The 72,089-nt window shown below is 45.1% G+C and overlaps 1 protein-coding gene and 1 non-coding gene across 2 annotated transcripts; one reads left to right on the forward strand and one right to left on the reverse strand.

Annotated features, from left to right (window-relative positions):
• Positions 1-5,907: 5,907 nt before the first annotated feature.
• LOC139227346 (U4 spliceosomal RNA) lies at positions 5,908-6,048 on the forward strand. Its single transcript, XR_011587429.1, has one exon. It is a non-coding gene; the product is annotated as a U4 spliceosomal RNA (small nuclear RNA).
• Positions 6,049-14,495: 8,447 nt separating this feature from the next.
• LOC139226226 (probable G-protein coupled receptor 142) lies at positions 14,496-42,291 on the reverse strand. The gene is made up of 5 exons (XM_070856849.1): positions 42,156-42,291; positions 22,840-23,597; positions 19,470-19,518; positions 17,765-17,854; positions 14,496-14,560 (listed from the first exon to the last, which is right to left on the reverse strand). The coding sequence occupies exons 1-5, from the start codon at positions 42,289-42,291 to the stop codon at positions 14,496-14,498; spliced, it is 1,098 nt and encodes a 365-aa protein (XP_070712950.1).
• Positions 42,292-72,089: the final 29,798 nt, after the last annotated feature.

The raw sequence follows: 72,089 nt of genomic DNA on the forward strand, positions 1-72,089 counted from the left end.
CGCTGTCCCCGGCAGGAAGATCTCGGATAGCCTGGCGCTACTCAGAGAGACGATCGCCTACGTGCGGGACAGGTGGGTGGACACCTGCTTAATCAGCTTGGACCAGGAGAAGGCCTTTGATAGGATATCGCACACGTACCTGATGGACGTGCTCTCCAAAATGGGGTTTGGGGAGGGTATCCGCAATTGGATCCAACTGCTCTACACAGACATCAGTAGCGCAGTTCTAATCAATGGGTGGGAAACTGAAAGCTTTCCGATCAGATCTGGAGTCAGGCAAGGCTGTCCTCTCTCCTCTGTCTTGTTTGTGTGTTGTATCGAGCCCTTTGCCGAGTCCATCAGAAAGGATGCGAGCATTAGAGGGATGACGATCCCAGACAGCAGGGGCGCTCAGGTCAAGACCTCCCTATACATGGACGGCGTCGCCACCTTTTGCTCGGATCCGCAGTTGGTCCGCACTGCGACCAGTTTGACCTGGCCTCGGGAGCGAAGGCCAATCGCAACAAAAGCGAGGCCATGTACTTTGGCAACTGGGCCGACCGATCCTTTATTCCTTTCACCGTTAAACCAGATTACCTGAAGGTGTTGGGAATATGGTTCGGAGCGGACGGGGCGTGCGCCAAAAACTGGGACGAGCGTATCGCCAAAGTGAAACAAAAACTGGGATGGTGGAAGCTGCGCTCCCACTCCATGGCAGGAAAGAACCTGGTCATCAGGAGTGAGGTGCTCTCGGGGTTGTTGTACGTGGCACAGGTCTGGCCCATCTCACGCTCCTGTGCTGAGGCAGTCACCTGGGCCGTCTTCCACTTTGTCTGGAGGTCCAAAATGGAACGTGTCCGCAGAGACACAATGTATAAATCTCTGGACAGTGGAGGAAAGGATGTTCCGAACGTGGCCCTCATGCCTGAGGGCCACCTTTGTGTGCGGCTGCATCAAGCTGTGCACAGACCCCCGGTACACAAATACCAAGTGTCACTACGTGCTGAGGTTCTACCTGTCCCCGGTGTTGCGAAGGATGGGTCTGGCCATGCTGCCGCGAAACGCCGCACCAGCTGGACCATGCCTGTCCACCTGTCCTTCGTGGGAAAGTTTTTCAGAAAAAACCCCTTTGACCACAAGGCCATAAAGCAGTGGTCGGCACGTAGGGTCCTGGATGCCCTACGAAAGAAGGAGAGGCTGGATCCTGTCGGGTGGTTCCCCGAGCAGACTGTCGAACACGTTTGGCAGAACGTCTCATCGCCAGAGCTTTCACACAAGCCGTAGCTTGTTTGGCGGTGAGAAGGGCCCTACCCGTCAGATCCTTCATGCACAGCCGGGGTTTCAGAGACACGGCAATCTGCCCCCGAGTTGGCTGTGGTGCGGACGAGACAGTCATCCATCTCCTTCGGAATTGCGCCTTCGCAAGGCAGGTCTGGAAGGAGATGCAGTGGTTGCGGTCGAGGTTCATCCCGAGCAGCTCCGTAACACAGGACTCTGTGCTGTACGGGCTGTTCCCAGGGACACACACCGAGACAGATATCACCTGCTGCTGGAGGACCATCAACTCGGTGAAAGACGCACTTTGGTCTTGCCGAAACTTGCTGGTCTTCCAGAGCAAGGAGATGTCCACGTCTGCGTGTTGCAGACTGGCGCAATCCAAGATCCAGGACTCCGTGCGGAGGGACGCACTAAAAATTGATGCAGTCGCCACAACGCCACGGTGGGGAAGAGCCACAGTTTAAAGTCCTTCCGCCACGGTAAACCCAGGGGCTGGAATCAGTACAAAACTCCCCTCGGGCTGTACTTGTAAACTTTCTGTATACATAGACCACCATGATCTGAATACACCTATGTAGTGCCATGTATAATGCAAGTTCTGTTTAGTAATGCATGTTGCAAAGAAATGTAACTGTATCCTCACCCATTCCGTGTACCGTATAGTGCCACATGTAACGTAATTTGATGACTGTATTACAATGTATCCTGGATTGTACTGAATTGTACCTCGAAATATAAAGCAAGCAAATGTATTGAACGGAACTGCTGACAGCACCCAAATGTATTGAACTGCTTTCCAATGTATTGTGCAAATTTTTATATGAATAAAGTATATTTTGAAATAAAAAAAATACAAGCAACAACGGCCTAGCATATACAGCACAAAAACAGGTAATTCAGTCAACAGGCCTATGCAGTGTTTATACTCCATAGGAGCCTCTTCCCACCTTACTTCATCCCACTCAACAACATTTCCTTCTATTCCTTTCTCCGCCATAACAACGTAAGAAGTAGGAGCAGAAGTAGTCCATATGGCCCTTCGAGTCTGCTCCGTCGTTCAATAAGATCATAAAAACATAAGAAAAAGGAGCAGGAGTAGGCCACTCAACCCCTCGAGCTTGCTCCATCATTTAATAAGATCATGGCTGATCTTCTTCTACCTTAACTCCACTTTCCTGCCCGATCCCCATATCCCTTGGTTCTCCCAGAGTTAAAAAATCTATCGATCTCAGCCTTGAATATACTCAAATACTCAGCATTCACAGCCCTCTGGGAGAGAATTCCAAAAGATTCACAACCTTCTGAGTGAAGAAATTCCTCCTCATCTCAGTCTTAAATGGCCGACTCCCTTATCCTGAGACTTTCCCCCCCTAGTTCTAGACACCCCAGGGGAAACAACCTTTCAGCATCTACCCTGTCAATCCCCTTCAGAATCTTGTCTGTTTCAATGAGATCACCTCTCACTCTTCTAATCTCCAGAGAGCATAGGCCCAATTTACTCAATCTCTCCTCATAGGACAACCCCCTAGTGAACCTTCATTGCACTGCCTGTAAGGCAAGTATATCCTTCCTCAGATAAGGAGAGCAAAACTGTGCACAATACTCCAGGTATGGTCTCACCAAAGACCTGTACAATTGTAGCAAGACTTCCTTACTCTTGTACCCCAACTCCCTTGCAATAAAGGCCAACATGCCATTTACCTTCCCAATTGCTTGCTGTATCTGCATATACTATCTAGCTTCCCCTTAACTACACCAATAATATTCGCCTGTTGGAAAGTTCCAAATTCTAACCATTTCCTGAATTCCTCATTGGATTTATTGGCTGCTGACTTGTGTTTATTGCTCCTAATTTTTTGACTCATCCACAAGTGCAAATATCTTCAATACATCTACCATTGTCAAATCCATTCAGAATTTTAAAGCATTCTATCAGGTCACCTTTCAGCCTTCACTTTTCTAGAGAATCATCATCATCATTGGCAGTCCCTTGGAATCGAGGAAAACTTGCTTCCACTCCTGAAGTGAGTCCTTAGGTGACTGAACAGTCCAATACGAGAACCACAGTCCCTGTCACAGGTGGGACAGATAGTCGTTGAGGGAAGGGGTGGGTGGGACTAGTTTGCCGCACGCTCCTTCCGCTGCCTGCGCTTGATTTCTGCATGCTCTTGGCGACGAGACTCGAGGTTCTCAGCGCCCTCCCGGATGCACTTCCTCCACTTAGGGCGGTCTTTAGCCAGGGACTCCCAGGTGTCAGTGGGGATGTTGCACTTTATCAGGGAGGCTTTGAGGGTGTCCTTGTAAAGTTTCTTCTGCTCACCTTTGGCTCGTTTGCCATGAAGGAGCTCCGAGTAGAGCACTTGCTTTGGGAGTCTTGTGTCTGGCATGCGGACTATGTAGCCTGCCCAGTGGAACTGATCGAGTGTGGTCAGTGCTTCAATACTGGGGATGTTAGCCTGGTCGAGGATGCTGATGTTGGTGCGCCTGTCCTCCCAGGGGATTTGTAGGATCTTGCAGAGACATTGTTGGTGATATTTCTCCAGCAATTTGAGATGTCTACTGTACATGGTCCATGTCTCTGAGCCATACAGGAGGGCGGGTATTACTACAGCCCTGTAGACCTGAATAGTTAAAACCTCAGTTCTCATGTCATCCTTTTTTCACCTTCTCCAGTGCTCTTATATTCTTTTTGTAATATGGCACCCAGAACTGTGCACAGTGGTCCAACCAAGTTTTTATATTAGATTAACATAACTTCTCAGCTTTTTAATTCTATTCCTCTAGAAATGATCCCCAGTGCATAGTTTTCACTTGTATGGCTTTGTTAACCTGTATTGCTACCTTTAGTGATCTGTGAATCTGTACCCCTCTAAACCACTTTGGGCCTCTACCTCATTTAAACTCTTATTTTCCAAGGAGTAGGTGGCCTTCTTATTCCTCCGACCAAACTACACCATTTCAAACATCTTCACAATGAAATTAATTTGGCATTTACAAGCCCATTCTGCAAGTTTGTTAACGTCTTGTATTTTGTCGCAGTCTTCCTCAGTATTAACGATACACACCCCAATTTGATATCATCCACAAATTTTTATATTGTATTTCCGAGTTCCAAGTTCAAACCATTTATGTAAGTGATGAACAACAGTGGTCACAGTTCTGATCCCTATGGAATGCCACTTCCCACCAATCTGAGTAACTACTTTTAACCAATGCTCCCTGTTGTTTTTGGGTGCACGGCCCTTTTAAGGGGCTGCATGGCCATTCCCATTTTTGTGCATGCGCGAACTTTAACATTGCAACCGCTAGTCCCGCGAGCTACATGGCCGCACAGCTTATAGGGAGCGTTGCCCTTAGCCTCTACTATCTGTTTTATAGCCAGGTTGTTTGTCTAGAAAAAGAACCAGTAGAGAGATGAGGACATTTTTGGAATGCACTGCCTGAAAGGGCGCTGGAAGCAGATTCAACAGAGGGTATTGGATAAATACGTGAAAAAGAAAAATTTGCAAGACTATAGAAACATAGACATAGAAACATAGAAAATAGGTGCAGGAGTAGGCCATTTGGCCCTTCGAGCCTGCACCACCATTCAATAAGATCATGGCTGATCATTCCCTCAGTACCCCTTTCCTGCTTTCTCTCCATACCCCTTGATTCCCTTAGCCGTAAGGGCCATATCTAACACCCTCTTGAATATATCCAATGAACTGGCATCAACAACTCTCTGCGGCAGGGAATTCCACAGGTTAACAACTCTCTGAGTGAAGAAGTTTCTCCTCATCTCAGTCCTAAATGGCCTACCCCTTATCCTAAGACTGTGTCCCCTGGTTCTGGACTTCCCCAACATCAGGAACATTCTTCCCGCATCTAACCTGTCCCGTCCCGTCAGAATCTTATATGTTTTTATGAGATCCCCTCTCATCCTTCTAAACTCAAATTGAATAAAGGCCCAATTGATCCAGTCTCTCCTCATATGTCAGTCCTGCCATCCCAGGAATCAGTCTGGTGAACCTTCGCTGCACTCCCTCAATAGCAAGAACGTCCTTCCTCAGATTAGGAAAGAGCAGGGCAGTGGGACAAATTGGATAGCTCTTTTAGCCACAGGAACAGGCACAATGTGTCGAATGGCCTCCTTCTGTGCTATATGATTCTACGATTTGCTATCCATTTTGCTACTGCTAAAATAGAATCAAATGTTGGCATTTTTATTAGCATACAAATAAAGGATAATAATACATTCGGCAGATATTCAGAGTGCCAAACAGCATTCTGTTCAAACAAAAGCAAAATACAGGAGATGCTGGAAATCTGAAAGTTCTAATGCAAGATCATCGACCTGAAACCTGATCTGTGTGTTTCCAGCATTCTGCCCAATACCAGTTACTTGCATCTCAGCAGTATAGCACTTTTACTTCAAAGTAGCTAGGACATCGTACACTGATTAACACATTAGATACCGTCCCATAATCCTTTATTTCCAACTCAATGATTTTCTGAAAAATATTTCTTTGTCTATTTGTGTTGAGAAAATAATGCGATCCAAAAGAAATCATAACTTTATCTGATGACAAAATTTGTTTTTAAGATAGGTCACCACAACTGTAAATAGTATCCGTCAGATAGACCTCCGGTCGTCAGGGTAATCTGGTTAGCTTTGCGCAGTGACAGTATTGTAGCTGATGAGGTTTAACTGAGGCGTGATTATTGTTTATTAAAAACTTTTCCCAATACCCCGCTATGACGACTTGAAATATAGTCGTCAATGGCAATTTTTGATAGTCTCTGTGGAGACTACATTTTTAAGCAAAATAGAAGCAAATACATTTCATGTGGAGTTATAACTTCCACAGCAATTTCACATGAAACTATCTGCAGCCAATCGTGTGCGATGTACCATTCTTGGATTGGACAGGTTGTGTTAACTCTGCTTTGACGTGTTCGTGAGCATTTCATCATTTAATATTTACTCATAGGACATTTATTCCGCTGATATTTTCCCCAATGCTTGCAAATTTTACTGCATTTACTTTATTTCTGTGTCTTAATATCGCTAAACCTCGAATAAAACATTTGACTTTTTCTTTTATGGTCAGGTGAATACCAGCATTCATAAATCAAAGAAAGAATACAAGCATTTAAGGATAAGTAATGTTTAAACAAAAGCAACTTCTGGGATGTTTCTACCATATCACCAAGTAAATACCACTCTCCCACTTTCTGTTTCTCTCCGTACCTCCCCCAGTTTCTGTTTTTTCTCTCCCTGTTTCTCCCCAATTGCTCTCTCAGGACTCACAGAGTTTCCAGATGATTTTCATTGGCCCTGATGCGACTATCCTCACACTGAAGCACTGACCACACTTGATCAGCTCCGCATGCCAGACACGAGACTCCCAAAGCAAGCGCTCTACTCGGAACTCGCCCACGGCAAACGAGCCAAAGGCGGGCAGAGTAAACGTTACAAGGACACCCTCAAAGCTTCCCTGATAAAGTGTGACATCCCCACTGACACCTGGGAGTCCCTGGCCATAGACCGCCCTAAGTGGAGGAAGTGCATCCGGGAGGGTGCTGAGCTCCTCGAGTATCGTCACCGAGAGCATGCAGAAATCAATCGCAGGCAGCGGAAGGAGCGTGCGGCAAACCAGGCTCCCCCACGGCAGAGGACGATGACCACGCCAGCCCAGGTGTAGTAGACTTTCATAGTAATAACCTACGCATGCTGGAACGGGCCATTGAGCGTTTCTCGGACTTAAAGGACAATTTATGTGAAGCGTAATGTTTGTAACGGTAAACAGTAACTTTAAAATGGATTTAAAAATTGCATCTATTAACGTGTGTAGTGTAAAATCCACTACGCGATGTGTTTCCACCTTGGGGTACCTCGCCAAGGTCAAAGCGGACCTGCTGTTCTTGCAGGAGTGTGGTCTGCCGCACTCCAGCAGTTACCGGCAGTGGTCACGATGGTGGGCCCATGGACCATCCATCTGGTCAAGAGGCAATGACTGCCGGTCCTCCGGCCTGGGCATTCTGCTGCGGGGAGGCCACTTCACCATCACCGAAGTTAAGGAGGTGGTGGGCGGCCGCCTCCTCGTAGCAGACGTAATGTACAAAAACTCCCCTCTAAGGCTAATTAACGTGTATGCCTCACCTCTCAGAAGCGAGCGGCTGGCCCTCTTCCAGCAGCTCCCACTGCAACGTCCAGGCCGGTCATTCTGGGCGGTGACTTCAACTGCATCATCGATGCGGCTGGACGATCCAGCAGAGCCGACAGCAAACTGGGCACCACGTCCAGACTCCTGATGGATGCGGTAAAAGACGGCAAGCTGTGCGACGTCTTCAGCAACCCTGCAAACGGAGCACCGCGCAGATACACCTGGTCAAGACCAGACAGGTCCGTCCGTTCCAGAATAGACTTCCTGTTTGTGTCCCACACGCTCAAGGTCAGATCCACCGACGTCACGCCGGTGTTCTTCTCTGACCACTGCCTCCTACTGGCCGACTGTCGCCCACAGGAAAACCAGAAAGTTGGCAGAGAGATATGGAAGCTGAACGTGAAACTGTTGACTCTGGAAAACGTGGAGGAACTCAAGAGGGATTACAAAGGTTGGAGAACCGTAAAACCCCTCTGCGATTCCCCGATGCACTGGTGGGAAACAATCAAGACAAACATCAAGAGGTTCTTCATCCTCAAAGGTGTTCAGGAGGCGAGAGGGAGACAGAGGGAATTGTCCCAACTCCAGAAGAGCATGCAAAACCTGCTCCTGCTGCAGTCGATGGGGGTCGATGTCGCGGAGGAACTCGAAGAGGTGAAGGGCCAGCAAGTATTTCATCAGCTGTTAAGCTCTTCGGAACGTCCTGAAGTCATGAAAACGCTATATAAATGAACATCTTTCTTTTATAATGTTCTCCGTGTTGTTAATATTTTGAGTATGTACTGCCCATGGGACAAACCTAAACCCAGTCCAGGAATAACAAGATGATTAATGAAGATAGAAACAAAACAAGATAGCTGAGGGAAAGGCCAGCAACACAAAATGATTAATAGAAACTGGAATTGTTCTTTAACAGAGACCTTTGCTTTTGTTTTTAGTGACTGTGAAAAGCGGTGTGTAATGTGTTCTAATAACAGGAATTATCATCATTGTGCTTTTAAGAAATCCGTGCACCTTAGAAAATTAAATTACAGCAAGTGGATAATACTACGTGAAACCAAGGATTTGTATGTAATGTTTTGGGATAAACAATGAGAAAATAAATTTACTGGAACAGTAATAAGGTATTTGTAGGAAATCATTTCTCTTTATTGTCCGGATATATTTCCCGTATTGTTGTTTAATCAGATATTGAAGGCAGCAATTTCTTTGTGTCGGAACTAATAATTATTTACTGCGACAGAGATGACAGGTGAACTATCAAAAAAACAATGTCAGATCCTGTTGGGAAAACAGAAAGCGAACCGGAATATACACATTTTCTTGTCTACTTGGAAATTTAGAATTTAAACATCAGTCCTGTTGGCATGGACACCAGACGTAGATGTAATTGTGATCCACATGAAGCTGTGCAATGTCCACTCTCATTATGTGGAATATAACTTGGTCTCACAAGGTTCTCCTTAAAGCAAAGAAGGCCAAGAGGACACTTGATAGAGGTGTTTGAAATCGTGAAGGGTTTAGATAGCAATACATAATAATAATATTAATAAAAGAATTTTGGGAGGGCGAAGAAACACCTGAAAATAAGTTGGAAAAAGCAAGCAAAAAAATTCACAAAACATTTACAAGACACTTAACTATCGAATCGCTGCAAAAGAATTAAAAAATAAAAACTTTAACCTACCTTTTTAGCAGGTCTTCATACCTACTGCGGGTCTTGCACGGCGCGCTCCTCTCTCCAGCGATATTTGAAAACCACCGCCGCAAAACGTCACCAAAATTCCCGCCGACTGGTTTTTCGCCAAATATGATGAAATAGCCCCAAAAAAACAGTCGCAAAGTCAGCAAATTTATTGTTTTTATTTTTGGATACTTTTTTTTAACCTTGAATAACCTGACTGATTTGATCTTACTCTATTTTTATTTCTAGTCTGTTAGTGGTGAGAACTTCCCGTTCCACATTTCCTAATTGGACAATTTGTTTGCTGGTTTCTGAATTTGAAAACCATAAAAAGGTTGGCACTTATAACGTCACTCTCTGTATCTTAGGCTGTCCCTCATATCGAGGATGACTTGCTTCCACAACAAATAGGGATGAGTTCACAGGTCTTTCAATGAATGACCCAATACTCCAGGTCCTGAACTACATCCTGAAGGGTGGAAGATGCCTGTGTGTGGATTTTTTTAACGTGTGGTGGCCGTTGCACACCAGCCACCACACGGGCTTGACAGAGCCAGGTCTTGGTCCAGTGGCCAGGATTAACCAAGACTAACTGGAGACCTGCTCTGCTGCACGGACCTAGTGAGCACACATATCGCAGTGTGGGCTAGGCCCGTGCTGCCCCTGGGCCCTCGCCTCTCCTGGGCCCCGATCACATCGCTCTACAATCGCTCACCACTCCTCTAGTGCTTGCCGCCTCTCCTGCAGTACCTGCCCACCCTCCAATCAGCGAGCTGGATTTTCGTGACATCCAATCCAGTCGCCCTCCTGCACCAGCTCGCGCTGCTCCGCGAAGTGACCTCCATGCCGCTCCCAGGCCGCCATTGCTCCGCTCCTTTTATGGCCCTGACCTGAGGCTGGTGGTTTCTCTCTGTATAGTGTGTGCCCATCAGCTCTGTATTAAGAATGATGGACCTGCCACCTGAAAGCTGACACCACTAGGATCAGGTCGGGTGGAGCGGCCGTAAGGTCTGACTGCATCGGGCAGTGGGAGTCCAGCATCAGCGATTTGCAAAATCTTCATGAACCATTGTTCGGAAGCTTTGTGTAAAGATATATTTGTCCCTTTTTTCTGGTTATGCATCAATTGGATGCTTAAGAAGTGTGAAAGCAGCATCATTCCAAGTGGGCACCAACTGGTTCATTCATATTCATTCATGCTACAAAATTTATATTCTAAAAAGCATTTGAGAAATCGATCACTCGCCATCTTGATTTTAATTTGTTAAATAAGGTTAATGAACTCTTTATTCATCAAAATGCAAAATGTGTCCCTTATTGAAATAAAGAAAAGATGGACTTGCATTTATTTAGTGATTTTCACAACCACCGGATGTCCCAAAGCACTTTACATCTACTGAAGTACTTTTTGAAGTGTAGTCACTGTTGTAATGTTGGAAACACAGCAGCCAATTTGCACACAGCAAGCTCTCACAAACAGCAATGTGACCAGATAATCTGTTTCTGTGATGTTGATTGAGGGATAAATATTGGCCAGGACACCAGGGATAACTCCCCTACTCTTCTTTGAAAGAGAGCCATGGGATCACTTATGTCCACCTGAGAGAGCAGACAGGGCCTCGGTTTAACATCTTATCAGAAAGACAGCACCTCCAACAGGGTAGTATTGCACTGGAGTGTCAGCCTAGTTTTTTGTGCTCAAGTGGAGTGGGACTTGAACCCACAACCTTCTGACTCAGAGTTGAGGGTGCTACCCACTGAGCCACAGCTGAACTGTGACAGCTAAGAGCAGATTTCCTTTGTGGATTGGCTAATGGCTCTGGGTCAGTCCCAAAAGTAGGATTTTCGATTCACTACCTAGGCCCCTGAGTAAGCTCGACTTGAGTGGTCTAAAATTGTTGAGTTTTACTGATTTAATTTATGAAATTGCTGAATGTCTTCCAAATGTGTGAATTTTGAAATAGCACAGATATGTGAAGAAGATGAAAGGATTATAATCAAATCATTTTTCATTGGACAATAACCTATTCACGTCCCTGTGAAGTTCAGAGGTTTGCAGGTGACAGCGACTGATAAATCTTGTACTGCATGGCTGCAGAATCATAGTTGAATATGAAGAATTAAGCAATCTTTTAATATAAACTAACTGTGATACAGTTGGAGGAATCTAAAAATGTTGACGTTTCAATGTAATCAATCAATGCAAGATAAGGCGTATGTGAAGGAGGTGCTATTAGTTATAAAGATGCTCACCATTAATACGAGTAAGTGAAAGACATTGCTGTGTTTGCAAGCACAGGGTGTATTATTGTATATCTCATAAAATTTTTTATTTGCTGCATATATTTAGAAGTTTAGAAGAATGAGAAGTGATCTCATTGAAACGTACAAAATTCTTACAGGACTTGACAGAGTAGGTGCAGGGAGGATGTTTCCCCTGGCTGGGGAGTCTAGACCCAGGGGTCACAGTCTCAGAATAAGGGATCGGCCATTTAGGACTGAGATGAGGAGAAACTTCTTCACTCAGCGGGTGGTGAATCTTTGGAATTCTCTACCCCAGAGGGCTGTGAAGGCTCAGTCTATGAGTATATTCAAGACAGAGATCGATAGGTTTTTGGATATTAAGGGAATCAAGAGATATGTGGATAGTGCAGGCCCGAAGGGCCTACTCCTGCACCTATTTTCTATGTTTCTAAGTGGAGTTGAGGGAGAGGACCAGCCATGATCCCATTGAATGGCAGAACAGGCTCGAGGGGCCGAATGGCCTAATCCCTTTCCTATTTCTTATGTACTTATATAACACTCTCTCTCTCTCTCTCTCTCTCTGGCAACAGCTGCTAGTGAGTGTTTTCACTTACAATGAAATTTAGAGCACTGTGCACTTTGATGAGCTGCATTCATTGGGATATTCAGGATCCATCTGTGCTTCTGTCAGCTGGTTAATGGTGACTTAGGTCAGAATTGTCGTAAAAATTCTTCTGCGGATTGTGAGGCATGTTGATTTTAAAATAAGCTTGCCATTTCCTGTGTTGTGTGTGCACATTAGGGAAATGATAGCAGTGAAATTTACTGTGAAAAAGACTGATGCAAATGCCAGACACATTTACATTGAAGTGGTTTAATTTGCCTGTGTGTTAGAACTAGCAACATGATGTGAATTGTGCTTTAAGTTGTAGTAATTTTGTGGGAATTGGTTAACCCTTTGGCCAATCACTTTCGCTCACACACTCCTAACGTTGTCCCTGGGAACAAACAACATTAACTCACGGGCCCAGTGTTTTTATTAACTTGTTTAGTATCAATTAATGGGAAACGTGCAAATTTACTCAGGATCTAATTTGTTTGTATAAAGTGTTAGTTTTCCCGCAATTAAAGCCACCATTAAAGCACCAAAGGTGCAAGTAAAGCAGGGAATGGGTAGGTCCTCATTACCCTTCCAGCTGTTCGTGCACATTTTGCCACTCTCTCACTGTTCACAGGACCGTATCAGTGAGCGAGCTCTTCCCAATCTCCTCACTCTCTCCACACACCCAAATCTCTGCACTACACACCTCGATTGAGCATTATTTATAGAGTTCGCATGCCCACTAGTATGATTCAGCAGTATTATTAGAAGCTCGTTCCGATTAGTTTTTGAATTGTGTGTTTGTCTCAACAAAATCAGCCACCATGACATTTGTCCTCATGAATATTGTCACTGGCTGTACCCATTGGTAGGGCTCACGTCTCTGAGTCAGAAGGTTGTGGGTTCAAGTCCCACTCCAGAGACTTGAGCACAAATAAATCTAGCACCTTTCACGACCAACGGACGTCCCAAAGTGCCTTACAATCAATGAAGTACTTTTTTTGAAGCATGGTCACTGTCTTAACGTGACAAGCGTGGGAGCCAATTTGTGCACAGCAAGCTCCCACAAACGACGATGACCGGATAATCTGTTTTAGTGATGTTGACTGAGGGATAAATATTGGCCAGGACACTGGGGATAACTCTCCTACTCTTCTTCAAAATAGTGCCATGGGATCGGTTACGCCCACCTGAGAAAGCAGGCGGGACCTCGATTTAACGTCTTATCCAAAAGACGGCACCTCTGACAGCGCAACGCTCCCTCAGTACCGCAGTGGAGTGTCAGCCAAGATTTATTTGTCTCTGGAGCGGGACTTGATCCCACAACCTTCTGACTCAGAGACGTGAGCGCGACCAATGGGTACAGCCAGTGACAATATTCATGAGGACAAATGTCATACAATATTCACTTCAGTGGTTAGTGGGAATACAGAATGACTTGCAGAAACCGGGGTAGGTAACATTGGAAGTTTTTCTGGAAGTTTCTTCATGACCTTATACCTCCAATCACCTCCCACCCACCACGCTACCATCATTGAAAAGATCCCAGGGCACTATTTCGAAGAAGAGCAGGGGAGTTATCCCCTGCGTCCTGGTCAATATTTATCCCTCAATCAACATAACAAAAACAGATTATCTGGTCATTATCGCATCGCTGTTTGTGGGAGCTTGCTGTGCGCAAATCGGCTGTCGTGTTTCCCACATTATAACAGTGACTACACCCCAAAAGTACTTAATTGGCTGTAAAGTGATTTGAGGTGGTCGTGAAAGGCGCTATATAAATCCAGTTCTTTCTTTTTTCTTTATTGGTCGGCCAGTACATCCATCTTTGTGGCTCACCTCTTCCCCAAACCAATTAGAAAGGAAATAGACTTTCTGTTACCCTATTGGATAATTCTTTACTATCAGTCAAATGGCCTTCCCCCCGCCCCATCTCCAATATTTTTTAAACAAAAACATTAAGAAAATGAGAAAAACATAACTTTTAAAATTCCTGCATTATTTTACTCCCAGGTTGTTCACAGCCGTGTCCACAAGGTTAATCTTTCATTCCTGGAGACGTCAGGACAATCCTCGTGATCGGGTAGCAATGGGCAAGTGGTACATTTCACAGGTCCTAATGTTCACTGCAACAACCCTCTTTCCGCGACAGATGGTTAACTCTGCATATAAGGGTCAAAGTTCCAGGTAGAAAAACTATCAGGGTAAGATTGGCAGGCCAGGGAAGCAGCCTTGCATTAGCAACTGCTAATCAGGAGCGACACTGCAATTTATAGTTTGTGTTAAGTTGAAATGGCCCCCATTTGGGAGCCCAATGGTGCAGTACTTACACTTACACCTCAGGAAGAAAGTGATTAAGACTCGGTTTTCAACTGAAGGAAAACTTGCGCTGATATTTTTGTTAATTGTAGTATTTCAGTTGAAGCACAACTCCCTTCATTTTCCAATATTCATGCACTCAATTGGTGGTTTAACATTATTTATTCAAGTAGATCTACCTCGATGGTGAAATGGGCAACTGTGTTATTTGCTGACTGGCTGTTTGATTTACTGATTTACATCATGTTGACTTGTGCACACGAGCATGCAAGGCTGTGAGCAGCTCACAGATGTACATTAAACATTCTGGAGAACATGAGGGGAACGAGACATTACAATCCATTTACAAAAATTATATAATTATTGCTCCTGGGCAAATCACTCTATCTCATTAAGGTCTATGTAGGTTGCGTCAAAGTTACTTAAAAATCAATCCATTCCATTTTTAACAAGTGGGAGAAAATGTTGCCCCAGTGTTGAGTAGATAATCGTAGTTTTGACTTTTCAGTTTTCACAATAAAACAAATCTTATTGTGGAGGACCCAGGGTATTATAATATTAATTTGTTGGTATCTCTATTCTGGTTTTGATGAGAGAACATTTGATTGATGTCTGATTTCTTCTCTATTAAAAAGGCCTTGTAAATAATAAATAAATAACTTCCATTTATATTCCTTGTCACATGTCCAGAACGTCTCGCTTCTCATTAAAATGAATTACTTTTGAAGTGCAATCGCTGATGTAGCACAAAAAAACGTATTCCCTAAATTTAAGGTGAAAATCGCACAACTGAGAGGCTAATAAGATCTCGCATTCAGTGATTAATGTCTTTTGAAGAAACCCAGCTGAGCACTGTGTTATAAAAACTCAACAATAATGTACAGTGCACAGAAGGATTCACGTCACGGTCATGTTGCACTCTGAAGAAAAACTTGCATTTATATAGCGCCTTTCACGACCACCGGACGTCTCAAAGTGCTTTACAGCCAATGAAGTACTTTTGAAGTGTAGTCACTGTTGTAATGTGGGAAACGCAGCAGCCAATTTGCGCACAGCAAGCTCCCACAAACAGCAATGTGATAATGACCAGATAATCTGTTTTTGTTATGTTGATTGAGGGATAAATATTGGCCAAGACACCGGGATAACTGAAACCAAAAACATTCACTCTGGTAAATCGATGTTAGAGACCAGACATTATCAGTTTTTAAAAATTCCTATTCTTAGTTTAATACAGGCAAACAATTTAATTTACTATTAAAAGAGGAAATGCTGGGAACACATAGAAACATAGAAACATAGAAAATAGGTGCAGGAGTAGGCCATTTGGCCCTTCAAGCCTGCACCACCATTCAATAAGATCATGGCTGACCACCTCAGTACCCCTTTCCTGCTTTCTCTCCATAACCTTTGATCCTTTTAGCCGTAAGGGCCATATCTAACTCCCTCTTGAATGTATCCAATGAACTGGCATCAACAACTCTCTGCGGTAGGGAATTTCACAGGTTAACAACTCTCTGAGTGAAGAAGTTCCTCCTCATCTCAGTCCTAAATGGCCTACCCCTTATCCTTAGACTATGTCCCCTGGTTCTGGACTTCCCCAACATCGGGAACATTCTTCCTGCATCTAACCTGTCCAGTCCCGTCAGAATTTTATATGTTTCTATGAGATCCCCTCTCATTCTTCTAAACTCCAGTGAATACAGGCCCAGTCGATCCAGTTTCTCCTCATATGTCAGTCCTGCCATCCCGGGAATCAGTCTGGTGAACCTTCGCTGCACTCCCTCAATAGTAAGAATGTCCTTCCTCAGATTAGGAGACCAAAACTGAACATAATATTCCAGGTGAGGCCTCACTAAGGCCCTGTATAACTGCAGTAAGACCTCCATGCTCCTATACTCAAATCCCCTAGCTATGAAGACCAACAAACTATTTGCCTTCTTCACCGCCTGCTGTACCTGCATGCCAACTTTCAATGACTGATGTACCATGACACCCAGGTCTCGTTGCACCTCCCCTTTTCCTAATCTGCCCCCCAGCTTAGTGTCATCTGTAAATTGGAGATATTACACTCAATTCCTTCATCTAAATCACTAATGTATATTGTAAATAGCTGGGGTCCCAGCACTGAGCCCTGCGGTACCCCACTAGTCACTGCCTGCCATTCTGAAAAGGGCCCGTTTATCCCGACTCTCTGCTTCCTGTCTGCCAACCAATTCTCTATCCACTTCAGTACATTACCCCCAATACCATGTGCTTTAATTTTGCACACCAATCTCTTGTGTGGGACCTTGTCAAAAGCATTTTGAAAGTCCAAATACACCACATCCACTGGTTCTCCCTTGTCCACTCTACTAGTTACATCCTCAAAAAATTCTAGAATATTTGTCAAGCAGGATTTCCCTTTCATAAATCCATGCTGACTTGGACCAATCCCGTCACTGCTTTCCAAATGCGTTGCTATTTCATCTTTAACAATTGATTCCAACAATTTCCCCACTACCGATGTCAGGCTAACTGGTCTATAATTACCCATTTTCTCTTTCCCTCCTTTTTTAATAAGTGGGGTTACATTAGCTACCCTCCAGTCCACAGGAGTTCACAGAGTGTTTCAATTTTAGATTTGCAGCAACTGCAGTATTTTGCTTTTTATTTTTTTCCAAAAGAAATGTCCTTGTTTTGAACTTGTCACTGGTGGCCCCTGATTGCCACAGCTCAGCAAAGATGAGTGTGAAACAAAACTTTTTTAAATATAGATGAACTGCCAGATGTCCTATTTGCCATTGATCCCGTTCTGTTCCCATAACACTTGGAGAATTGAAATGAAATAGAGGGGAACTATCTCCGCTGGTTGGTGATTTTAGGACGAGGGGCACAGACTAAAAATTAGAGTCAGACCTTTCAGGAGTGAAATTAGGAAAAACTTCTACACACAAAGTGTGGTGGAAGTTTGGAACTCTCTTCCGCAAACAGCAATTGATGCTAGATCAATTGTTAATTTTAAATCTGAGATTGATAGCTTTTTGTTAACCAAAGCTATTAAGGGATATGGGGCAGTGGCGGGTAAATGGAGTTAGATCGCAGATCAGCCATGATCGCATTGAATGGCTGAACAGGCTCGAGGGGCTGAATGGCCTCCTCCTCTTCCTATGTTCCTATGAAATAGCACCTGAAAAAGGTCTGATTAACTTTCCAAGGGGCCAGAATGCATCACTCACCGCCCGCTGCAGCCGACATTGCTTGTCTTGACCCGCCCAGTGCCACTTTCCATTTGGCCTGGAGCGGACGGGAGGGAAGAGCCACCGGGAACCGCCTGCTGACGTCAGCGGACGGCCAAGTGGCGCAACTGACCTCCCGCCCCCCGAGCTCCCAGATTCCCGCGGGCGGGAGTCGGCGGCAGAACGAGGTTGGACCGCTGGCTGGGGGCTGGTCTATCACCGACGGTGAGTAGGAAAAACCTGAAAAAAAGGTAAGTGAACATTTTTTTTTAAATTTTCAACAGCGACTTACCGGCATAGGGTCCCCTGGTGGGGTCCATCGGCAGTAATTTGGCAGCACTTGGGCAGGTGGAGGCCTTGATGAAAATCGGCCCCCTAATTTCTGAACAATCATAAAATCTTTAGAAGTTATTAAAGTACTGGGAGGTACAGAAAAGGTTTTAATAATTGAGGAGGAATATAAAACATTTAAAGACAGTTGGAGGAAGATGGCACACTCAAACATGTTAAGGATAATTGAACAGTTGAAAAGTTAGGACAGTTGTGCCGTTTTCTCTATCAATCCATTTTTATATGTGATTTGTTTCACTAAAGTGCCCTTCAGCCAATATAAGGTTATTCAGTGCAGATATCAGTTGAACAAACAATGAACAGAAACACAGAGGCTGGAGTGGAACTGAGAAGGCAGGATTGCATTTTCTGTTACAGCCCTGGAAGTATTTTATGTAGAAATTGTGTATACAAAGGAAAAACAATCTTATACTGTCATTTTCCACTTTGAGAGGAACACATGGTGTGAAGACATTTTCTGTGTGCTAGATGTAACGAAATGCATTTACAATTTCACAATATTTAGTTCACAGGGAAAATTTTTCTATCAATAAATTGCAATATTGGAAAAAAAAATGTTCTTTGTAATCAAATTTCAAACAACATAAATCCTTTTAGAGTTGGTGAAGAATATAATGCAGGAAGTAGGTAAAACTAAAGTTAGAAGTGAGAAAGTGTTCTCACCTGTTGCTGTTACCTAATTCGATGCATTAGGTGCACCGTCTTAATAAAAGGAAATACGTTTTCTGTCATCATATAATTAGTTGAGAAAATATTGAAAGCATTGCTTTTTTGGATTGAGCGTGGCGATCTGATAGATGGAAGCAACGCATCTACACCAGGTTGGAAAGAAAGTCTTTGAATTGGCATGGTTGTGCTGTTTTGTGTTAAGCTATCACAAATTGCTTCGATTTCCAACGAATCCAGAACAGTGTCTGCAGTCAGCTTTCGGAGAGTTAACTGTTCATGTACTTGCGTGCGTGTGTACTCTGTATGTGCCTAATGATGTCAAAATGTAAAAGCTAGCAAAGGTTCAGATTGAGTGCCTAATGATACAATGAAAATAGTGTGCAAACAGTGGAATGGAGGAGGGTCTGAACAGGAGGCAAACTAGGCAACCAAGCAGTCCCTCAGTGAGCAGGAGCTGTCCATGAACCCATGCAGGAGCTATCATTCTTTGTCCATTTAATTAATGGCTCCAGTAATTGACTGTTTAGTCAATGGAATGATAAAATAGGCAACTTCAATAAACTACTGTGATATTTGTGACAGCTGGATTTCATTGTACTAAAATATATGCCTTGTGTATGGTTCAGTGCTTAAGGCTGAGATGTGTTATACATTGAATCACTGATGATATAACTGAGTGTGCTGGTAAAAATCTTTGTGCAGGGCTAGAAATAAGCTTTTCATGACATTGATCAATGTAGAGTTGCATTTATGTTGCTGAGGCCTTTTTTTTAGGGTTTTTTCCCCCCATTATCTCCTCTGTCCTCCTCTCCTGAAAGTGCTGGATCATGGTGGAATGTGTGACAGCAGCCCTCCGATATCGCGTCCAAGTGAGCCCAGAGAGTGAGTGTTGGGGTGGGGTGGGGTTATGGCCACACCCTGCACCCACATGATTCATTGGCGAGCGATCGGGAGCAGGAGCAATGATTGGTTTTTACTCTCTCTGGCCTTGCACACGCAGGCCAAGTGTAGCTCTCCTACCTCTACCTCAGCTAAGTTCAGCCAGCTCCTTCCTCGCCTGTCTCCCTTCGTGCGAGGTGATGCATTTATCATCAGAGACTGAACCCTTATTTAATGGAAGCATTCACTCGAAGAAGCAAATCAATGATCAACACAGCACACTGGCAGCCACAGATCACTTATCAATCTGTTAGCAGCATTTGATGGTGTGGCAATGCCTTTCAGTCTTTAACACAATGTTGTTAATTAGCCAATTGATACATTGTCACCATCAATGTATTCACCTCTGGTTACCTGGGCTCATAGCTTCATAGAAATTTACGGCACAGAAGGAGGCCATTTGGCCCATCATGTCTATGCCGGCTATTATTAACCTCTCTGCTAAAGGAAATAGGTCTTTTCTATCTACTGTATCCAGGCCCCTCATAATTTTATACACCTGAATCAAGTCTCCCCTCGGCCACTTTTGTTCCAAAGAAAACAAACCCAGCCTATCCAATCCTATCTCTTATCTAAAATTCTCCAGTTCTGCCGCCATTCTCGTAAATCTCCTCTGAACCCTCTCTAGTGCAATCACATCTTTCCTGCAATATCCCTCATGTACCCATGGAGTTAGTGATGAGCACAACCCAATACTAGCAGTGGTTGACTGTCGCAAGTGAAGTGACCTATTCCATAGTGGATATACTTATTTATACAAGATTAGCTTTGGCATCATTTTGTATCCGATAGAATCTGTTGCGCTGCAGTTTGACAACATCGTGCATGACCAGAACGACTCCCTCCCTCACTGCCGCCATAAATCTATCATAATCTGATGCCTTACACTTACTGTCTGATGTATGGACCTGAAAACAGCAAGAACAGCTTTCTGTTCAGCAGCCAGCTTTGCATTTCTCAAGAATATTTTCTGTCTTCACTTCAAGTCACGGAACTAATTATTCCTACTACACCCATGACTCAATGATAAAAGAACTTGGTTACAAGATGACTCCATGAATTTTACTTTCAATTTTGAGGATTCCCATCTGTCAGCTGGTGGGCATTGGAGAGAAGCAATTCACACCGCATCATGAGAAGTATTCATTATGTATGTATGTGCTTCCCATTAAAAAGTACATTGAACTAAAAGAATTAATTAATTTTATTTCAATCAAAACCATCCTCATATCGGTTGAATAAATAGATTATACAATGGTAGCACCTGCTTTATCTTAGACATGTGGAAAATCTTCTTCACTGATCGAGACTTGATTGGTTGCGAATGCTCGGCTCTTGATGGAATATCATCAATATCTATTTATACTAATTTATACCCGAATTTATACTCATTCTTACAGCTGCTTTAATGGTAAATGCAGCATTAAAATTAAACTGTAAGCCTACCATCCAGCATTAGGCAAAGGTATTAAGGGTTACAGAACCAAGGTGGGTAGATGGAATTAAGATGCATATCAGCCATGATCTCATTGAATGGCGGAGCAGGCTCGGGGTGCTGAATGGCCTTCTCCTGTTCCTAATACAAAAGTGAAATACTGCTGGAAATCTGAAATAAAAACAGAAAATGCTGCAAACACCCAACAGGTCAGGCAGCATCCGTGGAGAGAGAAACAAAGCTAACGTTTCAGGTCGATAACCTTTCATCACAACCTTTCTGACAGATGCTGCCTGACCCGCTGAGTGTTTCCAGCATTTTCTGCTTTTGACTCCTGTTCTTCCGGCTCTGTTATCAGTGCAAGCACAAGCACAAGCTACCCAAGGCAGTACAGGTACAACATCGCAAATTCGGCAACCTCGGGGCTGAGACCGTGCCGGTTTTTGGATTTTTCTGGATTTCGGACAAGAAAATCAAGAGCGTACATACGCTACCGAGACAGTCAAAGTACGAATGGTGGCGTGGGTCGGGCCAGGTCGCGGGTCAATTGGCAAAGCTCGGACCGATCGCACGCCATTTAAAACATAGCGGTGAAGCCGAAAACTCTGCCGATTTTTGGACAATAATTCCCGATTTTATTTTACTGAATATCAAATGTTTTTTTTCTCAAAAATGTCTAGTTTATGGACATTTCTGAATTTCGGACAGCCGGCTTTGCGACATTGTAACTAGTCTTCCAACGGATTAGCATTACCTCACCTGCTCTGCAACACCTCGACCAGCCACCGTGGATCAATACAACACACGCTGCATGCGCGCAATACACCACGCAACATAACTCACCATGCTCGAGCACACGGACGCGCGAGTCACAGAGGCAACTGCTGCTCCAAGTGGAATAGCCAGCATAACCCAATGTTCAAACATGCATTGCCAATGTTAACCCCGGATGCTGAGCTGCCTTAAATAACTGACTGATCATATAAGTGCGTGGAACCATAAAGAGTTACACGACAAGGAAAAGGCACTCAATTAGTCTTTAGAATTTTTGACTTTTAATCGTCTTTGTTGGCCTGGAGAGAGGACCCTGGAAGAGATGTTACATAGAATTACATAGAACATTTACAGCACAGAAACAGGCCATTGGGCTCAACTGGTCCGTGCCAGTGTTTATGCTCCACACCAGCCTCCTCCCGTCCCTCATCATCTCACCCCATCAGCATAACCCTCTATTCCTTTCTCCCTCATGTGTTTGTCCAGCTTCCACTTAAATGTATCTATCAGCTTTGCCGCTAGTCTGCTTGCTGAAAGTAGGTCAGTCCAGCCTTCATTGTATTTTTCCAGGCAGCTATGAAACCACGAGCTGTGATTATTCTTAATTAAGTGCCTTGGGATGTTTTACTACATTAAAGTCACGATATCAATGGAAATTGTTGTTGTTGTATTTAAGAATCTGGATTTGTGAATGTTCAATATTTTTTTTACTGCAATTTTAATAAGTTGCATCCCATTAAAATTTTGATTGGAATTATTCAAATTATTTCATTATTTAAATCTATGCTGAAAAATATTGATTGCACGCAATCAGATTATCAGCTGTAAAAGGGATACAAATACATTCTTTCCGGCTTCCCCTCTTCCTTTGTTAAGGAAGGTGGCTAAAGGTCACAGTTCCAAATGCATCTTGTTCCAATCTCACCACCATCATCTTCTCCAAGGGGCATGGCGTTTGAACAATCTTAAAATATAACAATGGTTGTTGCTTTGATTAATACCCAACCTTCGCAATAAGGCATGCACTTGACATGTTACAACAGTGGGCATGTGTGTTATTCTAAAGCATCGTTTGTGTCTTTAAATATCGTTGTAAGTCTTAAACTTCAAGGCAGGTCACCTTCCTAAAAACGGCCATGGATTAGAGTCGTGACAGAGGAGTTGTCGGCCCCTCACTGTTTGCAGAATGACTGGATGACCTCCTTCACAGTGGTGCGAAACCGCTTGCTCACGAAGCAGTAGAGGAAAAAGTTGACTGCTGTGCTCATCAGGGCCAGCATGTTGGCCAAATCGAGCATCAGGTGGACCTTCCAGTTCTTGTTCACCGACGAGACGTACAGATGGTAAATAATGACCACGGTCCGTGGTGCCCAGAGGACGACAAAGACGGTGGTAACTGACAGTAGAATAGCGGTGGCTTTCCCCGAACGGCTTGTCAGTGCTTTCTTCTTCTTGAGTTTGTAGATGATCACTGAGTTGACAACCAAAAATATCGTGCACGGAATAAAGTATATGATGAAACAGTGCATCCATATCAGTACTTGATCCAAAATGGTGGGTGGGTTGTTGACCCGCCATAGGTCAGACCACCAGTAAAATGGGACGCCTGTGATTAAAGACATGACAAAGACTGTTGCTATTATTTTATGGGTACGTTCAGGGTATGACACCATGCGGTACTTCAGTGGGTGACAAAGGGCATAATAACGGTCGATTGTCATTGGAACGGTAATCCAGATGGAGGCGTGGTTGGCTGCAAACTCCAGGACGCTGACAGTGTGCACCATCGTAGCAGGGATCCTTCGGTGGAAAATGGCTGTCTCCAAAATGAAGCCGACAAATATGATGAAAAACTGAGTGAGGATGTCCGAAGCAGAGAGGGCTAGGAGGTAGCAGTAGGATGACTTCTGTGTCTTGATGGCCAGATGTGAGAGAACAAATACATTCAGGATATTTACTGAAAGAAAAAATAGCACGTTAGAAACTCTTTATTTTAACTCCGTTAAGCTCGGTATTATTTTGGAGACGCTAAAGGGGCATAGACAGCTACAAAATATTCTCCAGGAGCACTGCGGAGATGCAAAGGACAACAGTCTCCCTCTAAAAATGACACGCAATGAATTCCAAACTGAAATTCTCACCTACTCAATTCCATCCTCAGCTAATTGTACATTTAGCAACAGCAACCTCCTCTCAGAGCACAGCCAGTGCCACTCTGATTTAAAACTTACCTGCCGGCCCTTATGCTTTCTTGCTCCAAAACAGATATACCGTTTTGGATACTGTTGGGAGAGATGGCTCATCAGAGGAAGGCAGCAACAGCCAAGTTTATGGCACGATGGGTGGCTCTGCTGCACAGGAGGGCAGGAAAAAGAGTAGGAGAGCTATAGCGATAGGGGATTCTATTGTAAGGGGAATAGATAGGTGTTTCTGCTGCCGCAATTGAACTCCAGGATGGTATGCAGCCTCCCTGGTGCAAGGGTCAAAGATGTCTCGGAGCGGCTGCGGGGCATTCTGGAGGGGGAGGGTGAACAGCCAGCTGTTGTGGTGCATATAAGTACCAACGATATAGGTAAAAAAATGGGATGAGGTCCTACAAACTGAATTTAGGAAGCTAGAAGTTAAATTAAAAAGTAGGACCTCAAAGGTAGTAATCTCAGGATTGCTACCATTGCCACATGCTAGTCAGAGTAGAAATGGCAGGATAGTTAAGATGAATACGTGGCTTGAGGAATGATGCAAGAGGGAGGGATTCAAATTTCTGGGACTTTGGAACCGGTTCTGGGGGAGGTAGGACCAGTACAAACCGGACGGTCTGCACCGGGGCAGGACCGGAACTGATGTTTGCTAGTGCTGTTGGGGAAGGTTTAAACTAATATGGCAGGGGGATGGGAATCTATGCAGGGAGGCAGAGGGAAGTAAAATGGGGGCAGAAGCAAAAGGTGGAAAGGGTGACCAAGGCTGGGAACTCAACATCCAGGGGTATTCAATATTCAAGAAGAATAGACAGAAAGGAAAAGGAGGTGGGGTAGTATTGCTGCTTAAAGAAGAGATTAATGCAATAGTAAGGAAGGACATTAGCTTGGATGATATGGAATCTGTATGGGTCGAGATGCAGAACACCAAAGGGCAGAAAACGTTCGTGGGAGTTTTGTACAGACCACCAAACAGTAATAGTGAGTAATAGTAATGGCATCAAACAGGAGATTAGGGATGCGTGCAATAAGGGTACAGCAGTTATAATGGGTGACTTTAATCTACATATAGATTGGACTAACTAAACTGGTAGCAATACAGTGGAGGAGGATTTCCTGAGTATAAGGGATGGTTTTCTAGACCAATATGTCAAGGAACCAACTAGACAGCTGGCCACCCTAGACTGGGTGTTGTGTAATGAGAGAGGATTAATTAGCAATCTTGTTGTGCGAGGCCCCTTGGGGAAGAGTGACCATAATATGGTAGAATTCTTCATTAAGATGGAGAGTGACACAGTTAATTCAGAGACTAGGGTCCTGAACTTAAAGAAAGGTAATTTCGATGGTATGAGATGTAAATTGGCTAGGATAGACTGGCAAATGATACTTAAAGGGTTTATGATAGATAGGCATTGGCAGACATTTAAAGATCACATGGATGAACTTCAACAATTGTACATCCCTGTCTGGCGTAAAAATAAAACAGGGAAGGTGGCTCAACCGTGGCTAACAAGGGAAATTAGGGATAGTGTTAAATCCAAGGAAGAGGCATATAAATTGGCCAGAAAAAGCAGCAAATCTGAAGATTGGGAGAAATTTAGAATTTAGCAGAGGAGGACAAAGAGTTTAATTAGGAGGAGGAAAATAGAATATGAGAGTAAACTTGCAGGGAACATAAAACTGACTGCAAAAGCATCTATAGATATGTGAAGAGAAAAAGATTAGTGAAGACAAATGTAGGTCCTTTGCAGTCAGAATCAGGTGAATTTATAATGGGGAACAAAGAAATGACAGACCAATTGAACAAATACTTTGGTTCTGTCTTCACAAGGGAAGACACAAATTACTTTGCAGAAATACTAGGGGGGACCGAGGGTCTAGCGAAAAGGAGGAATTGAAGGAAATCCTTATTATTCAGGAAATTGTGTTAGGGAAATTGATGGGATTGAAGGCGGATAAATCCCCAGGGCCTGATAGTCTGCATCCCAGAGTACTTAAGGAAGTGGCCCTAGAAATAATGGATGCGTTGGTGATCATTTTCCAACATTCTATAGACTCTGGATCAATTCCTATGGATTAGAGGGTAGCTAATGTAACCCCACTTTTTAAAAAAGGATGGAGAGAGAAAACAGGGAATTATAGACTGCTTAGCCTGATATCGGTAGTGGGGAAAATGTTGGAATCAATTATTAAAGATGAAATAGCAGCGCATTTGGAAAGCAGTGACAGGATCGGTTCAAGTCAGCATGGATTTATGAAAGGGAAATCTTCTAGAATTTTTTGAGGATGTAACTAGTAGAGTGGACAAAGGAGAACCAATGGATGTGGTGTATTTGGACTTTCAAAAGGCTTTTGACAAGGTCCTACGCAAGAGATTAGTGTGCAAAATTAAAGCACACGGTATTGGGGGTAATGTATTGACATGGATAGAGAACTGGTTGGCAGACAGGAAGCAAAGAGTAGGAATAAACGGTTCCTTTTCAAAACGGCAGGCAGTGACTAGTGGGGTACCGCAAGGTTCAGTGCTGGGGTCCCAGCTATTTACAATATACATTAATGATTTAGACAAAGGAATTGAAAGTAATATCTCCAAATTTGCAGATGACACTAAGCTGCGTGGCAGTGTGAGCTGTGAGGAGGATGCTAAGAGGCTGCAGGGTGACTTGGACAGGTTAGGTGAGTGGGAAAATGCATGGCAGATGCAATATAATGTAGATAAATGTGAGGTTATCCACTTTGGTAGCAAAAACAGGAAGGCAGAATATTATCTGAATGGTGACAGATTAGGAAAAGGGGAGATGCAACGAGACCTGGGTGTCATGGTACATTAGTCATTGAAAGTTGGCATGCAGGTACAGCAGGTGGTGAAGGCGGCAAATGGCATGTTGGCCTTCATAGCTAGGTGATTTGAGTATAGGAGCAGGGAGGTCTTACTGCAGTTGTACAGGGCATTGGTGAGGCCACACCTTGAATATTGTGTACAATTTTGATCTCCTAATCTGAGGAAGGTCATTCTTGCTATTGAGGGAGTGCAGCGAATGTTCACCAGACTGGTTCCCGGGATGGCAGGACTGACATATGAAGAAAGACTGGATCGACTAGGCTTATATTCACTGGAGTTTAGAAGAATGAGAGGGGATCTCATAGAAACACATACAATTCTGACGGGATTGGACAGGTTAGATGCAGGAAGAATGTTCCCGATGTTGGGAAAGTCCAGAACCAGGGGTCACAGTCTAAGGATAAGGGGTAAGCCATTTAGGACCGAGATGAGGAGAAACTTCTTCACTCAGAGAATTGTGAACCTGTGGACTTCTCTACCACAGAAAGTTGTTGATGCCAGTTCGTTAGATATATTCAAACGGGAGTTGGATGTGACCCTTATGGTTAAAGGGATCAAGGGGCATGGAGAGAAAGCAGGAATGGGGTACTGAAGTTGCATGATCAGCCATGATCATATTGAATGGTGGTGCAGGCTCGAAGGGCCGAATGGCCTGCTCCTGTACCTATTTTCTATGTTTCTATGTTTGTTCAACTTGCTTTCCAACTTCACTGCTTCTAATGTACGTTTTTCTTCACTGGTGCTCATTTTCTGCCCTTTCTAGTGTTCATCCTGCATAATTTACAGCCTGTACCGATATCATTCAAGTCACCTCCTGCATCTGCTGTGCTGAGGTGTGCAATTATTTCAGTCAGTGACTGTCGCTCAGCATCTGATAAATGTCTCCCCGGGACAAATGTTTCGAGGTCCCATTATCAATGTCTGGCTGAAGATTAATTCTACTCCTCGAAGCACAGCTGCTTGAGTGGGTTACTGGCTTCGGAATAATTACCTTGTAGTTAATGTCTTGGTGTTACAGCTTTAAATACAAGAATTCTCATAATTGCAAAAACAAGTCCAAAGTATCTGTTGGAAGAAGGGAGATGACTTCGTCGTATTCAAAATGCGATATTTTTCTTGTTTCTTAAATAAATTACAATGCACATCTGAATCTCATTTGGCACAATAGTTTTTAATATTTACTGGAAATATACAGCAGTATGTATGACATACAGGCAGATCACAGAATAAGGAAACACTTTATCCCATTAATTCTGCCCCTTTCACAGTCCATGTGCAGTATACCCTATCACAGATTTTATTTCATCTCCTGAGGAAAAGTTCTTTATGAATGATAATTGATCCACAAAGTTTATTGAGCAGATTTCCAGAATATATATCCAACATCACTTCTCCAATATTAAAGCCTGCCCTGTTTCTCTCCACAGACAACATATTCTCCCTCCCTCCCCACCTTGGATGGTCCGAGTACAGGTTGAACCTCTCTGGTCCGGGACTCTCTGGTCCGGAAACATCCGTGGTTTGGCACTAGTTTGTGGAACTGCCACTTTGCGTGGACGGCGAAATACATGGGGCAAGCCAAGCTGCAAGATTGGTTCAAGAAGGTAGCCCAGGAGAGCGGTGAGCAGCACTCTTCAGGTACCGGGATGTAAGCCTAGGCTGGGCGTATGCTTATGTCGGGTGTATCCATACCGTCATATGCTGACCTCCCATGGTTTGAAAAATTCTCTGGTTCGGCAACGGTCTGGTCCCGAGAGTGCTGGACCACAGAGGTCCAACCTGTGGCATCATTCTAAAATGGTGCAAATGGGGTCTTTACGCTAAGAAATAATGGGAGTGAATATTCACGTGTGCAGCTTCGTGTCAATGCTTATGTAAATATATACTTGAAAAGGAAAAATGTGCAGATCTGTGGGGCAAGAGCAGGGGGGAGTGGGACTAATGGGATAGGTCTTTCAAAGAACCGGCACAGGCACGATGGGTCGAATGGCCTCCTTCTGTGCTGTATAGTTCTATGGATTTTAGGATTCTATAGTAAACCAGGATTTAATAGCTTATACCAATCATGTAGTCTGCTAGCGGCTTAAGAAATCTTAAAGTGTCATTCTGATTGTTGCATTGTGATTGGCTGATTTTCTCCATTCCTACTAACACTCTCACATTCAACAAATTGTAGCAGATTTCAATTTAAAAACAACCAATTCTCCCATTTTTTTCAAAGAGAACCTTGTAGATTAGTGAGAATGAGAGTGTTAAAGAGAAAACCTGGAAAAAAGTGACTTACATGCTTGGCAGATCTGCCCTCTAGTGGATTTAGGGAAATCAGTGTGGGCATGAAAAGAGGTCAACGCAGAGATAAAGGGCACTGTGCAGTAGCAATGGAGACTTCTGAAGCTGCTACTGGCACTATGCTTTGTCACAACTAGGATAACATATAACCTGTAGCAATGTGAATTGTTACAAAAATCGTCAAATCTGCGCTCCTCCAATTCTGGTCTCTTGAGCATTCCTGATTTCAATCGCTCCACCATTGGTGGCCATGCCTTCAGCTGCCTGGGCCCTAATCTCTGGAATTCCCTCCCTAAACCTCTCCGCCTCTCTCTCCTCCTTTAAGACGCTCCTTATAACCTACTTCTCTGAACAAGCTTTTGGCCATCTGCCCTAATATCTCTTTATGTGGTTCAGTGTGGTGTCAAGTTTTGTCCAATAGCACTCCTGTGAAGCACCTTGGGACATTTTTACTATGTTAAAGGTGCTATATAAATGCAAGTTTTTGTTGATAGTGACATTGGACAAGAATTTTGTTTGCAGTTGTGTCTATAGTGAGTTTGATTATAACTAGATTTTCCTCACACACGTGCATTTACATATGTATAAAAATCTAGTGTTCCCCTGTCACACCTCAAATTGACAAAAGTGGTAAAAACAGAAAAAGAAAGTCGGACATTTCCTGCAGTTTTTTCTGAACGTATTCACCTTGCATCTCTCTGAGAGTAGGAACCAGAGATTCACAAGCCTCTAATTAACCTCAGAAAGTACCAATGTGAAATGTCATGTAAGTAGACCATGTATACTAACTGTATAGTCACATAAGGTGTGCCACCAGAGGGCACTGCGGTGGGAGACCCGAGGGTCACCTGCATAGGTGTGCAGGGCCCAGTATAAAAGGCTGCCCACCATGCTTGTTCCTCACTCTGGAGTTACAATAAATGGGACTGAGGTCACAACAGCTCAAGTACAATACTAGACCTCGTGGAGTCATTCATAAGAGCATTAAAGACATAACAACTGGCGACGAGATTACGAACTTTCACGCAAAAATGACTAACCTTGGTGCATTAGAAAAGTTCTCAGAGGGTGAAGATTGGGAAGCCTTTACGGAGCGGCTCAACCAATATTTCGTAGCAAACGACCTGGTAGGCGATGATCCGGCCACGCTGGCAGATAAGCGCAGAGCTATCCTGTTGACCAGTTGTGGGCCCGTAGTCTACGGCCTCGTCAGGGACTTGCTTGCACCAGAGAAAACAACGACCAAGTCATACGAGGAGCTGAAAGTGCTCATTCGGGACCAACTCAAACCAAAGGAGAGCATCCTCATGGCCAGGCATCGATTTTATACACACCACCGCCCCGAGGACCAGGAAATCGCGAAGTACGCTGCCGACCTCAGGAGGCTGGCAGGACCGTGTGAATTCAGCGCATCCCTCACCGATGCGTTGCTGGACATCTTCGTAATTGGCATCGGTCATGAGGCCCTTCTTCACAGGCTACTGTCTGCTGAAACCACCGTCACTCTGCAGAAGGCCATCAGCATCAGCCAGGCATTCATGACCTCAAGCTACAGCTCCAAGCAGATGATGACTCACTCTTTGGACTCAAACCCGGCAAGTACTGTAAACAGAATGGTGCCTTTCACAGGCAGAACTGTTGAACGTGAATCTGCCCAGGGCAGAGCGTGCAGGCCCCCGAGTCCTTTAACTCAGAGTCCGCCGAGGGGTACAAACGTAAGTCGAGCAGCACCATGCTGGCGTTGCGGAGGTAATCACAGGGCTTATCAGTGTCGGTTCAGAGACTATGTGTGCAAAGGTTGCAGCACAAAGGGCCACCTCCAGCGAATGTGCAAAAGAGCTGTGACTCACCACATAGAAGAGGAGTCAGCAGATGGCTGTGAATCCAGCGCGGATTATGAGGAGATGGCTAGAGAGGCAGCTCAGTCCCAGGATGAGGTGTATGGAGTATATACCTGCACCACAGATTGTCCTCCAGTGATAATGGAAGTCGAGATAAATGGCGTTCCAGTCTTCATGGAAGTGGACACAGGGGCGAGTCAGTCAGGAAGCCTTTGAGAGGCTATGGAACGATCAAGCTGAACGACCCAAGCTGGTCCCAGTTCAGGCAAAGCTGCACACCTACACCAAAGAACTGATATCAGTTGTTGGTAGTGCGGATGTAAGTGTATCCCATGATGGCGCGGTACACAATTTGCCATGTTTCAGGTGATGGACCAATGCTACTTGGAAGAAGATGGATGGGGAAGATTCATTGGAACTGGGAAGACTTCATCCCTCCAGCGATCGATGTCCCCCGTGCTCAGAGGCAGAGCAAGCCCCCACCTTCGATTGGACCAGGCACCAGAGAGCAGATCTGCGCAGCCCCCGAGGCACAGACCGCTCATCACAACTGCGTGGCGATGATCCAGCCGAGATTTCCCGGTTTCAGTGGCAGGACTCCTGGGGAGGAAGATTGGATCGGAGGGCGCCTTCCCAGCTTCAGTGGCAGAATCCCTGGGAAAGAAGATCACGGTAGTCGACATCATGGACAGGGAAAAGATGCCGTCCAAACCATGAGGTGCAGCGCTAATGGAGCAACGGCACGTGGTTCCACGCAAGGAAGACAATTGGGATAAAAGTAGTAAGGCCATTTTAAAGGAGGCCAGCAACCTGCCATTTTTGAATGAACTGCTTGAAATTGGTAACCAATGTAAAAGTCCAGCTGTAACGAGCAAAATGTTGTTGAGCGATGTCGGGTGCAAATTACAATCAGCCAATGTAGCGGGCAAACACCTAACAGTCGTATACAGGTCCAGCAGGCTACCCAATGCTGTAGCCTGCGTCCCCAGGACCAGAATGATGTATCATAAAGTGTCCCCACAGCTGACAGAAGTAGACAAGCCGCAGAGTAAACGATCCCCGGAGAGCAGAGGCACCGGCAGCGATACCCTGCCTCAGATCGGTTTAACATTGCAGGCACCGGATGGCATGAACCGCCACGGGCCAGAAACAGTAAACTGCGCCTATGCTCGCAGTCGGCTACCGTCGCCCACCACCCATGTGGAAAAGGCGCAGCCCACAAACCCACTCGCCACCACGGCAATGCCCAAGAGCGAAGGGTCATCCACAACGGCTAACCTCCAACGGACCTGGACCAGTCAGGATCCCAAGCTAGAGAGTGCTCACAACGGTGCCCTCAAGGAAAACGAGTCAGCAGTCCCCTGCAAACTGCTAGACAAGACGAGGCAGCCCCACCGTCGCTTAGACGAAATGCTCACTCGCTCAGACCGCTTCCCAGGGAGCAGCAGCGCCACTGTGCAAACAAAAAGGACAGGGAGGTCACAGACACATCAGCTGTCTTTGGGCCTGCCCGACACGAGGAGTAACGGCAAGAGCCCTGAGCTCCGGCAACTTGAGCAAAATGAGCTCACCTCGCGCACAGACCCACTAGCATGGGGCGCTGTGCTGCCACCAGACAACCCAGATCTCATCCGGCCGTGCTGGAACTAGACTGCCCTTGTGTACCTGTACTGATATACCTGTACTGATCATGTAAATGTACCACACAAAAAGAAACGCAACTGTAATCCACCCAACAAATGTACCAAGATGTAAAACCCATGTGATGAACTTGAATGCAATTTGCATGTAACGGGCCATTGGCATGATCTCTGTGTGGGGGGGAGAATGGAATAGTCATAGACTCACAACCAGAAACCATGGGGACCTCCACTGGCAACAAATCTGACTATCAACCCACCCAAGCTAGAAATGACCCTCCAATGGTCAACCAGGAAGAGCAAAGCCCAGGTCACCATCAATGTACGAGTCAATTTGCATTAAAGACTTGGACGGAAGTGATGTCATATATGTAGACCATGTATACTAACTGTATAGTCACATAAGGTGTGCCACCAGAGGGCACTGCTGTGGGAGACCTGAGGGTCACCTGCATAGGTGTGCAGGGCCCAGTATAAAAGGCTTGTGCCTCACTCTGGAGTTACAATAAATGGGACTAAGGTCACAACAGCTCAAGTACAATACTAGACCTCGTGGAGTCATTCATAAGAGTATTAAAGACATAACATGGAGCACATCCCCCAGGGGCAGGTCAATCGAAACACCACTCCATCTTAATAGCTACAATCACAACCGTGCTCCGGACCCCAATACCACAGAAGATCGCCGAGTGTATAAATACACGCTCGTTTAATGAAAGGTAATCACTCTGAGCTGCAACAATTCAGCTTTCTCCTTCATTTTCTGGGTAGAGTTCTACGAGTGTTGATAGCACTCTAGCATCTCGCCAAAATGGCCATCCATCGTGTATCATAATCGCTCAACCATTGGTGGCCGGGCCTTCTGTTGCCAAGGCCCCAAGCTCTGGAACTCCCTGCCTAAACCTCTCCGCCTCTCTGCCTCTCTTTCCTCCTTCAAGACGCTCCTTAAAATATACCTCTTTGACCAAGCTTTTGATCACCTGCGCTAATTTCTACTTATGTGGCTTGGTGTCAAATGTTTTAATCTTATAATACTCCTGTGAAGCACCTTGGGATGTTTCACTATGTTAAAGGCGCTATATAAGCGTTGAAGCACTGACCACACGTGATCAGCTCCGCTGGGCAGGCCACATTGTTCACATGCCTGACACGAAACTCCCAAGCAAGCGCTCTACTCGGAACTCCTTCATGGCAAACGAGCCCAAGGTGAGCAGAGGAAATGTTACAAGGACACCCTCAAAGCCTCCTTAATAAAGTGCAACATCCCCACTGACAACTGGAAGTCCCTGGCCAAAGACCGCCCTAAGTGGAGGAAGTGCATCCGGGAGGGCGTTGAGCGCCTTGAGTCTCATCGCTGAAAGCATGCAGAAATCAAACGGAGACAGCGGAAGGAGCGTGCGGCAAACCAGACTCCCCACCCACCCTTGCCTTCAACGTCTGTCTGTCCGACCTGTGACAGGGACTGTGGTTCTCGTATTGGACTGTTCAGTCACCTAAGGACTCATTTTTAGAGTGGAAGCAAGTCTTCCTCGATTCCGAGGGACTGCCTATGATGATGATAAATACAAGTTGTTGTTTGAGCCTAAACAGTGAGCGTTTGCAAGCTCGGCAACTGTCGGGGCTTTTGCAGTCAAGCACAAGCCCGTTCTCGACAGATGTTCACGGGTATGTACTTTTCAAACCACCATCACGAGTGGAACCATTACCGGATTTCCCTTCCTAGGCCACGTGTACTGAGGTCAGCTGTACTGCCCCAGCCCCATCCGAGATCAGCTGACTGCGCGGACTGTGGGCTTAACCAGGTGCGGGGTGGGGGGGGGCAATTAAAATGGAGCGAGAGGCTTACCAACTGCCTTAATGTCCCAATTAAATTGCAGGCAGAAAGGACGCCTGCATAAACTGATGGGGTCCTTCTTTAAAGATTGGATAGGCTGGGGTTGTTTTCTTTGGAACCGAGGAGATGGAGGGGAGACCGAGTTGAGGTGTATAAAATTATTAGGAGCCTAGATAGAGTGGATAGACAGGACCTAGTTACCTTAACAGAGAGGTCAATAAGCAGGGGGCATAATTGGTAGGAGGTTAAGAGGAGGCGAGGGGAATTGTTTTCACCCAGAGGGTGGTGGGGGTATGGAACTCACGGCCTGAAAGGGTGGTAGAGGCACAAACCCTCATAGCATTTAAAAAGTACCTGGATATGCACCTGAGGTGCCGTAAAATACGAGGCTGTGGACCAAGAGCTGGAAAGTGGGATTAGGCTGGATGGCTCTTTGTCAGCCAGTATGGACATGATGAGCTGAATGGCCTCCTTCCGTGATGTAAATGTCTATGATTCTATGAGTCTATGCGGATGATGTAATCGGGCCGGTCTGCAATATTAAGCTGAGCCCTGAGTGGCGGAGCAGTGGTGGCATTTCCATTTCCTTGTGGGCCAGGAGGAGTCGGAGTGTTCTGCAGGCTCCACAATGATACTTTGGGCCTCCCTTACCCTCGGCTTCTCTCCCCCTCCCCCTGACCGTGACCATTGTTGGACCCTCCCGCCCCTGAAGACTTGCCTTAATATGGGGACCGTTCCCTCTGGCGCCCCCCCAGCAGTGGCTTCCTGCCGCCTGCTGTTTTGGCCGGGAAGTTGGCCATGGTAATGAAGCCCTGCGGTCAAAATGCCAGCTGGACCGGTCACTCGCTAGGCCCCATTCCCACCTGGGACTTAAAACCGACCTCTCCATCTTTGGAAACTGATCTTAACTCCAGCTCAGGATAATGGGATCAAAGTCACCTGTCTCTGTTACCTCCAAAGGTTTTGCATAAACTTTCTCAAACCAGCTTGTAGAATGCGCATTTTCACAGAAAGAAAATTGCCAACAATTTGCCACTTTAATGTGCACAAGGTTCTTCCTCACAAATTTTTTTTTCATGCAAAGAAAGAAAGACTTGGATTTATATAGCGCCTTTCACGACCACCGGATGTCTCAAAGCTCTTTACAACCAATGAAGTACTTTTGGAGTGTAGTCACTGTTGTAATGTGGGAAACGTGACAGCCAATTTGCGCACAGCAAGCTCCCACAAACAGCAATGTGATAATGGCCAGATAATCTGTTTTTTTGTTATGTTGATTGAAGGATAAATATTGGCCAGGACACCAGGGGAGAACTCCCCCTGCTCTTCTTCGAAATAGTGCCATGGGATCTTTTACATCCACCTGAGAGAGCAGGCGGGGCCTCGGTTTAACATCTCATCTGAAAGACGGCACCTCCAACAGTACAGTGCTCCCTCAGCACTGCACTGGGAGCGTCAGCCGAGATTTATGTGCTCAAGTCCCTGGAGTGGGACTTCAACCCACAACCTTCTGACTCAGAGGTGAGAGTGCTACCCACTGAGCCACAGCTGAATAAAAATAAATTAAAAGTACATAACCCAATTGGTTAAGTTCTGAACCAACCTCTTTCGTACAGCTAGTGGATATAAGTCCAGTTATAGAGTGAGAACACGAAGTACCAATGTATTCATGAGAACAGGGAAGATAATGTGACCTTTGGACCCATTATGTGTGTTCTGTGCCATGGGACACCCTCGCATTCATCGACTGTGTCACAGACTCCTCGCTCTCGGCTCAAATCTAATTTGATCAGCATGATTGTCCGCATTAGTTGTTTCAACAAAATGTTTATTGATAAGTAGCTCTCAACATCTATTGCTGTCTAAACCCTGAACAAAAACAACATTTTAACAATGAATGACTGTATTCATGATTGTATGCACCCGTCGCAGTGAAGAGATTTTCCTCTTAGTTTATTTATTACTTCATGACCTATTTCAAATAGCTGATATTCAGCAAGCTATCGATTTGGTTTTCACCACATGTGTTTCCACTGGCTCAGTGGAGCACTGGCAATAAATCGGATTTGATGTAATAATCCAGCACATGTGAGTGCTGGTACTTACGTGATGCATTAAGGTCTATCAGTTTAAAAAGTCATCAACAAACTAAAGACGAACCCAGAACAGTGCGGGACAACTTTGCCTGAGGTTTGACGTACTGATGCAATGCTTTGAACAAGCAGGCTGCAGGTCCCTCGGTAACGATGAGACACAGGGGCCGAAATTCAGCACCTCACCGCCCGCTGCCGCAGACTGCCGCCGGCATTCCTCCTGATGATCCGCCCAGTGCCACGTTGGAGGTGGCCTGGAGCGGGGGCGGGAGGGAAGAGCCGCCGGGAACCGCCCGCTGACGTCAGCGGACGGCCGAGTGGCGCGACTGAGCTCCCGCCCGCCGAGCTCCCAGATTCCTGCGGGCGGGAGTCAGCGGGACTCGGCGCCAGAACGGGGGTGGGCCGCTGGCTGGGGGCTGGTCTGTCCCCGACGGTGATTATGAAGAACCTGAAAAAAAAGGTAAGTGAACATTTTTTAAAAAACATTTCCACAGCGACTTACCCGGATGGGGTCCCCCGAAGGTCTTCAGATAGTTTTAAAAAATTTTTTTTACCGCTGCATTTATTCTCCAGCTCGTCGACCCTCCGTGGGCCCGACTCCATCCTCGGTGGCACTTGGGCGGCAAACACCTCTGCCGCCGAGAATGAGACCTCCCGCCCAGATTGACGGCGTACGTCGTCCATCTACCGCCCGCCGACCTTCGAGGGACCTTGGTGATGAATAACCCGCCCAAAATGCCGCCTGGTATCTCAACGGCCACCGGCGGCACCTTGGGCGGGCGGGGGCCTTGATGGAAATCGGCCCCAGAGACTCTATCAGTAGGAATCCCTCCACAGCTCGGGTGGTTTATGCAGCGAGGAGCTGGGTCACCCAGACCAGGAAGATCGCAGGCTTCGTTGAGTTGCCTTTGCTGAGTTAGCTGGTTTCACCCAGTGCTCCTGTTGGTCTCAGTGCCCCGGGTTAGGCTGAAAGTCAAACAGTGCTCTTGCTCTCCATCGCTATCCTGCCACCCTTGCTGAAATGTGCATGTATGACAGGATCAATATATGATGCTTCATATACATCTGTTATCCATTTGGTGTGAAATAATTCTGTCCTCATAGCACATTAAGTGAAATCAGATCATGTTATTCTAAAGAAAGACCAGGACTTCTGGACTCAGGAGCTGTCATTTACTCTTGTTTGGAAGAGAACTCTCACCCAGAGTTTGGCAAACGTACCCAGCCCTCAGATACTTGCCCACGTCTAGCTGTTCAAGCACTTTACCTGGTAATCAACATGTGGCTAATGGGTATCAGGATGTCAGCAATGACATGCTTTCTATTTAAGATATGTGCTTCAGAGACATGGACAATGTACAGCAGGCACTTCAAAGCACTGGAGAAGTACCACCGCAAAATCCTGCAAATCCATTCGCAGGATAGGCGCAACACCATCAGCGTTCTCCCTCAGGCCAACATCCCCAGCAGCGAGGCATTGACCACGCTCAATCAGCTCCAATGGACGGGCCACATTGTCCGCATGCCTGATACAAGCCTCCCGAAACAAGCACTGTACTCCGAGCTCTGTCACAGCAAGCGAGTCCCAGGAGGGCGGAGAAAATGCTTCAAGGACACCCTCAAAGCCTCCTTGAAAAAATGTAACATCCCCACCGACTCTTGGGGATCCCTGGCCCAAGACCGCTCAAAAGTGGTGGAGAAGCATCCGGGAAGGCACCGAACACTTCGAGTCTCTTCTTCGGGAGCAGGCGGAAGCCAAGTACAAACAGCGGAAGGAGCATACAACAACCCAAGCCCCCCACCTACCCATCCCTTCAATCACCGCCTGTCCCACCTGTGACAGAGGCTGTAGATCCCACATCGGTCTCATCAGTCACCTGAGAACTCATATCAGTGTGGTAGCAAGTCATCCTCGACTCTGGGGGACTGCCTAAGAAAGATTTAAGATACATCTGGGGTTTGACTGGGAACTTCTTTGCCCCCATTTAAGCATGGTTTTAACCACAAGGAGATGCATTCTAAGCCTTCAACAGAGATGCTAAAACTCAGAACTGACCCTGAATCACTGTAACCAGGGCCACAGCATGGACCCACTTCATACGAATCGTAAAGTGCAGAAACCCCCCATTTCACTCAACCCGCGTTCTGCTGGTGCTTTACTCCGCATGGACTACCTAGTCCTAATCTTTTGCTTGCTCCCCATATGCTTTAACAGTCCTCTTTCACAAACAGCTACGCAAATCCTTTCAGATGAATTTAGCACTCGATTTCCATAATAGTTTGTGGCAGAAAATTCCACATTCTCAGCACCGCCGTGTGAAGCAATTTGTTTCTAATCTCTCTTTTAATGCCTTTTGCGATTATCTTCAATTTGTGCCTTCAGCTTACCGATCAGTGGAGACAATCTTATTCGTAATGAAGCTGCTAATCTTTTTGAAGTATTTTTTTTTAATAGCTTGAAAGTATCCAACGTCACTGAATGCAACACGAAGAATATGGACGACTTCACACAGAGAGATCATTAGGTTACCCGGGGTGGCCATGAAATCAGAATCATTCATCACAGAGGAGGCCCTTCAGCCCATCGTGCCTGTGCTGGCTCTTTGAAAGAGCTACCCATTTAGTCCCACTTTCCTGCTTTTTTCCCATACCCCTGTAAATTGTTCCATTACAAGTATATCTCCAATTCCCCTCATAAAATATGATTGAAAAGACAACTAGATTGGTTTCTGATGAAAGAGAGGATAGATAGATATGGTGAAGCGGCAGAGTTAAAATCAACCAAAACAGGGTAGGCTTGTTGGACCAAAAGAACTTTTCCTATTCCTACTAATGGATTTCCCATTGCTTTGCCCCTGGAAAGTCAGGAGAAATCGAATGAGGATATTGTGGGGATGGGTGTGGGGGCTCTTGTGTAGTAGGGATAATGCTGTATAGGGGTGGGGATCTTGTTCATTAGGGATACTGCGTATAGGAGTAGGGATCCTGTTCATTAGGGATACTGCGTAAAGGAGTGGGGATCTTGTTCATTAGGGATACTGCGTATAGGAGTGGGGATCTTGTTCATTAGGGATACTGCGTATAGGAGTGGGGATCTTGTTCATTAGGGATACTGCGTATAGGAGTGTGGATCCTGTTCATTAGGGATAATGCTGTATAGGGGTGGGGATCGGCAGCTTGTGGAGCTGGTTCAAAGCTCCATTCAGTAAAAAAATTGCACAGCCAGAAATTTACACGTCCTTCAAAGAATGAAATTAAAATTTTCGCTGACTGCTCAGAAATCTTTGGCCTTGCGCCAGGGGAAAATATTGAGTTTTATTTCCAATCATACGTGCTTTACATACCAGAATGGCCATTATTGAGCAGTGAGTGGGAGCACCAGATGATGTAGTCTGTGACTTCAGCCTGAGTCTTTCAAAAATTTCTTCTGGTTTGACTTTAAATCTTTGTGGGACGTGTAAATTTATAGCTGACTCCATCATAATTTTCGCATCCTGTTTTATTAGCTTTACCTTCACTTCAAGCATTTCTAATTCCCTGGAAGGAGAGCGGACAAGGTTTGGAATTACAGCTTCCAACACTTGACAGCACCTCATGAATTGACGGTGACAAATTACCAGTCCATCAAGTAGAACAGGATCCTAATGGCTAAAGCGTTCAGGGCTTTGAATTTTTTTCCAACCTCCTCTCCGAACGCTGGATACTCATGCTGGCACATGGCCCATCGTAGTCCTTCAGGGCTCCTTCCAACTGATCCGTCATCATACGTGAGTGTTGGCAGGCCTTTCAACAATGGTGACGTCACAGTCAGACCTGATTCCAACCTCTCCCTATGTCCACACATGCATATTTTCCAAGAGTCGTCATTGAAAAGATACTAGGAGTAGGAAGTCCTTCCCTAACCTGGGAATACCGTGGAAAATTACAGTGCCATCGCCTGATAACCATAGAGACATGTCAATTATAATCAGCAATAATCTGCTGGACTGGGTAACAAGGATCATTTATAGGATTTACTGATTACTTCTTGCCGTGTAAACATAAGCAAATAACGGGCAGGAAAAGATACGCTGAGCCCTCAACAACTCCAACTTCTGGCCTGTTCCCATCCTCCACTCTCTGTAAACCTTAGCTCATCCGCTGCCTGTATCTTATCCTGCATCGAGTCCTGTTCACCCATAACCCCAGTCCTTGCTGACCTCCATTGGTTTCCGGTCACCTAACGCCTGCAATTTAAAACTCCGATCCTTGTGTTTAAATCCATGCATGGCCTCGCCCCTCTATATCTCTGTAGACCCCTCCAGCCTCTACACCCCTCCCTATCTCTGTAACCTTCTCCAGCCCTACACCCCTCCCTATCTCTGTAACCTCCTCCAGACCTACACCCCTCTCTATCTCTGTAACCTCCTCCAGCCCTACACCCCTCCCTATCTCTGTAACCTCCTCCAGCCCTACACCCCTCCCTATCTCTGTAACCTCCTCCAGCCCTACACCCCTCCCTATCTCTGTAACCTCCTCCAGCCCTACATCCCTCCCTATCTCTGTAACCTCCTCCAGCCCTTACACCCCTCCCTATCTCTGTAACCTCCTCCAGCCCTATACCCCTCCCTATCTCTGTAACCTCCTCCAGCCTTACACCCCTCCCTATCTCTGTAACCTCCTCCAGCCCTACACCCCTCCCTATCTCTGTAACCTCCTCCAGCCTTACACCCCTCCCTATCTCTGTAACCTCCTCCAGCCCTTACACCCCTCCCTATCTCTGTAACCTCCTCCAGCCCTATACCCCTCCCTATCTCTGTAACCTCCTCCAGCCCCACAAACTGCCCCTATTGAACGTTCCGTTTCTCTGCATTTCCCACCTTACCTTCGTCTCACCGTTGGCAGCTATGCCTTCAGGTGTCTAGGCCCCATGCTCTCGAATTCCCTCACCAAACCCCTCTGCCTCTCCACTTCCCTCTCCTCCCTTAAAACTCACCTCTCAGACCAAACTTTGCGTCAGCCTTTTGTCTCCATTTGTCTGATAATGCCTCTGTGAAGCACATTGGAACATTTTACTACAGTACAGGTGTTACATAAATGCAAGTTGTTGAAACAACTGTATTCTCTCTTTGTGATGGAAGATGTGACATTTCTAAATTGTATTAACTTGAGAATATTAATATGAACAAGATTGTATTTCTCCGTCCCAGAGAAATGGTATCTGTAATGTATTTGCTTCGTGGGTTCTTCACTTAAGAATTCAGAGCAACGCATTGCTATTGAGAACCAGTTGGTTTTTAACAAAGATTTAGCCATCACACTACACATTCCCAGTTCATCCACGAGGCTCACAACTCTTCTTCTTCTTGGGCAGTCCATCGGAGTCGAGGACAACTGCGTGCCTCATTGTGGATGACCTAGACCCAACTGACTGGGGTTTTATTGAGTCTTGTGAACATCACGTGACTGGCTAAACCACTCAGAATGCAACAGCTTTACAATTATTTTAGTTGTAATCAATTAATCAAGTGCCCCCTGATTAAACGGGGGGACACATCAACATTTTCAAACAAGTGCCCCCTTGTTTTTTTTTGAGGGCACTGAAACACAAAACATACAAGTGCCCCCTGGCTAAAAGGGGGGGGGGCACTAAAACCAGTAAATTAAACAAATTAAACTTTAAACAATAGTAATCAAATTAAAATTTGGTTGCAACAGCTCTACAAACCGGTGAGCATCCTCACAGGTGCATACATTACAGTATCTAGCAGATTAATCGGAAAGGATGATTTCTGCACTCACCGGGTAAACCCAGACAGAGCAGGACACTGTAGTAAATGATTGGAATGACTCCCAGCACACACGGTGACCTCTCAGAGTTTGATTCACCCCCTTCCTGCCAGGGGGCCGGGAATGTGCTATTGTGCATGGCAATCATTGTTCTTTGTCAGGAAGCACGTTAGAGCACCTGCAAAGTAAAGAACATTTGGTGATGTCGGATGAAAATGGAAGACAATGTCAACGCATCTGAACGACTGTTGCAATCTGATGAGACTTAATAATAAAAACGTCCTTACTTCTGAAGGTGGCTTTATTACCTAACCCATACAGTCTATTCAGGGTTGCAGTAGCATTTCTTAAAATGCAAAGCAAGTGTCAGCTGTGGCTCAGTGGGTAGCTCCCTCGCCTCTGAGTCAGAAGGTTGTGGGTTTAAATCCCACTCCAAGGACTTGAGCACAAAACTCCAGGCTGACACTCCCAGTGCAGTGCTGAGGGAGTGCTGCACTGTTGGAGGTGCCGTCTTTTGGATGAGACGTTAAACCGAGGCCACGTCTGCTCTCTCAGGTGGGCGTAAATGATCCCATGGCACTATTTCAAAGAAGAGCAGGGGGGTTTATCCCCGGTGTCCTGGGGCCAATATTTATCCCTCAATCAACATCACTAAAACAGATTATCTGGTCATTATCACATTGTTGTTTGTGGGAGCTTGCTGTGCACAAATTGGCTGCTGTGTTTCCCACATTACAACAGTGACTACACTCTAAAAGTATTTCATTGGCTGTAAAGCGCTTTGGGATGTCTGGTGATCTTTTCAAGCCAGGATAATAATTTCGCACTTCGCTCTGTGAATACTGTCAATTCTGAAATGCCCTGTTTTGTGCTTATATTATTGTGTGATATTAAACGAATGGTTAAAGCTACAGGGGCTAGCACTGGTAATTTATTGAGATAGGCATTGTTCCATATTTGCTCAATTCAATTACACACACGTTTAAAGCAATGATTTGCTTTGAGCAAATTTCTTTTAATTCTAATTGATTAATATTATCAATTACCAAACACCGCCACAAAAGTCAGATTGATTATGGATTATGTTTTCTATCTGCAAGGAATCTATTCATAAACTGATGGTGCTTTGCAGGTGGGTCAGCGCAGCAGAATAGCAATAGTACAGATTTCTCGGAAATTATAATATGTATACGTAGCTATCAGTTAATCAGAACTAGGCAGCTCTTTATTATTACCTCTAATGAGGCAATTATAAATATTGCTCCTATTTTTCAGTGCTTTTTTTTTACCAATTACACTGAATTTGGTATAGAAATTTTAAGGCCTCAACAACAGTAGCAAGTGAAAGCTATAAAGCCCTGTGGTGGACTTTGGCAAGAGTGAATGAGAGCTTGTACTGCAAAACCTTTATGACAAGAAAAAGGTTATTTTATAGATCTTGGGCATGGTTGCTCATTTAGAGAGAAGGAAAGGACAGTCGGTATTTGGAGGACAAAATTTCAACGGAGCGGTCCGAGTTTTAAAATCTCCGTAGAAATTAGGGTAACAGGAAAGGTGAATTATGAGGAATGATTAATACATCTGAAAATAAATGAAATTTCCCCTGACAAGTAATGAAATTACTGTGTCTGCTGTATCACTCTCACCTCTCTGAGTCAGAAGGTTGTGGGTTCAAGTCCCACTCCACCAAGTCCCACTGGGGAGTACTGCACTGTCGGAGGTGCCGTCTTTTGGATGAAATGTTAAACCGAGGCCCTGTCTGCTCTCTCAGGTGGATGTAAAAGATCCCACGGCACTATTTCGATGAAGACTAGGCAAGTTTTCCCCGGTGTTCTGGCCAATATTTATCCCTCAATCAACATCACCAAAAACAGATGATCTGGTCATTATCACATTGCTGTTTGTGGGAGCTTGCTGTGCGCAAATTGGCTGCTGCGTTTCTTCCATTACAACAGAGCCTACACTTCAAAAAGTATTTCATTGGATGTAAAGCGCTTTGCAACAGCCTGAGATCATGAAAGGCGCTATAGAAATGCAAGTCTTTCTTTCAGACAGCATTCCACAAATATCACCCTGTGGGTTATTTCGACACGGGCTTGCATCACTGGCTCCCATTCGGATTCGTTTTTACAGCCCCGTGGCCCAGGCATCCTGACATTTTTTTTACAGGATGCAGTCATGCTTGTATATATGTCCTCTGAGAGTTGTAGAAATTGATTCAGCAGCAAAGAATTTTCCGTTATGGGAGTAGGCTGAATGAAATTGGATATGTACACAGATTCTGTTCGTACAAACAAAACCAGAATGTTTATCAAAAAAAATTATATTCTTGTTCAGACACCATATTATGCAAAATTATATGATTCAGTAATAGCATACCAACAACACTATTCATACTTGTCAACCATTTGGACCTGAATCCACATGTAAGTGTGTGTTAACAAAAATCGGCACATACTGGGCTTCTCTCTGCTCCTACGAGCGAGACTCCTGTTGCTAATTGAGATGATCCCCGTTGGTACATACTGGAGGTGGAAATTCTCATAAGAACTGGACTTCCCGGCAACAGTATGTAAACCCTCCTAAACCCATGACCTCTATCACCTAGAAGGACAAGGGCAGCAGGTACATGGGAACACCATCATCTGCAAGTTCCCCTCCAAGTCACATACCATCCCGACTTGGAAATATATCACCGTTCCTTCATCGTTGCTGGGTCAAAATTCTGAACTCCCTCCCTAACAGCACTGTGGGAGCACCTTCACCACATGGACTGCAGCGGTTCAAGAAGGCAGCTCACCACCACCTTCTCAAGGGCAATTAGGGATGGGCAATAAATGCTGGTGACGCCCACATCCCCGGAACGAATAAAAATAAAGCAGTACTCAGGTGGGAGTGATATTGAGGGGAGAGGGATGGAGAAAATGGATAGTATTGAAGGGGTGAAGGAGAAGGGAACACAGGAGAAGGGGATGGGTAGGGGGAAAGCTAGGGGAGAGCGAAATGGATGGCAATGAAGAGTAGCACTTTGGGCTTTGGTCACATGCAAGTGACATAGTGCTGCATTTCAACAAGATTTATGTTGCTGAAGCACATGTTCATAAACAGACTGAAAAAGGCAATTCTACACGAAGACCATGGCTCTTCCAAAGTGTGTGATTTAGAAGCTGCTTTCTCCCTACGTGTCAGTTTTGAGGTCAAATGACAACAGTGAAGAACGTTTTTCTTGACGAGTGTAATTGCTGATGCAGGAGAGATATTTCCTTCTGCAAATCGATAGGAATTTTAAAGGGACAGTGGAAACCAATTGATATAAGCAAGCCTTCCGTTGCAATTGGCTCATGACTGCTCCATGCTGATTCCTGTAGCAGGCTTGCCTCATTAAAAATAGGGCTCTTTATTTGACTGTTTTAGCCTAATATACATTTTGCACAGAGATCAGTTCAAAAAAATTGGGTCCAACCTGATGATACATTACTAAGATCTTTGCAGTAAACCCTTCCGTCAGCACTTTTAAAAGCTTGATATAGTAATGAGTGTCAGTGAAGAATTCCTCTGTGTAGCAAAATTATTCTTTATAAACCTCAGCACAGGAGAAATCCTCCCTCTGTAATACTAATAACCTTTTGTTGTATGACATAAAACTCAGAACAAGCCAGTGGTGCTGACCCAGGATCAGCTACTGTTCACGAGCTCCCCAAATACAGGATTGGTTGTTCGAAAGGAAATGTGTGAGTCATTCCTTGGCAAAAATGGCATGAAGCAGCCGTCCGCCAACACGTAAACCACATAACAAGTCCATCGTAATGTGGACTATGAAACGCTTCTGCTACCTTTCAGCAGCAAGCCAAAGCAATCACCGCCACAATGAGCTCTCTCCGCCCCACACGAATGGAATTTACAGGCACATCAACAGATGTTGGCTGAAATAAGCAGAGAGTAATTACAGTGATATGCCATTGTCTCTAATCATTTATCATGAAATGGCTGGATAGATTTTAACTCCCCCCCCGCCCCACCGGCCAGCACCATTCCTGCTGGGATTGATGTTGGGATGGGGCGGGGGCAGGATCAGGGGAGTCGTGCCAGGGTCCCGTCCATCTTTACTCACGGTTCAGGACATAGGAATACAGGAGCATTGGGAACAGGTGCAGGCCATTCAGCTCCTTGAGCCTACAAGCCCTGGAACTCCCTGCCTCAACCTCTCCTCTCGACCTCTCTTCAAGACGCTCCTTAAAACCTTCCTCCTTGACCAAGCTTTTGGTCACCTGCGCTAATTTCTACTTATGCGGCTCGGTGCCAAGTTTTCTATCTCATAACACTCCTGTGAAGCGCCTTGGGATGTTTCACTGTGTTAAAGGTGCTATATAAATACAAGTTGTTGTTGTAGTTCCGCCATTCAGTTAGATCATGACTGATCCGTTCCTCCACCCTATTTACCCGGGCAGATATCATCCGTGCTGCGATGGCATTTTAACTTCCATATTGGGGGGGAGGGGGGGCGCATAGTGAATTTTGAGTGCGGGTCTCATAATGTTTGGAATAATTCCTTTTCATTCAAATTTTACGGTAATACTTTAATGTTTGCACATCAGCATAAGCCAACCTTTTGTGCTGTTTTTTTGACATTAACTCGGTCTTGCTGTGCAGAATCCTCGGAGTTGGATTGTAGCCACAGAGCAGCAAGCGAACACACAGTCGTTGCAGCCCACACCCAAATGCTCACCTCAACAACAACAAACAACAACAACTTCCATTTATGTAGTGCCTTCAACATAGAAAAACATCCCAAGCCGCTTCACAGGAACATTATCAAACAAAACCACATTGACACCAAGCCACATGAGGTGATATTAGAACAGATGACTAAAAGCCTAGTAAAAGAGGCAGGTTTTAAGGAGCATCTTAAAGGAGGAAAGAGAGAGGCGGAGAGGGAATTCCGGAGCTTAGGGCCCAGGCAGATGAAAGCACGTCCACCAATGGCGGAACGCTAAAAATCGGGGATGCTCATCAGGAACGTTATATTTCTGATCTATTCATTTGCTTTGACAGCCAATTGTCTATCTCATATCCGTCAATATGCTGTGCCAGAATGCTCAGATACGATTTGTTGCATTATAATGAAAAAACACAACAGTGGATTAAAGAAAATTAAAAATAACTACCTACAAAATAAGGGTTGATGTTAACCCCCGGCCACCAGACCAACTGGAACAGCGTGGGCGGAGGGGTTAAGATAGCGGGAAGGGGAGAGTTCCCGCGCCCCCATGACACTTTCCTGAATTGAGGTACGAGAAGGCTGCATCGTCTCATCCAAAAGACGGCACCTCCGACAGTGCAACACTTTTTAAACACACAGCTGTAAAAGATTCTTTAACAACTGAACTTCAAACTAGAAAGGAGCAAGTTTCAATCGAACCTTGCCAGAAATTAAGAATATCAGGTACAGTAAAGTGTCCATAAAGCTTAAAGTTGCAAAATGTTTGTCTGGTGTTGCACATTATGCAGGTGTGTACTGGCAGTGAGTGAAACTCCTACCACATTCGGTAATGGTGCTTCAATGCTCTTGTAGGAGACTTAAATGTTGGGCTTGTTTTTCTGGGGGAAGAGGAGGAGGAGGAATTTGTTTTCAGCTAGTTACAGTTTGGAGGGCAGGCCCATGGGTGGGTGTTGTGCACTGGGCTGCTGGTTGGGGAAATGGGTACAGGCCCCCGTTGGTTGGAATGTTTGGCCACAGTCAGTTCTATCATATCCTATACAGGGTCCTTGGAGGTGGAGAAGCGATAATTGTACAGCAGCTTTTAAAAATTGGATTCTGCCAGCAAAATGAATTCACACAGGTCACGTAAGGAATGAAATTACTTTTACAAGTCATAGAATTATAGAACGACACAGCACAGAATTAATTAGAGGCTATTTGGCCCATCATGCCTGTGCCAGCTGTTTGAAAAAGCTATCGAATTAGTCCCACTCCCCCCTGCTCTTTCCCATAGCCTAGCAACTTTTTTCTTTCCCAGTATTTATCCAACTCCCATTTGAATGTTACTATTGAATGTACTTCCATGGTCCTTTTGCGGCAGTGCGTCAATACAAGACAACCTCTCTTGGAGGTAACTTGTCCCAAACCAGCTCTCTGCCCTCATGCCAAGCTTGTTAACAAGACCCAATCTGGTATTACATTTCTTGTAGCAGGGCTCAAAGCAGCTTTGAATAATTATGGTGCCTCTGGTCTGTCGAGTACTAAATCAGTTTTATTAGTGTGTCTTTCAGTTACTGCTCAATTCAGTGTTTTTACTTGAACAGTGCCCTGAATTTTTTTTTCTTAACCTGGGCACTTCGATCATATTAATCACTTGGATGTGGGTGTAGAGGGCACAATTTCAAAATTTACAGATGAGACAAAACTTGGAGGTACAGTGAACAGTGAGGAGGAGAGTGATAAACTTCAAGAGATATAGACAGACTGGTGGAATGGGCAGACACATGGCAGATGAAATTTAATGCAGAAAAGTGCAAAGTGATACATTTTGGTAGAAAGAATGAGGAGAGGAAATATAAACTAAAGGGTACAATCCTAAAGGGTGGTGGGTGCATGAACAGAGAGACCTGGGGGTAAATGTGCACAGATCGTTGAAGGTGGTAGGGCAGATTGAGAAAGCAGCTAAAACAGTTTATAACATGCTGGGCTTCATGCACAGAGGTGTAGGGTACAAAAGCAGGGAAATTATGATGAACCTATATAAAACACTGGTTTGGCCTCAATTGGAGTATTGTGTCCAATTCTTGGCACCACACTATATAGGAAGGATATGAAGGCTTCAAGAGGGCGCAGAAAAGATTTACGAGAATGATTCCACAGATGAAGGACTTCAGTTGCGTGAATAGACTGGAGAAGCTGGGGTTGTTCTCCTTAGAGCAGAGACGATTGAGAGGTGATTTGATCGAGGCGTTCAAAATCATGGGCCTAGACAGAATAGATCGAGAGAAACTGTTCCCATTGGCGGAAGGGTCAAGAACCAGAGGACCCAGATTTAAGGTGATTGGCAAAAGAACCAAAGGTGACAAAAGAAAAAACTTTTTTATGCAGCGATTGGTTAGGATCTGGAATGCACTGCCTGAGAGGGCAGTGGGGGCAGACTCAATCACGGCTTTCAAAAGGACGGTGGATAAGGGAGTCAAGGATTATGGAGAGCGGGCAGGGAAGTGGAGTTGAGGCCAAGATCAGATCAGCCATGATTTTATTGAATGGCGGAGCAGGCTCAAGGGGCCATATGGCCTACTCCTGCTCCTATTTCTTATGTTCTTATATTCTTATGTAACCTGGTTTCAATGGCAAACTTATTGACTGACACGGTATTTTAACCGCAGGCCCAACTAAGGCTGAGACAGTCTCGAACCAGCAGCAGGGACCCTGGCCACAGCAGGCCCAGGTCCGTCAGATTTAGGTTCCTCATGGTCTAGGAGGAGCAGGAGTGTTCCTGCTGAGCCCACAAGGATAGCTTGGCTTCCTCTCCCCCGGGCCTTCCCTGCCCCTTTCCCGCTCACCGACTTTGTAACCCCCACCCCTAATGCTTACTTAAGTTGCCGTGGGGGCCATTACCGTGTGTAATGTAGGCACCTGTGAGTATGTACACAGGCTTGTCAAGCTGTTGCACTGAGTGGCTTAGTCAATCACGTGATGTTCACAAGACGCAATAAAACCCCAGCCAGTTGGGTTCAGGGGATCCACGATGAGGCAGGTGGTTGTGAACCTGGTGGATGAACTGGTAATGTGTAGTGTGATTGTTAAACTTTTGCTAATAAACCAACTAGTTCTTAATAGCAATCTGTTGCTATGAATTCTTAAGCAAGGAACCCATGAAGCAAATACATAACACCAGGGATTCCTGGTGGAGGTCTGGACCTCCTGCCTGTCCTCCACAGATCTTGACTCCCACGCTGGTGGTTACGTCATTCCCACTGGCTTCAGGTGGCAGTCAGTGTCACGTCATGTAAATGAGGCTCTGGAGTTAAAATTTCTCGGGCATCACACCACAGGAGGCCAGATGGTTCACTACGTGCTTTGTCCCCCATACTCCTGGTTCCCTCCCCGATTTACAATCGAGGCTTCTGACTCTGCCTAACCTGAACACCATCGGCGACAGGCGGGGATATCCGTCGAGGAAACATAGAAACATAGAAACATAGAAAATAGGTGCAGGAGTAGGCCATTCGGCCCTTCTAGCCTGCACCGCCATTCAATGAGTCCATGGCTGAACATGCAACTTCAGTACCCCATTCCTGCTTTCTCGCCATACCCCTTGATCCCCCTAGTAGTAAGGACTGCATCTAACTCCTTATTGAATATATTTAGTGAATTGGCCTCAACAACTTTTTGGGGTAGAGAATTCCACAGGTTCACCACTCTCTGGGTGAAGAAGTTTCTCCTCATCTCGGTCCTAAATGGCTTACCCCTTATCCTTAGACTGTGACACCTGGTTCTGGACTTCCCCAACATTGGGAACATTCTTCTTGCATCTAACCTGTCTAAACCCATCAGAATTTTAAACGTTTCTATGAGGTCCCCTCTCATTCTTCTGAACTCCAGTGAATACAAGCCCAGTTGATCCAGTCTTTCTTGATAGGTCAGTCCCGCCATCCCGGGAATCAGTCTGGTGAATCTTCGCTGCACTCCCTCAATAGCAAGAATGTCCTTCCTCAGGTGAGGAGACCAAAACTGTACACAATACTCCAGGTGTGGCCTCACCAAGGCCCTGTACAACTGTAGCAACACCTCCCTGCCCCTGTACTCAAATCCCCTTGCTATGAAGGCCATCATGCCATTTGCTTTCTTAACCGCCTGCTGTACCTGCATGCCAACCTTCAATGACTGATGTTAAAGCAGAGTGGAGAATGCGAGGAGCAGCGAGAGATCGGGGCCCAGGAGCGGCGAGAGATAGGGGCCCAGGAGCGGCGAGAGATCGGGGCCCAGGAGCGGCGAGAGATCGGGGCCCAGGAGCGGCTAGAGATCGGGGCCTGGAGCGGCGAGAGATCGGGGCCCAGGAGCGGCGAGAGATCGGGACCCTGGAGCGGCGAGAGATCGGGGCCCAGGAGCGGCGAGAGATCGGGGCCCAGGAGCGGCGAGAGATCGGGGCCCAGGAGCGGCGAGAGATCGGGGCCCAGGAGCGGCGAGAGATCGGGGCCCAGGAGCGGCGAGAGATCGGGGCCCAGGAGCGGCGAGAGATCGGGGCCCAGGAGCGGCGAGAGATCGGGGCCCAGGAGCGGCGAGAGATCGGGGCCCAGGAGCGGCGAGAGATCGGGGCCCAGGAGCGGCGAGAGATCGGGGCCCAGGAGCGGCGAGAGATCGGGGCCCAGGAGCGGCGAGAGATCGGGGCCCAGGAGCGGCGAGAGAACGGGGCCCAGGAGCGGCGAGAGATTGGGGCCCAGGAGCGGCGAGAGATCGGGGCCCAGGAGCGGCGAGAGATCGGGGCCCAGGAGCGGCGAGAGATCGGGGCCCAGGAGCGGCGAGAGATCGGGGCCCAGGAGCGGCGAGAGATCGGGACCCAGGAGCGGCGAGAGATCGGGACCCTGGAGCGGCGAGAGATCGGGGCCCTGGAGCGGCGAGAGATCGGGGCCCTGGAGTGGCGCAGTGTGTACCAACAGCGGAGTCGGGGCCCGGGAAGGTGCAGTACGGGCCAGCAGCGAGGCCGAGAGGCTCACACTGCAACATATGAATCCCAAGGCCAGTGGGAGTATGTGTGCACACTAGGTCCATGCAGCGGAGCTTGGTCTCCAGTCGTCTTAGTTAACCCTTGCCACTGGACCAAGACCTAGCTCTGTCAAGCCCATGTGGTGGCTGGTGTGCAACGGCCACCCCACGTTAAAAAAATCCAGGCACAGGCTTCTTCCACCCTTCAAGATATAGTTCGGGATCTGGAATGTCAGGTCCGTCATGGAAATACCTGTGAACTCATCTTTTTTTGGTGTGGCAGCGGGTCATCCTCGACACGAGGGACTGCCTAATACTAAAATAAGTAGCAAGCAGTTGAGCTTCTTGTATTCTTTTAGAATGTAATTCAGTAATGTTACTGCTTGGAGCAACAAACAGCAAAATTTTCCCTCAAATTCACCTGTCCGCTAAGAAATATTGACAAGGACACGCGAGTGTAACATCGGGGCAACACAGTGAGAGTGTAACATCGGGGCAACACAGTGAGAGTGTAATATCGGGGCAACACAGTGAGAGTGTAATATCGGGGCAACACAGTGAGAGTGTAACATCGGGGCAACACAGTGAGAGTGTAATATCGGGGCAACACAGTGAGAGTGTAACATCGGGGCAACACAGTGAGAGTGTAATATCGGGGCAACACAGTGAGAGTGTAACATCGGGGCAACACAGTGAGAGTGTAACATCGGGGCAACACAGTGAGAGTGTAATATCGGGGCAACACAGTGAGAGTGTAACATCGATGAAACATCAGTGTAACAGAGTATAACATTGGTGTAAACAGTGAGGAGAAATCTTCCTCTGTTCACATATCTTACTGTCATTGTAACAAAATATAAATACATAGCAACACATAGCAACCCTCATGGTGAGACAGAAATGTAGAGCTGCCATGCTGAGAGAGAAGTGAAACAGAGCACAGTTGGATAGGTGACACAATACGGTGAGAAGGAAGAGTAAACAGGTGATGATGAGAAAGAAGTCCAGACTCAGAAATATCTGGCATGGTGAGAGGGTAGTTGAAAGACAAGAAGGTGAGAAGGAAATATGGACACAGTATGTTGAGAGGGACATATAGGCACAGCAGAGTGAGATAGAAATGTAGACAGCAGAGGGAGAGGCAAGCGTAATCACAGCACAGTGAGAGAGTGTTAGATATAGCACGGTGAGCGAGAGTTAGATATAGCACGGTGAGAGAGAGTTAGATATAGCACGGTGAGAGAGAGTTAGATATAGCACGGTGAGCGAGAGTTAGATATAGCACGGTGAGCGAGAGTTAGATATAGCAAGGTGAGAGAGAGTTAGATATAGCATGGTGAGAGAGAGTTAGATATAGCACGGTGAGCGAGAGTTAGATATAGCACGGTGAGCGAGAGTTAGATATAGCACGGTGAGAGAGAGTTAGATATAGCACGGTGAGAGAGAGTTAGATATAGCACGGTGAGAGAGAGTTAGATATAGCATGGTGAGAGAGTGTTAGATATAGCACGGTGAGAGAGAGTTAGATATAGCACGGTGAGCGAGAGTTAGATATAGCACGGTGAGAGAGAGTTAGATATAGTACGGTGAGAGAGAGTTAGATATAGCACGGTGAGAGAGGGTTAGATATAGCACGGTGAGAGAGGGTTAGATATAGTACGGTGAGAGAGAGTTAGATATAGCATGGTGAGAGAGAGTTAGATATAGCATGGTGAGAGAGAGTTAGATATAGCATGGTGAGAGAGAGTTAGATATAGCACGGTGAGAGAGAGTTAGATATAGCACGGTGAGAGAGGGTTAGATATAGCACGGTGAGAGAGGGTTAGATATAGTACGGTGAGAGAGAGTTAGATATAGCATGGTGAGAGAGTGTTAGATATAGCACGGTGAGAGAGAGTTAGATATAGCACGGTGAGAGAGAGTTAGATATAGCACGGTGAGAGAGAGTTAGATATAGCACGGTGAGCGAGAGTTAGATATAGCACGGTGAGAGAGAGTTAGATATAGCACGGTGAGAGAGAGTTAGATATAGCACGGTGAGCGAGAGTTAGATATAGCACGGTGAGCGAGAATTAGATATAGCACGGTGAGCGAGAGTTAGATATAGCAAGGTGAGAGAGAGTTAGATATAGCACGGTGAGAGAGAGTTAGATATAGCACGGTGAGAGAGAGTTAGATATAGCACGGTGAGAGAGAGTTAGATATAGCACGGTGAGAGAGAGTTAGATATAGCATGGTGAGAGAGAGTTAGATATAGCACGGTGAGAGAGAGTTAGATATAGCACGGTGAGAGAGTTAGATATAGCATGGTGAGAGAGAGTTAGATATAGCACGGTGAGAGAGAGTTAGATATAGCACGGTGAGAGAGAGTTAGATATAGCACGGTGACAGAGAGTTAGATATAGCACGGTGAGAGAGAGTTAGATATAGCATGGTGAGAGAGAGTTAGATATAGCACGGTGAGAGAGGGTTAGATATAGCACGGTGAGCGAGAGTTAGATATAGCACGGTGAGAGAGAGTTAGATATAGTACGGTGAGAGAGAGTTAGATATAGCACGGTGAGAGAGGGTTAGATATAGCACGGTGAGAGAGGGTTAGATATAGTACGGTGAGAGAGAGTTAGATATAGCATGGTGAGAGAGAGTTAGATATAGCATGGTGAGAGAGAGTTAGATATAGCATGGTGAGAGAGAGTTAGATATAGCACGGTGAGAGAGAGTTAGATATAGCACGGTGAGAGAGGGTTAGATATAGCACGGTGAGAGAGGGTTAGATATAGTACGGTGAGAGAGAGTTAGATATAGCATGGTGAGAGAGTGTTAGATATAGCACGGTGAGAGAGAGTTAGATATAGCACGGTGAGAGAGTTAGATATAGCACAGTGAGAGAGAGTTAGATATAGCATGGTGAGAGAGAGTTAGATATAGCACGGTGAGAGAGAGTTAGATATAGCATGGTGAGAGAGAGTTAGATATAGCACGGTGAGAGAGAGTTAGATATAGCACGGTGAGAGAGTTAGATATAGCACGGTGAGAGAGAGTTAGATATAGCATGGTGAGAGAGAATTAGATATAGCACGGTGAGAGAGGATTAGATATAGCACGGTGAGAGAGAGTTAGATATAGCATGGTGAGAGAGAGTTAGATATAGCACGGTGAGAGAGAGTTAGATATAGCACGGTGAGAGAGAGTTAGATATAGCACGGTGAGAGAGAGTTAGATATAGCACGGTGAGAGAGAGTTAGATATAGCACGGTGAGAGAGTTAGATATAGCACGGTGAGAGAGAGTTAGATATAGCATGGTGAGAGAGAGTTAGATATAGCACGGTGAGAGAGAGTTAGATATAGCATGGTGAGAGAGAGTTAGATATAGCACGGTGAGAGAGAGTTAGATATAGCACGGTGAGAGAGTTAGATATAGCACGGTGAGAGAGAGTTAGATATAGCATGGTGAGAGAGAGTTAGATATAGCACGGTGAGAGAGGATTAGATATAGCACGGTGAGAGAGAGTTAGATATAGCATGGTGAGAGAGAGTTAGATATAGCATGGTGAGAGAGAGTTAGATATAGCACGGTGAGAGAGGGTTAGATATAGCACGGTGAGAGAGAGTTAGATATAGCACGGTGAGAGAGGGTTAGATATAGCACGGTGAGAGAGGGTTAGATATAGTACGGTGAGAGAGAGTTAGATATAGCATGGTGAGAGAGTGTTAGATATAGCACGGTGAGAGAGAGTTAGATATAGCACGGTGAGAGAGTTAGATATAGCACAGTGAGAGAGAGTTAGATATAGCATGGTGAGAGAGTTAGATATAGCACAGTGAGAGAGAGTTAGATAGAGCATGTTGAGAGAGAGTTAGATATAGCACGCTGAGAGAGGGTTAGCTATAGCACGCTGAGAGAGGGTGAGCTATAGCACGCTGAGAGAGGGTTAGCTATAGCACGCTGAGAGAGGGTGAGCTGTAGCACGCTGAGAGAGGGTGAGCTATAGCACGCTGAGAGAGGGTTAGCTATAGCATGCTGAGAGAGAGTTAGATATAGCACGGTGTGAGAGGGTTAGATATAGCACGGTGAGAGAATAAGGGCAGGCCAAACTAGGTGTGTTATGTATAGAACACACAAGGGCTCTCTGAGTTTATTTGGTGTGATGAAAAACAATAATTAAGCTGTCTTCAGAGGCATAAATAAATATCCTATGTCATTTTGTCCTGTGTTCACCCTCCTCCATATCCTATAATAAAATCTGTTGGAAAGTGTTGAATTTATCAGTACTAATGGTAAATGAGTTGGCTGCTCTCTATGCGTATCACACACAAATACAACAGCTACTTTTGTTGGTCTGTTGAAGGCTTTACCAGCAAACTGGAAGCAAATCACTCAACTGGAATTCCGATAATAATGTCAGGAATGTAACATCTCATCCAAAATAGGTGGAAAAGAGGGGACACACAGAGCCATGTGTAATGTTTCCCACTCATAGTTTTCTATATTGAAGGGCTATAACATTTCATAATTCGCCAGGCACTCATCTTATGGCACTCGGACCCACTCTTCCCCCACTTTCCTCCCTCTATTCTTTCACCAGTACCAGCGTATAAAACACAATATCTAAAAACGACCGAGGTAAGAATTTATCTTTAAAACACTTAGAAGTCACATACCTCTGCTGATTGCCGGCTGTAATCCTTTGTCAAGTTTGTATAGCTCATATTTTTTCTTTAACAGCCGGCTTCACTGCACAGCATTTTTTTTTTAAAAAGCAATGCAACGCAGCTCTAGTCTCAGAGACGGAATGAAAAGTTGAAGGGTCCCTGGCTTTTGAAGAAGTGCAAACCTTCGCACGGTGTCTTGCCGTGGCAGATAGACTGTGACTGCAAATGCAGCTAGCACCTGAGACTTGGACGGTTGGATGCAATGCAAAATTGGAGTGGGAGACACTGAGCTAAATCAATAGAGCAGCTCTCGCTCTCTCTGTTGCTGGTTTAGTCGCCAGCCAGTAACGATGATAGAAAAAAAAAGGGAGGGTGCAAAGTTGCAGGCAATTAAACGTTAAAAAGATGAGGAGCAAGGTGAGAGTCCACACAGCATTGTAAATGAACCTGAATGCAATTTGCAGCATGAATACATGCTGTCGCCAAGGGACAAGTCAATCATGCAAAAAGTGTTCTTGTTGGCTTAGTCCCTGAGTCTGGATCAGCAACTGTGAAACAAGCTGAAATTTCATAAATCAGAGAAGCCTGTTTTCACTGCCCATTAGATAACAATCGTAACGTGACACGGCTGTCCCCTTATACCACAAAAAAACAATTGTATGAAAAATGATAACCCGTTTCATATTTACAATTTGCAATTTAAATTGTGTACAATTTGTTTGCAACTTTCGTGTCATATTTGACCCTGAAATGAGCTTTCGACGCAGCATAACTAAGACCACCTATTACCCCCGCCGCAACATCGCCCATCTCTCCCACTGCCTCAGCTCATCTGCTGCCTCAGCTCTCATCCATGCCTTTGTTACTTCTAGACTCAACTATTCCAACGCACTCCTGGCTGGCCTCCCACATTCTACCCGACGTAAACTAGAGGTGATCCAAAACTTGGCTGCCCGTGTCTTAAAACGCACCAAGTCCCGCTCACCCATCATCCCTATGCTCGCTAACCTACATAACCTACCAGTTAAGCAATGACTTTCATTCTTGTTTTCAAATCCTTCCATGGCCTCACCCGCCCCCCCCATGTCTGTCTCACCCCCCCCCCCATGTCTGTAATCTCCTCCAGCCCCACAACTCCCCCCGAGATGTCTGCGCTCCTCTAATTCTGCCCTCTTGAGCATCCCTGATGATAATCGCTCAACCATTGGAGGCCGTGCCTTTTGTTGCCTAGGCCCCAAGCTCTGGAACTCCCTGCCTGAACCTCTCCGCCTCTCTACCTACTTTCCTCCTTCAAGACGCTCCATAAAACCTACCTCTTTGACCAAGCTTTTGGTCACCTGCCCTAATTTTTCCTAATGCGGCTCAGGGTCAGTTTTTTAATCTCATAATACTCCTGTGAAGCACCTTGGGTCGTTTCTCTACGGTAAAGGCACTATATAAATACATGTTGTTATTGTTCGTGCATTCACCCACAAGGCACAATTTATAATTAAATTGTAATTTGAGTCTCGCGATTTATAGCTGTTTTCATACGCTTCTGGAATCATGATTTCACATTATATGTGATCACTATTCTGCAGAAATGGGATGAATTGTTCTGATTCTAGGTGGAAATGCACTTTAGATGGATTCAGAATCATAGAAATGTCAGCACAGAAGGAGGCCGTTCAACCCCTCATACCTGTGCCGATAGCTCTACCGCAGAGCTATCTACTTTAATTCTATTTCCCTGGTCTGTGCCCTTTAATTTATATTCCTCTTCAAGTGTTATCTCATCATCATAGGCAGTCCCTCAAAATCGAGAAAGACTTGCTTCCACTCTAACAGTGAGTTCTCAGGTGACTGTACAGTCCAATACGGGAATTACAGTCTCTGTCACAGGTGGGATAGACAGTGGTTGAAGGAAAGGGTGGGTGGGGAGTCTGGTTTGCCGCACGCTCCTTCCACTGCCTGTGCTTGCTTTCTGCATGCTCTCGGTGATGATACTCATAGAAAGAAAATAGGTGCAGGAGTAGGCCATTCGGCCCTTCTAGCCTGCACCGCCATTCAATGAGTCCATGGCTGAACATGCAACTTCAGTACCCCATTCCTGCTTTCTCGCCATACCCCTTGATCCCCCTAGTAGTAAGGACTTCATCTAACTTCTTTTTGAATATATTTAGTGAATTGGCCTCAACAACTTTCTGTGGTAGAGAATTCCACAGGTTCACCACTCTCTGGGTGAAGAAGTTTCTCCTCATCTCGGTCCTAAATGGCTTACCCCTTATCCTTAGACTGTGACCCCTGGTTCTGGACTTCCCCAACATTGGGAACATTCTTCCTTGGGAACATACTCGAGGTGCTCAGCGCCCTTCCGGATGTTCCTCCTACATTTAGGGCGGTCTTGGGCCAGGGACTCCCAGGTGTCGGTGGGGATGTTGCACTTTTATCAAGGAGGCTTTGAGGGTGTCCTTGAAACCTTTCCTCTGCCCACCTAGGGCTTGTTTGCCGTGTAGGAGTTCCGAGTAGAGCACTTGCTTTGGGAATCTCGTGTCGGGCATGCGAACAATGTGGCCCGCCCAACGGAGCTGGTCGAGTGTGGTCAGTGCTTCGATGCTGGGGATGTTGGCCTGAGCGAGAACTCTGACGTTGGTGCGTCTATCCTCCTAGGGGATATGTAGGATTTTGCGGAGGTTCTTCTCCAGCGCTTTGAGGTGAATAATGAATATGGTCCACGTCTCTGAGCCATACAGGAGGGCGGGTATCACTGCTGCCCTGTAGACCATAAGCTTGGTGCCAGATTTAAGGCCCTGGTCTTCAAACACTTTCTTCCTCAGGCAACTGAATCAATTTATTTTGTCATACCAAATATTATCTAATTGCCTCTTAAGTACAATTTTACGAACTATTGTAGACACAAATCCACGCAAGGTTTTTCACCATTTGGTTATACTGGTAGAGCAACATGGCATCTAGCCAGAAGTCAGTTGTTTAAAAGTAATACTTTTAAGTTTCTTAAACCACTTGATCTAAGCAAGTGACATCTTCTCCTCCGTTCTATAAAATTGGTGGACAATGGCTTTGACACACACTACATGATGGAAACCAAATTCTTCAAAGTTTTTCTAAAAAATTACTTTGAAACATTTTACCAATTTATTCTGTCACACCAAATAAATTCCTATGACACAAGGTTGTCGGCAAGAATGGCAAATCGTTGCTTAAAAAGTGAACAGAGTGCTGAAGATCACGCACAGCTGAAGACTGCCGGAAACACATCAAAGCCGGGATCTTTCTTGATAAAATCATTTGGTTTTGAGCGGTATCGGCACGGTCTAGCCAGGAAAAGGAGTGGATAGGCTTCCCGATGAAACTCCACCTCCAAAAACTGGCCATAATGATTTCCCTCTGGGAACTATACAGGTGATGATGGTGGGTTCAGTATGATATCCAAGTGGCAGGAAAGAATTGTAACAGTCATATCTCACATCTGGTAATAATCCTGGACTGCATTTTGGCCACCATTCTGCACTATTTTTTTAGCGTACGATGCTTTTTTTTGGAGCAGACTAAAATCTGCAACTTTTGCCAAAGTTCCTGCGCCGTTCTAAAGTAGGTACGTCCAATTTTCTGACGTCACTGGGGGTGGAACCTGCCAGGTGCGCCACTTCTGGCCATTTAAGCGAGTTTGGCCAAGTAGGATTATTTTCTAAAACGGCGCAGTGCACCCTTCTGAAAAACCTTCACTACACTTAAGGAAATCGGCGCAGAGAAGAGAAAATGAGCGGAGAGAAGGCGCCATTGTTTAAGCCGAGCTGAAGACACGGCACCGGCGGGGGGGGGGGGGGGGGGGGGGGTCCTTTCGGCCCGGGATAGGAGTGGCGTCAGTTTCCGTTCCCAGCCTCAGCCCTTCAGAGCATCCTTCGTTACCCTGGCAACATCAGTTTTTGCCGCAGGCCTTAAGCTCCACCCACAGAGCTTAAGGCCAATGTGCACTGCGCCAAATTCAAAATTAGTTCCGGAAAAACTCAGAACTTTTTTTTCTGGCGCAGTCGGGCACAAAAAAAATCGGACCTACCTCTTCAACTGCACCAAAAATCGCCCCTGTGGAAAATTGAGCCCCCTGTTTTCTGTTTTGTCTAGAAGAGACTTCCAATGAATAAAAGCTGCACAATCTCAGTATATAAAGGCAGTTGTTGAATTTTGAAGGGAATTTAAAGCGAGTTCTGTTTAAAGAAACACATTTTAAAAGTGCTTTGTTGGCAGTAAAGCACATTGGGACATCCTGAGGTGGTGAAAGGCGCTATATAAATGCAAGTCTGCCTTTGTTTCATTGATGGTGTGGGAGGTGACTCGTGCTTCCAGTGTTAGTTCGGCAGCTGCATGGGCACTCGTGCCTTCGCTTGTCTTGGCCAGCCTGGCGAGGTTTACAAGAAATGCCATCAGGTGCCAGCAGGATCACAGGGGCATATGCCGATCGAAGTCCCAATCCACCATAACATTCAAATAAAACAAATATTAATGTCTGTGGCACTGATGTTTCTGTAAGATAGTTTGATGTTGACCACAACAGTAGCTGCAACAAGGAATAGAATCACATATTTTACCTCCATTGATTCTGGTAAGCATGACATGTATTTTAATCAAATTGTTATATTACTTCTTACATACTAATTTCAGATAAATGTGTATAATGTACATTGCAATAATTATATGTAACTATAAATAGTTATTACTACATAAACAACTGCACAGTACTCTTAATTATCTGATTTTGCATAAATTATGATGTTCATAATTTTTGCATAGTTTATGAATAATGCATTGCCAGTTAAGCAAACTATTTCCCTCATATCTCCAGAGAAGCTTTTCCATGTCCTTGGATCAGCACATTGTGAGCAGCCATTGTGGTATTGGAAGAGTTGGGGGAGATTGGAGAACATACAAAGAAGCTCTAATGGCTGAAGAAGGAAAGAAAATCCAGTATCAGTGTGGAGAAAGAACATCTCTTGTATGGAGAAGTAATGCCCATGGGTTCAACGTGGGTAAGAGGAACAGATCAGGCATCATCATTGTTGTGAATGTATGCCTGTTTACTGTGTGATGTCTGTAACACTGTTATGTAACACTGAATGTACCCTTACACTGTACACACCTTACCTGTACACAAGAGGGTGCTGCTGCTGGAGACCTAAGGGTTACCTGCACACTGCAGGTAGTATAAAAAAAGAACACACAGCTTGTTGTCCTCACTCAGGAGCTGCAAATAAAGGACTACAGGTCTACACAGTTTAAGTATCATACCCTGCCTCGTGGAGTCATTACTAAAGGTACCTACATACCCTACAATCATCATCATAGGCAGTCCCTCGAAGCGAGGAAGACTTGCTTCCACGCCAAAAAAGGGATGAGTTCACAGGTGTTTCAATGAAGGACCTAATATTCCAGGTCCTGAACTGCATCCTGAAGGGTGGAAGATGCCTGTGCGTGCATTTTGCGCTCTCATCACAGTCCCAGAAGGAGCGAACCTACTTTAAATAGTTTATTTCAATTAAAGAAAAGATGCGTATTCAAAAGTTAAAAATGATTACCCCAAGCCAATGGAATTCACTGACAGTTTAATCTATATTCTTACAATTATTTTCTTAGCTCATTTCCATTTGTAAATGATTCGTTTAGCTTTGATAAATCCTGTAAACAACATTTTTACTATTAAAAGATGATGCACTGTTTAATGAATTCTCCAAACTCAGTCACAGCAAGCCTTACCTTTCCTTTTTTCCCCAAGATTGTCTGCCCATTCCAAGAACATGTCAACTCATCGAATCCCAAAGGTAATGTATCAATCATGATTGCTTGTATCCATGAAGTAAGATTTGTTTCATTACTATTACAAGATATGTTATTTACGGGGCATGTTGAATGCACTTTTGTTGTAATGTATATATCTCCTCAATAGGCTTTCCAACTAAGCACGCAAACACACACACACATGTTTGCTCAGAGGCCGCTGTACACTGGTACCTAACGTGTATAAAGCCTGTATTCTGTGCACAAAGCTAAGCATTACACTTCCAACTTCAATGAGGAACACGGATTTCATATATCAAAAAATCTAAATTGGTGTTTGTCTTTTTTGGCGATGGTAACGTAACTGGGTTTGATCCTGATGAGTTGTATAATAATTGTAGTTGGTGTTATAGTAATAAAAACATCTATTAACTGTCAATGTCATGTAACACAGCGTACAAGTCATGGTGGTCAGGAATATTAGGTCCTTCATTGAAAGATCTGTGAAGTCATCCTTTTTGGCATGGAAGCAGGTCATCCTCAATTCAAGGGACCGCCTATGATGATGATGGCAGTCAACTGACGAGGGTGTGCCTTCTGTCACTGGCAGTGCAGTTGATGAACAACATTACCCTGGTAGTCTGATGTTCTCGTGGCTCAATATATGTCTGCTTTTCTTGACAATGTTGCATTTGTATAATTGAATTTGACTTTATCACAACTGATGTTTTGACCATCTGAAACAAATATTGAAGAAAATCAAATTATGAAATGTTATTAACTTTATTATTAGGATGGTTTTCCAAAATCAGATAAAGTTAATAAAATCAGTCAAAATATTAATGACACATACTAATTATAAATAAGCGGACCATAGAATCAAACAACACACAAGGAGGCTATTCGGCCCATTGTGCCTGTGCCAGCTCTCCGAAAGAGCTATCCAATTAGTCCCACTCTGCTGTCTTTCCCCATAACCCTTTACTTTTTTCCTTTTTAAGGGTATATCCAATTCTCGTTTGAATGTTACTATTGAATCTGCTTCCACCACCCTTTCAGACCGTGCATTCCAGATCCTAACAACTCGCTGAGTAAAAACACTCTCTTCATCTCCCTCCCCCCTGGCTGTTTTGACAATTACCTGAAATCGTTGTCCTCTGGTTACCGACCCTCCTGCCCGTGGACACGTTTCTCTCTATTCTATCAAAACCCCTCATGACTACGAGCTCCTTCACTAAATCTCCCCTTATCCTACTCTGCTCCAAGGAGAACCATCTCAGCTTCTCTAGTCTCTCCACATAACCGAATTCTCTCATGCCTGGTACCATTTTTGTAAATCTCCTCTCCAAGACCTTGACATCTTTTCTGAAGCTTGATGGATAGAATTGGATACAGTACTCTAACTGAGGTCGAACCAGTGAATTATAAAGGCTTACCATAACTTCCAACTTAAACCAATGTTTAAAGGATGTGTAGGGTAAGGGATGCACACATGTCTGGAAAAGTTGCTAAATAAATGGGTTATTTTATTTTAAATTCTCTAAGAGAAATCCCTGTTGAAAGTGCAACGTGTAATATTAATAATGTTCATATGAAATTGTAAAGTTGCAAATAGGGGGTCAGAATTATGCTGAAGGTAGTGAACTTATCAGTATTAGGAGGGTCTGTATAATTGCCTATGTATGTAACACTTGTATAGGTATAACACACTTATTCGCATTAAACTATAGCTTAACCATAGTAACACTTAAACAGCTGAAGTCAGCAGTTTTGTTTAAAAGTCCCTGAGAAAGAGATAAAGAAGCCAGTACAAACCACACTAGGCGTTGGATAGACTGGGGTAGAGGGCAAAATGGAACAAAACAATGATGAGAGACGGACAGTTGTATGTACCACTCAGAGCCCGTCGGATAAGAGTCGACAAATCAATGTAACTTCACTGATAGCAATAGACCTATCGATGATTTTGTAGGAGGAAAGCTCCTCTTCGAAACCTGTATAAATTATGATAAATTTGGAGGTTCCACGACTGAACCTTCCCTTGCAATTGCTCGTAATAAAAGTCGGTTGAACCTGGGATTTTGTGTGTTCGCTTCCGTGGTCGTTATAAAGGTGGAAGAAAGGCAAGGTGTCGATTAACTATATCAGTTAGTCCACCTTGAAGGAGAGAAGCCTCTTTTTGTACCCCTACAAAATTGTTCTGTTCACTAACTTAAAGAGAAAGAAAATGTTAGCTTGTTTTAAGTATGTGATTCCTGGGTTTGTTACTAGTATCGCAAAGCACAACTTCAAACCATATAAACTGCTTAGTCACCATAACATAAAGCTTCTTTTAAATCTTATTCCTTTAGCCTCGGGTATTGCTATATTGTTTTTTCTCTTTCTAAATCAATTTGTTTCTAAGTGGCTTCGGTCATCTCCAGTTAAAAGAAAATAATTGCCAAAGCCGGCTTTGTTCTGTCATAATTCATGTCCATGAGTTATTATCTTGCTCACTTCTGTCGAGCCGTTCATTTGTTTTCATTTTAGAGGCTTGGCTGTCGTGCCCTACTTGGGAGGCATACATGAAACAATGCGAGAAACATTTATAAGACAGAGTCATCAGTATGAAGACGGATGAGTTCGGTAATGCAATCATTTACTATTAGCCCCTCGCTCGTAGAAGTTCAAAGTGGTGACTCCATTTCGTATCAGTGCCCACTGTAATCCCCAAATTTATAAACATTATACTTTACAGAAGGCAGTTTTGACGTCCTTGTTTTTTGTCCCCCCTGTTTTCCTGAGGTTTCGGGGCATTGACAACCCAGCAATACCTCACCCAAGTGGTTGTTGTTCATGTGTGAGACTTGGCATGAGTGTACAGAGTTTATTTAGTCACAATGTCCTCATACAGGCACAATTTATGGTACAGGTCACTGGGTCTCCGTGATCTCTGCGCTCCTCCAAATTCTGATCTCTTGTACATCCCCGATTTTAATCGCTCCACCATTGGTGGCTGTGCCTTCTGTTGCCTAGGCCTTAAGCTCTGGAATTTCCTCCCTAAACTTCTCTGCCTCGCTACCTCTTTCTCCTCCTCTAAGGCACTCCTTAAAACCTACCTCTTTGACCTAGCTTTTGGGAGGGGCGAGGCCATAGAGGGATCTGAAAACGAGGAGGAGAATTTTAAAATTGAGGCGTTGCCGGACCGGGAGCCAATGTAGTTCAGCGAGCACAGGGGTGATGGGTGAACGGGAATTGGTGCGAGTTCGGACACGAGCTGCAGAGTTTTGGATGAACTCAAGTTTATGAAGGTGGGAGGCTGGCCAGGAGAGCATTGGAACAGTCGAGGCTAGAGGTAACAATGGTAACGGGTGAGAGTTTCAGCTGTGGATGAGCTGAGGCATCCTTTTGCTTATCGAAACATAGAAACATAGAAATTTACAGCGCAGAAGGAGGCCATTTCAGCCCATCGTGTCCACGCCGGCCGACAAAGAGCCGCACGGCCCTTATATCTGAGTTCATCTTGTTTTTCTTACCCTGAAAATCCCCGCCGAAATTCCAAAGGTTTTACAATCAGAAGAGCCTGACAGAAATTAACTAGTTTCCTCAAAGAAGGATTGAGAAATTTTGCTCTTTAAAATGCTGACGGGCATGGAAATTGTAATACCAGTCGCTGATTAAATTAACTTTGATTGCAGAACTGGGAGACATTATTAGAAAGTTGATAAGCATCAGCTGATGTAAGAGATTGAAAACTTTTCCTCGGCAATGAGTGCTACACTAACTTACTTCTTCAAAAAGGAGCTGGATAAATATCTGTTCAGCAACAGGATAGATGCTTAGAATAATAATGGGTGATTTTAGAAGATTGGGTCCACAGAATGACCTCACTGGACAGGAGTTACTTGTCAGGAGTGAATAATGTGACTGTATATAAAATGCCATCATGTGTTATCAAATTAAAGTCAAACTAGTAAACATTATAACCATATTTAATTTACCTTTACATTTATTTTCCTTTATTCCAATTAGGTATATTATCCAATTTTATCCTTTTTCTTGCTGGTCAGAGGCAAATCAATAAGCAAAACCTGGAAACAGTGTGAATGCCAAGTTCACAGCAATATCGTTCAATATAAACATGCCAGATTGATAACTCTTCCATCCTTACTTGAAACATTTACTGTGTTAAGTATTATTACATGGATAACCAGCATCGGGGAGCCGGAATCATTATGCTACAAGACATTATCCTCTTTACGGGGCCGGAATTCAGCACCTCACCGCTGACTGCCGCCGACATTACTCCTGCAGGTCCGCCCAATGCCACTTTGGAGGTGGCCTGCAGCGCGCGGGAGGGGAGAGCCGCCAGGAACCGCCCGCTGATGTCAGCGGGCGGCCGAGTGGCGCAACTGACCTCCGGCCTGCCGAGCTCCCAGATTCCTGCGGGCGGGAGTCGGTGGCAGAACGGGGGTGGGCCGCTGGGCTGGAGGCTGGTCTGTCCCCGACGGTAAGTCTGAAGAAACTGAAGAAAAGGTAAGTGAACATTTTTTTTTTAATTTTCAACAGCGACTTACCTGCATGGGGTCCTCTGAAGATCTTTGGATAGTGTTTGTATTTTTTTCATTTGTGATTTTTTTTTTTCCAGCTCTTCGACCCTCCGTGGGCCCGACTCCATCCTCGGCGGCACTTGGGGGGCAAGTGCCTCTGCCGCCGAGAATGAGACCTCCCGCCCGTTACCGCCCAGATTGACGGCGTTTGCTGCCCGCCGACCTTCGAGGGACCCGGGTGATGAATATCCCGCCCAACGTACCGTCCAGTACCTCGGTGGCCATCAGCGGCACTTTGGTTGGGCGGCACTTAGGCGGGCAGAGGCCTTGCTGAAAATCGGCCGCTATATGTTTAAAAACTATGAATAAAAGTCTTCTTTTCCCAGTGGCTTGAAAGCTACCGAATGTTTCCAAACTGCTGGACTAATGATACCTCCAAGAAACACGACGTCATTAACAGCACCGAGGAAAGGAAATGGAATGGTGGTACAGGTACTGTATGAATCTCAAGCTACCTGGGTACAGCTAGTATACCTGGTTGCACCTGCACTCTGTGATTTAAAATGAAGCATTTGTGAAGGTTTTTTTTTTTGAGTACCTATTAGAACAGCCCTGGGTAAATAACTGGTTGAAGACACAATGGTGATTTTAAAGGATTAGGATAAGCATGGATGAGTCCTGCCCGAAAAACAAATCTTTAGTCTTCCAGTGAGAGTGCTGAAAGCTAATATATTACAATATAAGACAATGTATGACGTGTAATAAGGGCTTGCCGTTGCTGGAGTGCCATACCTAAAGTTTTAAGCATAATGTCATCCCAGTAGAATAAGCCAGATAAACATCCTGGGACATTCAAGTGTAAACCGGACACACAGCAAACCAATCCAGCAGTGCCCACTCTGCACTGGCGTTAGTCCCGCTGTAACATCCGTGGGCCCCATTCATCAGGTGTCCTGTAAATCAGGCGTTAGGATCCTTGTATACATCTACGGAACTACCTTCTCAAGGGCAAATAAGTGCCAGTGACACCCACATCCTGAGAATGAATATAAAAGAAGGAAAAAAAAGAAAGACTTGCATTTACATTGCGCCTATCATGACCACCGGATGTCTCAAAGCTCTTTACAGCCAATTAAGTATTTTGAGGTCGGGGAAACACGGTAGCCAATTTTGCACACAGTAAACTCCCACAAACAGCAATGTGATAATGACCAGATAATCTGTTTAGTGATGTTGATTGAGGGATAAATATTGTCCAGGACACCGGGGGTAACTCCCCTGCTCTTCTTCAGAATAGTGCCATGGGATCTTTTACGACCACTTGAGAGGGCAGACGGGGCCTCGGTTTAACGTCTTATCCGAAAGACTGACAGTGCAGTACTCCCCCAGCACTGCACTCGAGTCTCAGCCTAGATTTATGTGCTCAAGTCCCTGGAGTGGTACTTGAACCCACAACCTTCTGACTCAGAGGCGAGAGTGCTACCCACTGAGCCACAGCTGACACTAAACGATAATAAGGAGTTCCGCAGCTTTTGAGGTCCTGGAAGGAAGGAGTTACTGAGGGTGATGTGATGAGTATTGAATTCACCACCTTGGGGATAACGTGAGCCTCCAGTTTAGTGGAATTACACCCACCCTGAAGTTAGAAGGTGTAGGGTTTGAACAACGCTGCAGACCATTCCGGCTCTAAATTATGGGCTGACATCCAGCATGATGCTCACGTCTGGTGGGTATGAGTAGCCTCCCCTCATTGCATGGGTTGTGGGAGCTCATAAAACCCTCCTGCCTTATATCGGACTAGCACCCCACCCCCCCCCCCCCCCCCCGCCCCCCCCCACCTCTCGGCTGGTGAAACGATAGTTACAGCCATGGAAGGAGTGTTCATACCGCGATATGTCAGACTGTTGATCATGTTAGGAACCCTTTTGTTACTCCAAAGGGAAGTGTGCGGAGATGTGAGAAACTAAACCACATTGGGGGGGGGGGGGGGGCGGGGGGTTACAGGGTGAAGTGTATAAGGCATGTTGGAAGAAATCGAAATGTATGGGCTTGTCAAAGGAGAACAGCCACACCAACATCTGATTCTCCTTCTGCCTTCATCTTCATCAAAACAGTCCAACGTCTTCATCACTCCATACCCTCCAAGCACATTCATACGTGTCTCAAGCTGGCAAAAATAAATATGTACCAATTGTTTAAAATGAGACCTTAGAAGGTACTCTGCATGATAATTAATTTAAAATGCTAGTTAGGCCACTGCTAGAGTACTGCGTGCAGTTCTGGTCACCACATTACAGGAACGATGTGACTGCACTAGAGAGGCTACAGAGGAGATTTACAAAGATGTTGCCAGGACTGGAGAATTTTAGCTATGAGGAAAGATTGGATAGGCTGCGATTGTTTTCTTTGGAACAGAGGAGGCTGAGGGGAGATCTAATTGAGATGTATAAAATTATGAGGGGCCTGGATAGAGTGGATAGGAAGGACCTGTTTCCCTTAGCAGAGGGGTCAACAACCAGGGGCATAGATTTAAAGTAATTAGTAGAAGGTTTAGAGGGGATTTGAGGAGAAATGTTTTCACTCAGAAGGTGGTGGATGTGTAGAACTCACTGCCTGAAAGGGTAGTCGAGGCAGAAACCCTCATCGCATTTAAAAAGTACTTGGATGTGCACTTGAAGTGCCGTAACCTACAGGACTACGGGCCAAGAGCTGGAAAGTGGGATTAGGCTGGATAGCTCTTGGTCGGCCGGCACGGACACGATGGGCCGAATGGCCTCCTTCCATGCTGTAACTTTCTATGATTCTATGACAACAGAGTATGAACATTTAATGTGGGGCATTAGTGTTTCTCTGGTTAGTGTAGTCCATCGCACATTGTAATATTTGTGTCAAGAATGCTGGACGGAATGGTGGATTACGAAACACAAACTATTCGAATTGCACTTGGCATTACGAGACACATCGATGAGCTGCCTCTGAAAATTGAACAACTTCTCAGCACGCTAGTTGTAGCGTGAAAACCTCTATATGGTGATATCAGCTTTTCCAGGGCAAGCTGTCATCATTTCAAGATTGTAATTGTGACATTACTTCCTGTTTTTGAACTTGAATGCTTTTAAAAAGTGTAATTTCAAAAATCAGTCAGTGAACAAACAGACATTAAGTGCTCAATCACAGGCTGCACCATTTTCATTAATGTTGAGTCACATTCCCCTGCTCCTTGTGAGCTAAGCAGTGGAAAATTAACATTCAGACCTTCACTGTAGCAGGCAGTAGATTCACTGTAACATTGGCATTCCAGTCAGTAATGTGGTAAATTCAGTACAGTATAACCAAAGCTTCATTGTAAGCAGGGTAACTATAGGCAAAATATACTGCATTAACATAATTAAGTAGCCTGTAACATGTAGGTTTGATACTAGCACTTTGAAGTGCTACTTTCAGTGAAGGGCTCAATTTTCCCCAAAGCATTTTTTTGGCGAACTTGAAGAGTTACGCCCGGTTTTTTGGGGCCCAAGTACGCCAAAAAAAAAAATGTTCCAAGTTTCCCTGTTGGATTTCTTCATTTTGGCATGACCTAACCCGACCTTTGGTTTTGGGGGTGGAGCCTTGATCTGCACCAAAAAGATTTTTCTTTCTCTCTCTCTCTCTGGCGGGGTTGGAGGTAAGTTGCTGCTATGTGTTTTTCAATTCTTTCAGTGTGTCCGGGCATCTGCTGAGCTGCTTTCCTTGCCTGCACCGATTTCCTTAACTCTGGGAAGGTTTTTCTGGCGAGGCCACATACACTGGCCTAAGCACAACTGGAGTAACTCTCAGCTGGCCAAACTTCCCTAAATGGCCCGAAGTGGTGTAGGTGGTTGGTTACACCCCCTTTGGCTGGAAAAAAAACTGACCTAAAACATTCGTAACTAACTGAGTTACACTGGTGCAAATTGATTGGGAAAACTGTGGTTTTTCAACTTAGGCCAAAAAGAGCAGTCTGCTCCAAAAAAAACGGCGCAAATCACTGGGGAAAATTGAGCCCATAGTACTTCGAACTAAATTGTGCTCATCCTTGTGGGGGGAGTTAGTGTTCGGGAATGGAATAGACCCACTTCTAGATTAGGTGTAGCTTGGTTAACTCCCTCCAGTCTGCCCAAGAAATGTACCTCAGCCCCAAACACGGAACTGGTCCGGTTTTTTCTTTTTCCAGAAGTATTGTGAATAAGTTCTCGGAGCTGGGTGGAGTTTGCCTTCACTCATTTTAGACCGTACCCTTACATTTCTGTTATGTGATTGTTAGATCTCTTAATTTGCAATGAAATACGAACTCCGATGGTAGTTTTAACTTTTTAATCTTGGCAGAGAGCAACAAGCTGCTGGCTGATTGCCAGTTCCTTTGTCTTACTGGGACCACATGGTCAAAATGGCTGTATTTATACCGGGTTCAATTTACAGAAAAGAACTCGCCTTCTTTGACCTTATTGGCTCAATTAATAGTCTTTTAACATTTTAATTGGCTCACTACCCAAGGTCCGAAAATGTCAAGTTGATTGATGACTTAATGCAATGTGGCCTGTGTTTTTTCACAGCCTGTCTAAATGCAGCCTGGCTGCAGAGCTTGAATTCTCTATCAATCCCCCCCTTTGATTCTTTCACAAACTGAATCATAAAACTTCAGGTGTCACTGGTTAAACATTCTACAAAATAATTTCATACATGTTAATAGAGTTTCCTTCTAAAATTTGTTGATGTGTTTCGCCACATGTCCGGACTAGTAGCTTCCACACAAATTTACACCAACCCGAGTTCCATCGTGGCCACAATGGAAGTCTGGTTTTAGTAGGTTAATTAACCTTATTCCAATTTAATCCAAATCAATATCTTAATTCAACCAGTAAACAACCTTTCCTTAAGCATAACATACTCCTGTGCCATGTACAGACGGTCTGCTGGGACCTGCAAGGTGTCTCACCTGCGGGACAGCAGCTACAGCCGCCTGGTCGCAACAACATTTAATCAACATAAACAAACAATATAAAAGTAAAACAATTACAACAAATAGAATTAAACCTTCCACCAATGAAGTTCCTATTGAACCGAGCCATCCAGTGGCTCCACTCCACAAAGTGAATGATGGGGGTTGCTTAAGTTTTTCTACCTCCTTTTGGATATGCTCCGCTAAGTGGGTAATTTCTTCGGAGCTATCTGGGATATAAGTGCAACACTCAGTTCCGAGTAGGGCGCAAGTACCTCCCTTTTCAGCCAGGATGTAATCAAGGGCCAGTCTATTCTGTAGGGCTACTGTGCGGATTGCTACCATTTCT

The sequence above is a fragment of the Pristiophorus japonicus genome, chromosome 16 (assembly GCF_044704955.1).
Source record: "Pristiophorus japonicus isolate sPriJap1 chromosome 16, sPriJap1.hap1, whole genome shotgun sequence".
Classification (NCBI taxonomy): domain Eukaryota; kingdom Metazoa; phylum Chordata; class Chondrichthyes; family Pristiophoridae; genus Pristiophorus; species Pristiophorus japonicus.

Excerpts from the sequence above, each read along its gene's own strand:
- LOC139226226 (XM_070856849.1), bottom strand. The coding sequence starts at position 42,291 with ATGATTGCCATGCACAATAGCACATTCCCGGCCCCCTGGCAGGAAGGG. Across the intron at positions 19,519-22,839 it reads TTCGCACCACTGTGAAGGAG|GTAGAGGTAGGAGAGCTACA; the intron begins GTCATCCAGTCA and ends AACTTAGCTGAG. Across the intron at positions 17,855-19,469 it reads CGTGTGCAAGGCCAGAGAGA|AAATTAGGGGGCCGATTTTC; the intron begins GTAAAAACCAAT and ends ATGATTGTTCAG.